Raw genomic sequence first — 72,089 nt, forward strand, 5'->3', positions numbered from 1 at the left:
AGGTGATTGCTGTGGTTTTCTGTAATCAAAGAAGTTTATTTGAAGAGTGTGTTTACTTGTCCACATATGCGACTGATGATGAATACATGTGTCAGGATTAATTGATTGATGTGAAAAAGACTGGGGGCCATATTTACAAGCCTCTTGCACTGCTGTTGTGCCACTTTTTGCAATGCAACAGCGGCGCAAACCTGGAAATCACATCTATGAGGCCACGCAAAGCAACTTTGAGTGGTTTTCAATGGCCTCTCAGATATGGAGTAATTGCTGTGTTACCTTACACTGCGCATGCCCATGCATTCCATGGGCATTGTGGTGGGTGTTCCTCTGCAGCACCCATGGATTTTGACGGGTCACCAGATTTACCTTGTAAAACCAGGGAATGTGCCAAAACCTTATGCCTCCCCAAGGAAGGCTCAACTAGAAGAAATCTCTTTATTTCTCCTTGTTTTTATCTCTTTCTATGTGTGCTGCATTCTGAAAAACACACAGAGGAAAATGCCTCCCAGGATTGTTGTTGTGCAGGAAGGTGCTTCTTCCTGCACAAAAAAGTTCTGCCTATAACACAAACACTTGTTAGCGCTAAGCTGCCAAAAAGGCAGCAGCACAGTGGAAAAGGGCAGAAATGCATAGTATGCCATTGAGACGGTGTATTTCTGCCCTTTCCCTTCGACACAGGGAAGCGCAGCAAGGAGACTTGCTGCACTGCCCTGAGCCAAAAGCCCACAAATATGAGCCTAGGCCTACAGTTTAGTGGATAATTAAAGTAAAGGATTGTTCTTTTATGAAAGCAATGCTTGTTGGCTTAATTGTAATAAATGCAATAAAATGGTTATGATTGTTGTTGCTTAAGCAAGCAGTTAAAATTCCAGATAATTTCACAGTTTCGGAAAGCATAAGCAGTGAACTTCCAAAGGTTATGGGCAATGTATATGCAAATAGGAAGTGAAATGCATAAGAGTAGGAAATATACCCAAGGAGATTGTTGGAGCACTGCCTGGGCCCCAAAAAGGAGTTTTTACTCTCCGGTTCCGGCACCTGCCCGTGGGTGAGACACCATCACTGTTCTCATCTATGGAGGTCGACTGACTCTTTGGGCTTGGCGAAGAGTGTAGTAGTCAAAATCATTTATTCACAAATCAACTAAACACCATAAACAATTTAACACTCAATCAGACTAGAAACCAAATCAAGTTTCAAAGCTTTATTACAATCCCAAAATCAATGTCACATAAATGATGTGCAAAATTAAGTTATAAACATACATGAAAACCATACACTTACTGAAAAGTCTGAAAAGATTTAACCTGCTAAGCATCCGTACCATGACACACTCCAAAAGGGCAATGTAGCTTAACAACAACACAATATGAGCATTATTGTTAGAATTCAAAGCAGATGCTGATGATATCAGTAAATCATCAAAATATTGTTTAACATTAAATTTCAGACCTTAGGTTTTACTAAAACGAATTTGGCCTTGCGTGTGGGTGCGGGCTAACACATGCTGGCAAATGCAAAATAACCAAATACAAAAATAATTTGGAAAACATCTAAGTAAAATAACTCACTATAAAAATACGCTGGTGTAAGTAACTAACTGAAAAAGATACATAAAACTACATTTAGCTATACCTCTCCACATGGGACGGCATACAGTAGTAGTTTGTCAAGCCAAAACAGTCACTGTCTTCTGGCGCCAGTTGACAGGAGCACCAGGACAGTGCAGAACACCGGCTGCACATATGACAGATCACCAGTTCATAATTAGTTGGCATTATTATTACTGAACCACATAACTGAATAGGACAGTTAAAACTATGATGAGAAAGCTCATCAGGGGACTTAGAAAAGAGGGGAGCAGATTTAAACAGCGTTCTGAACAGTTTTGAGACAAGCATAAGACTGGCTCTAAGTTTCCAAATTCTTCACTGATTAGAACTATGCACTATCCATTCATTGGTCCTTCAGGTTGGCACATTTCGGACATCTGATTCAGCATTCAATCAATGCAGATGGCACCACCAAATTCTGTTACTTTTCTGAATCTACTCAGCAAAAGAGCATTGTCATCGGATAGTTTATACGTTACTAACGAAATATTACATTCTCCAATTATTTGTTACTTGAGATCCTTTCTCACAGCACTCAATAAACTAAACCAATACTTTTCACAGGAAGGCTACAGATCTCCTGTTCCATTCAACCACTACAACAAATAATATAACATTGTTGCATCTAAAACATGTCTCTTGCCTACAATACAATTGGACATTCAACATTCACATTAGCAGCCTAAGAAAAAAGCTCAGGTTAGAGGTGGCAGAATAAACAAGTGATATTCCATTACTGCTCCAAAATTAATCTCAGAGCTAGTCAACTTAAAAGCCTTAGTACACATTAATACAATGAATACATTAATAAATCTATTGTGCATCTTGCAATTCATTTATGCAAAACAAATTATTTAATTGCAAACCTTTTCATAACATGTTAGAACTAATTTTAAACATGCATTTATTTTTCTGCACACGTGACTTATAACAATAAAATTCATTTAATTCAATAGAAGTACAATTAAATCATATTCATTTTAATACATCCATTTCTTAAACTACCTTTTAATATTAATTCACATTAACACTTCAATTATAATGAATGCAAAAATTCTCATCTTAAAACGTGGTGCCAGTACGAATGGTGGCCACATGGTGCACCATAATTCTAACATGCAAATTTTACATGTTATTTTCTTTGTTAGGCCTTCAGAAATAGGTTAATTAATCACCATATGCTAACTTCTGTGCTACTGATGTGTTAATAAAACGTGATCTCTCTCAACAGCCTCACAAAGGCAACATCTACAATAATAACTACAGTGCTCTAGTGACAGCAACGGTGAGAGTCATATAAACCTTTATAGCGAAGTCCAACAAGTGTGAGGAGTAGGCCTTAATATGAAGCTTGCCACTTTGAGGTGGGTAACGGATCAGTGTTGTTTACCGATAAATCATTAACGGGTGTCCAATGCCTCTGAGAAGCAACTGGAAAGTCTTTAATGGGCGCTCCCCTTTTGCTTTGTAAAACGCACTCATGAATGCAAATTAAAAAAATAATGTAAATTTGGTTGAATGACAAAACAAAATCAAAATATGAAACATTGTTTAACAAAATATTAAGCCCATGTTTGTCTACTGGAGAAATTATGACATTATTAATCTATTCCCTATTGGTATGCATAAACCCTAATGTGAGATTAGCAACTAGGTCAGCAATGCTGTACTGTGTAAAAGAGAGCAGTGCATACATGTGCTCTGGTGTGGGTTTTGCATACAGCCTACTGGTGAAAGGGTTCTTCATAATCCATAGGACACCACCACCATCTTTGTCCACACATGATCACAATTTTTGTATCACCCTTTGAGAAGTTTAAACATACTGAAATTGTTGCTGGTGTGTGACCACTTGTGCAAGGCTCGTAGCAGTGCAGGGTATATTTACTGTGGTCTTGTGCAGTGTTTGTGTCACAATCGTGATGCAATATCGATGCAAAATATTTTTGTACTTATTTACTTTCCTGCAAAACTTGGTTTGTTTTTGAAAATCAGTGCAAAGTAACGCAAAGTAGCACATAGCGCTGCATTGCATTACTTAGTGCCACGGCTGTGTACCATGGGTGGTCCCTGGGTGTTCCTGTGCAACCACTCAAGGTTTTTCACACAAAACCTTATTTTCTGAAAAAAGCAAACATGGTATTGCATAGAAAAATAGCATCCATTCCAACTAGGCGCTATCACAGAGAAATACTTTTATTTCTCCTTTTTTCCAACTTTGCATGCGTGCTGCACTGTACAGCACACATAGAAAGTGGGAACACCTTTAAAGTGTATCTAAACATAGTAATTTGTACTGGAAGACTATCATTTCAGTGCAAAACTTATGCTAGACTCATGCAGACATCCTTGCACAATGGTGCAAAGACGTGTGTGTGTGTGGTGCGCAGCAGATTTCTGCACCGATGCTAGGGAGAGGTGAGGAGAGTGCCATATTTAAAAAAATATGGTGCTCCCCTGCTCTCTTCTTCTCATACAGTGCAGCATTTTTCGCTGCTGCACTGTGCTGCATGACAATTTTGTAAAAGAATCTGGATCCTGTATGTGTCCTCGACTTTAGACTGTACTTCATGTGGGACTGTGTCTCTTCCATATGTCAACCTGTACACTTAGGTTACTGACAAGAAGATGGTAGTAATGACACACAAAACTCATAAGAACAGTGCACATGATGTATGCCTGACACCTGGTGAAACTAGTTTATTCATACCCATGATTTTCATTTAGCTAGGCTTATTTATGATGTGATCTCCTGTGATAGCTAGCATTGGCAATGTCATTATGTCTGGCGTTGGGTGCCAATTTTCGACTTTGCCAATATTTGCAAATGCTTTTTTTTTACAAACTGTACAGTTATTTTTTTGTGTGGAAGAACAAAACGTTGTCACTCACAGAGCAGTAAGCCAATGACTGTTGTGGGCTGACCCAATGCTTTATGCTGTGGAGGGGAAAACAAAAATATGGACGAGAGACTGACATACAAATGGTGGAAGAGAGCTGGCTGAAAGACATACAATCAAGCATACTGCATATATAATTCTTTTAAAATCAAAACTTCCTGACTAACACCCAATCTAACAGCCAAGTAGATTGACCAAGTAGAGTGACCCCTGACCTGACTTAAGGCCAGGAACCACTCTGCTCGGTGAGCAGCTCCACCAGAATGCCCTTGTGCTCCTAACCCCACCCTCACTGCTGCCGTGAGTTCGAGGCCCTCCACCACACGCAGGCACCCCCCTGCGCCTCACCCCTGGTGTCTAGTGGTAGACGTAAGTATCGTTGGTCTTGTCATCTTTTGTATTTTCTGTGCCTGTTGTGCCATTTTTTCTACTTTTGCCTTTTTGCTTTTGCCTTTTCTTTTGCCTTTTCTGCTGCTTGATTTGCTGGTTCTGCCCGGTTCCCGCCACTGTGTCAGCTGTGGCCCGTCCCCCTCGTGCCCCCATTCGCCACCCCCGCCTCCCAGCTGCTCCTCCCTCCCACCTCCCCTTCTTAATGGCAGCTGATATGCGCTGCCCAGAGTGACCCCTGACCTCACTTAAGGCCAGGAATCACTCTGCGCGACGAGCAGCTCCACCAGACTGCCCTCCTGCTCCTAACCCCACCCTCGCTGCTGCCGTGAGTTCGAGGCCCTCCACACACGCAGGCACCCGCCTGCGCCTCATCCCTGGTGTCTAGTGGTGGACGTAAGTATCGTTGGTCTTGTCATCTTTTGTATTTTATGTGCCTGTTGGGCCGTTTTTTCTACTTTTGCCTTTTTGCCTTTGCCTTTTCTTGTGCCTTTTCTGCCTTTTCTGCTGCTTGCTTTGCTGGTTCTGCCCAGTTCCCGCTGCTGTGTCCGCTGTGCCCGCCCCCTCATGCCCCCATTCGCCACCCCCGCCTCCCAGCTGCTCCTCCCTCCCACCTCCCCTTCTTAATGGCATCCGCTGTGGGCTGCCCAGAGTGACCCCTGACCTGACTTAAGGCCAGGAATCACTCTGCACGACGAGCAGCTCCACCAGACTGCCCCCCTGCTCCTAACCCCGCCCTCGCTGCTGCCGTGAGTACGAGGCCCTCCACCACACGCAGGCACCCGTCTGTGCCTCATCCCTGGTGTTTAGTGGTAGACGTAAGTATCGTTGGTCTTGTCCTCTTATGTATTTTCTGTGCCTGTTGTGCCGTTTTTTCTACTTTTGCCTTTTTGCTTTTGCCTTTTCTTGTGCCCTTTCTTGTGTCTTTTCTGGCCGGTTCTGCTGCTTGCTTTGCTGGTTCTGCCCGGTTCCCGCCGCTGCGTCCCCTGCGTCCCCTGCGTCCCCGCCCCTCTCACGCCCCCAATCGCCACCCCCTCCCGCCTCCCAGCTGCTCCTCCCTCCCACCTCCCCTTCTTAATGGCCCCCGCTGCGCGCTGCCCAGAGTGACCCCTGCCCTGACTTAAGGCCAGGAACCACTCTTGGTGACAAGCGGCTCCACCAGACTGCCCTCGTGCTCCTAATCCCACCCTAGCTGCTGCTGCGAATTCGAGGCCCTCCACCACCCTCAGGCACCCGCCTGCACCTCATCCCTGGTGTCTAGTGGTAGACGTAAGTATCCTTGGTCTTGTCATCTTGTATGTTTTCTGTCCCTGTTGTGCTGTTTTTTCTACTTTTGCCTTTCTGCTTTTGCCTTTTTGCTTTTGCCTTTTCTTGTGCCTTTTCTGCCCGTTTCCGCTGCTTTCTTTGCTGGTTCTGCCCGGTTCCTGCTGCTGCATCCCCTGCGGCCCCGCCCACCTTGCTACCCCATTCACCACCCGCTCCCACCTCCCAGCTGCTACTCCCTCCCACCCCCATTTCTTAATGGTGGCTGCTGCACGCTGCCCAGAGTGACCCCTGACCTGACATAAGGCCAGGAACCACTCTGCGCGACGAGCAGCTCCACCAGACTGCCTTCGTGCTCCTAACCCCGCCCTCGCTGAAGCCGTGATTTCGAGGCCCTCCAGGAGGCGCAGGCAGGTGCCTGCCTGTGGCTCATCCCTGGTGTCTAGAGGTAGACGTAAGTATTGTTGGTCTTGTCATATTTTGTATTTTCTGGTACTGTTGTGCCATTTTTTCTACTTTTGCCTTTTTGCTTTTGCCTTTTCTTGTGCCTTTTCTGCCTTTTCTGCTGCTTGCTTTGCTGGTTTTTCCCGGTTCCCGCCGCTGTGTCCCCTGCGGCCCGCCCCCCTCATGCCCCCATTCGCCACCCCCCCACCTCCCACCTGCTCCTCCCTCTCACCTCCCCTTCTTAATGGTGGCCACTGCGCACTGCCCAGAGTGACCCCTGACCTGACTTAAGGCCAGGAATCACTCTGCGCGAGGAGCAGCTCCACCAGACTGCCCTCGTGCTGCTAACCCCGCCCTCGCTGCTGCCGCGAGTTCGAGGCCCTCTACCACACGCAGGCACCCGCCTGCGCCTCATCCCTGGTGTCTAGTGGTAGACGTAAGTATTGTTAGTCTTGTCATCTTGTGTATTTACTGTGCGTGTTGTGCCGTTTTCTGTACTTTTGCCTTTTTGCTTTTGCCTTTTCTTGTGCCCTTTCTTGTGTCTTTTCTGTCCATTTCTGCTGTTTGCTTTGCTGGTTCTGCCCAGTTCCTGCTGCTGCATCCCCTGCGGCCCCACCACCCCGGCACCCACATTTGCCACCCCCTCCCACCTCCCAGCTGCTCCTCCCTCCCACCTCTCCTTCTTAATGGCCGCCGCTGCGTAATGCCCAGAGTGACCCCTAACCTGACTTAAGGCCAGGAACCACTCTGCGCGGCGAGCAGCTCCACCAGACTGCCCTCGTGCTCCTAACCCCGCCCTCGCTGCTGCCACGAGTTCGACGCCCTCCACCACCCTGGTGTCTAGTCGAAGACGTATTGTTGGTCTTGTCATCTTGTGTATTTTCTGTGCTTGTTGTGCTGTTTTTCTACTTTTGCCTTTTTGCTTTTGCCTTTTCTTGTGCCTTTTCCTGCCCGTTTCTGCTGCTTGCTTTGCTGGTTCTGCCCGGTTCCTGCCTCTGCGTCCCCCGCGGTCCCACCCCCCTCGCCCTCCCATTCGCCACCCTCTCCCGCCTCCCAGCTGCTCCTGCCTCCCACCTCCCCTTCTTAATGGCGCCAGCTGCGCGGCCGTGCAGCTGAAGCATGCAGTGGGCGTGCCGCTGGCGCGCCAGAGGCCAGCCCGTCTGCGCCCATCCGCACCTGGATCGCGCCCAGCGCCTGTCCCCGTGCCCTTCGCATCTCCCATGCCTCCAGACGCCACTACACCACTGCTGAACTCCATGCACTCCAACCCGGCTGGCCCACCGCCTGCGCCCAGGCTGACCCCAGGCACACCCACAGACCCTTTACCTGCCGCTCATGCCGCTTTTCCTGTAATCAGGCCACCAAGCACTACAACGCCAGACACCCCAACCATCTCAGCTGCATCCTCCTCAACACCCGCTCCGTCCACAAGCACGCTATCGAGCTCTGGGACCTACTCACGACAGCCTCCCCTGACATCGCCTTCCTCACTGAGACATGGATGAACCCCTCATCAGAACCAGACATCGCCATAGCCATCCCTGAAGGCTACAAGATCACCCGAAGAGACCGTATCAACAAACCAGGAGGAAGAATCGCCATAGTCCACAGAAGCTCCATCAGGATCTCCACCAACACCAACAACGCCCTTGATGCTGCAGAGCACCTACACTTTCAGATACACGTCAATGCCAACACCACCCTGATAGGAACCCTCGTCTACAGACCACCAGGCCCCCACCCCCAATTATGCGACGCCATCGCCGACACTATCAGCTCCCACGCCCTCGCCTCCTCGGACTACCTGCTCCTCAGCGACCTAAATTTCCACCTGGAGAATGCCAGCAACTGCAACTCCGCTGCCCTACTGGACAACCTCGCAAACGTTGGCCTCAAGCAACTGGTCACCTCTCCCACCCACTCAGCCGGGCACACGCTCAACGTCATCTTCTCCTCCATCAGCCACATCTCCTTCACTCACACCACCGAACTTCATTGGACTGACCACCACTGCGTTAATTTTTCCATCATGAAACCCACCACCAACAGCATCCCATCCCTCACCGCAAGTGGAACAAGATCTCCAAGGAACAGCTGATCTCCAACCTCGCCCAATCCCTACCACCCAAAACCAACGACCCCAACGCCGCCGCCCTCAACCTCAAACAATGGCTCGACGACTGCGCCAACACCCTCGCTCCACTCAAGAAAACCAACAACACCCACATCAACAAGAAAGCACCCGGTTCACCCCAGACCTTCAGGCCTCCAAACGAGAATGCTGGAATGCTGAGAAAACCTGCCGCCAAGAACAATCAGACAGCAACTTCACCGCCCTCAAATCAGCCATGCGCAAACACCACCAGCTCATCCAGACCACCAAAAGATCTACAAAGAGCAGATACACAACAACGCACACAACAGCAAGGAACTATTCAACATCATCAAGGAACTCACCAACCCCAAGTCCTGCTCCATCGACCCTCCCCACTCACAAGACCTCTGCGACTCCCTCTCAATCTACTTCCACCGCAAGATCACAGACATACATGGAAGCTTCGCAACGCCGTCCCCCACCACCACCACCACTGACATGGTCAACCCCATCACACCCTGCGGCACCAACATACTAAGCACCTGGACCCCCACCAATGATGAGGAAACCACCAAAACAATAAGCACCATCCACTCCGGCTCCCCCACAGACCCTTGCCCTCACCACGTCTTCAGTAAGGCCAACCAAAGCATCGCTCCCCAGCTCCGGACCATCATCAACAGCTCCTTCGAGACCGCCATTTTCCCAGAAAGCTGGAAACACGCTGAAGTCAACGCCTTGCTCAAAAAGCCCAAAGCCGACCCCGAAGACCTCAAAAACTACCGACCTATCTCACGACTCCCCTTCCCCGCGAAGGTCATAGAGAAGATAGTCAACAACCAACTTTCCCGCTTCCTAGAGGACAACAACCTACTCAACTTCTCCCAGTCTGGATTCTTCAAAAACCACAGCACCGAGACCACCCTCATCCACTGCACCGACGACATCAGGATGAGGCTCGACAAAGGTGAAACCGTTGCCCTCATCCTCCTCGACCTCTCCGCAGCCTTCGACACTGTATGTCACCAAATCCTTTGCACACGCCTCTTCAACGCCGAAATTCGCCACAGAGCCCTGGACTGGCTCACCTCCTTCCTCTCCGAAAGAACACAAAGAGTGCGCCTCCTCCCGTTACGGTCAAAGGCCACCAAGACCATATGCGGAGTCCCCCAGGGATCCTCACTCAGCCCCACCCTCTTTATTATCTACATGGCTCCGCTCACCAACATCGTCCGACCCCAGGGCCTCAACATAATTTCCTACGCTGACGACACTCAGCTCATCCACGCCCTGACGAGGAACCCCGCAACCACCAAGAACAACCTCCACACCAGACTTATTGCCATCGCCAACTGGTTGTCACCTCAAGCTGAACTCAGAAAAAACCAAGATCATCATCTTCGGGCCCAACAAGTCAGCATGGGATGACTCCTGGTGGCCTGCCACCCTAGGGCCGCTCCCAACACCCACCACCCATGCACGCAATCTCGGCTTCATACTAGACTCTTCACTCTCCATGACCCAGCAAGTCAACGCCATCTTGTCCTCATGCTTCAACACCCTTCGAATGCTCTGTAAGGCCTTCAGGTAGATTCCCGTGGATACCAGAACGGTCACCCACGCCCTTGTTAGCAGCAGAGTGGACTACGGCAACGCTCTCTAAGCAGGATCAATGGCCAAGCTCCAGAAAAAACTCCAGCACATCCAGAACGCCTCAGCGTGTCTCATCCTCAACCTCCCTCGCCACAAACACATCTCCCCTCACCTCAGAGCTCTCCACTGGCTACCCGTCAACAAAAGGATCATCTTCAAAATCCTAATCCATGCTCACAAAGCCCTCCGCGACACAGGACCGGCCTACCTCAATGATCAACTTAACCTCCACAACCCGACACGCCAGCTCTGCTCCGCCGACCTCGCCCTTGCAACAGTCGCATTCACCATACCACAACCAGCGGCAGATTATTCTCTCACCTCGTCGCCAAAACCTGGAACTCCTTCCCCACCAACCTACACAAGTCCCAAGACCTCCTGACCTTCTGGAAGCACCTTAAGACCTGGCTCTTCGAGCAGTAGCACCACCCCTCCCGCAGCGCCTTGAGACCCTTTCCGGTGAGTAGCAAGCTCAACAAAATTAATTGATTGATTGATTGATTGAAGTATCCTGCTTGTTAATTTTGAATTCATCCAACTTGTCAATTTGATTTCTAAGTAACATCAGCAAGTTGGGTGGCTATAAAATCCAGAAAATACAATGCAGTTAAATATTTAGCTTTCAATGGCCTTGCGGTTGCAGTGTAATGTTTTCCACTTCAGTTCTTTAGTACTTTGAATGCAATAACAGTGGTATTAAAAACTATTTCCTGAACCTACCGTTTTGACATTTCACCTCTGGCAGGTATATATTCATAAAAAATGACACTTAGATCAAAAGAAGAGTTTGTTTGGTTGACACTTGTAATGTCTGAGCTTTGCAAGGAAAAGGCTAGAATACTAATTCGGTTTTGGTCTCAGTTTAAATTAATGTTGGCAGACTGAACACAGAAATTGCCTTGCGCCCCAGCGATTGTTTTTGTGTTGTGATTACATGAGGCCTAGAGTTTAAACTGGAACCTCTGAAATGGGGTGGAAAAAGCTTGTTTGACTATCTTTCACATGCACATATTTCCCCTTGATGATTTTGGCTTCTAAACATTGAGTCACAAGGTAAATTGCTTATTTATCAAGTGTTAGTTTAGTAGTGAGCCCTCAAGATATGTGGTAGTTCCTATCCTAGTAACAGATAATTTGTAAGTGAAAGACTGTGACGAATTTTGACAGGATGTTCTTGCTTAAATTTGAAGGCTATATATTGCTTGTTGCGGTCGGTGCCTGTAACGTTTTGGTTTCTGGTAAATTGTGCAATGTAATCATTTAACTATTCGCAGAATCAATTGCTAAACCTTGCATGCACAAGCAGTGCTGCAAAGGCTGAGATGTAGGGTGGATTCTTGATGAACCAGTATTACAGCTACTCACTTCTATTAACTTTCATTACAGCATTGTCTTGTGCTACAACTTTGCAAAGCTCTTTGAAATGCACATGTGTGCATGAATGTATGTCTGTACATGTGTATGTGTGAATGTATTGTTTATACATTTCTTAAATCATAGGTTATCCAAGCAATTGTTGCCTCATTTTGTTAAAGCCAAAATCAGCTGATGAACTGAAGCAGGTGACGCATCAAGAGCTGTTCACAGTGGCAGGAATAACTGTTTTGTAGGATTTGGTTGATCTCTCCAGGCAAAAGATAGCTGTGGAGAATCGAGGAGATGGTAGAATTCCACTGACATGTTATTATTGGTCACAAAACTAAAGCATTTGGAAGATTGTTCCTAATTTTAAGAGATGTATTTTAGTACATTTCTGACAATTTTAAAAGAAATCAGTTTTGATGTTAATCCTCTTATATCATTATGGTGTAAAACCCTAGTTCTTTGCCTAAAGCGTGCCTGCTGCACCACTCTACACTTTGATAATCACAGTGTTAAAGTGTTTAACACTGGCTACCAGTATCGAAGAGGATCACTTTCAAAATCCTCATCCACGCACACAAGGCCCTCCACAACATGGGTCCAACCTACCTCAACGACAGACTCACCTTTCACACCCCAACCCGCAACCTTCGCTCTGCCAACCACGCCCTCCCCTACGTTCCTCATATCCGCCGCACGACCACCGGAGGAAGATCATTCTCCTACCTTGCCGCTAAGAGCTGGAACTCCCTACCACTCCACCTCCACCTGACCGATGACCCTCTATCTTTCAGGAAACACCTTAAGACCTGGCTTTTCGACCAGTAGCTCCCCCCCTCCCTCCAGCACCTTGAGACCTCCGGGTGAGTAGTGCGCTTTACAAATCCCTGATTGATTGATTGATTGATTTAGTGTTAAAAGTTATAAACTGGAGAACTCAACAACAACTGGACTAAACTGGAAATGTCACCAAAATATTTTGGGGGTTATTACAACTTTGGAGGAGGTGTTAATCCGTCCCAAATGTGACAGATATACCACCAGCCGTATTACGAGTTCCATAGGATATAATGGAATCGTAATACGGCTGGTGGTATATCCGTCACTTTACCGTCACTTTTGGGACGGATTAACACCTCCTCCAAAGTTGTAATAACCCCCTTTGTGTCTTTGTTCTCCCTCTTTGCTGTCTTTGGGCCTGATTTAGAGTTTAACAGAGAGGTTACACCATCACGAATGTGATGGATAACCTTTCCTCCATATTAGAAGTTCCATTAGTTATAATAGAATTGTAATAGGGCGAAGGGGATACCCAGCACATTTGTAACGGAGTAACCTCCCTGCCAAACTCTAAATCAGTCCCTTTGTGTCTCTTGTTTCCATATCTTGCTCTCTCTGTAAATTATTTGTTCCTATATTTAAGCTTCCACACTCCCTCTCATTTAATTTATTATCACTCTATTGTCAAGGTTTTCTCATATTTTGGCATTTTACAGGATATACAGGGAAAGGGCAGGTGACAAATGTACCTAGTAGCTTAATGGTTACTGCTGAACACTTCCACCAGCACAGAAGCAGATGAGGTCAGGAGTCGAGAGGACTTGGTGAAAGGGTTCAATAGTGTCAGGAGCTGCAGGGATTGCTCAGCCCAGGAGCAGCAGGGATATCTTTGGGGTAGCGCTGCTGGGATGTTTGCAACTGTAGGGAGAACCAGAAGCTGCAGGGTGAGTCAGGGCCTTCGGGTGATCTGGAGCTATAGGGACACCAGGAACAAAAGGCCAACAACTGCAGAGAGCCCATGACATGCAGAGAAACCAAGAACAGAAGGGATGCCAGGTATGACAGCAGCAGAGCAGGTAATCATATGGGGGCAGATACTGTAGGGGTACCAAGACCAAAAGGGTGCCTTGGGCATAGGAGCTGCAGAGACAATATGAGATAAAGAGATTCCAGAAGATGAGTTGCCCTAAGTTTAAATTGCTGTAATGATAGCTGAAAACATGATGGAGAGACAGGAACTATATGGTGCAGTACACTCAATCAGTGCATCAAGATGCTGTCATGCTTCCAGGAGCTTCCAGTAACCTCTGGTCCAGAAGCTAGAAAGAGAGGAAATATTGAGCAGTCTGAAGCTGCAGTGGCAGTCACAGGAGACAGGAAAAATTTATCCTAAATGTTGAGGGAGTTCAGGTGCTGCAGAGGACCATTTTCTAATGTGCAAGGGAGTACAGGACCCATAGGTTGCTGAAAGGCTGGTGCAGTATGGAAAGTGGTGACTGCTGGGCAGTTCTATGGTGATCAACAAGGAACTACAATGCACTTAGGATTTGTCTTCAGTGAGGGTATGAGCTGCAAGAAGTCCATACACAATGAGTTACAGGAATATTTGGAGGTTGAAACCACAGTGAGGCTTGGAACTGCAGGGATTGTCAGAACGTGCTAGCACATGCAGGAACTGCATGTAGAACCAGTAACTGCTCTGGAGTTGTAAGGAGGCAAAACCTTGAATGACAGCCAAGAGTAGCAGGTGGAGGATAAGAGGGCAAAAGGTCCAAACCCACCAGGAGAACACGAACTGGAGAGAGACCAGGAATGCTAAAGGTATGGCAGAAGCACAGGGGCCTAGGAGATGCAGGGACCCAGATGTTGCAGTCCACTCAGTTCAAGTTCTTCAGTAAGATCAAGCACTCCAGTTGGAGCCAAAAGCTCCAGGATCTGCATCAGAACAGAAGGGGAGTCAGTCGCCCAGGAGTGGCCACAAGAACATAGATCCTGAGCACCATCAGCGTAAGAGCAATGGGGAGCCAGAAGTTGCAAAGCAGCAATGAGCTAAAGAGAGCCATCTGCCATAGCACTGCAGGAATGCCAGTAGCTAAAGGGAACTCCAAGCCCATGTATTCCAGGGATTCTAGGAGTCCTACACCCCGGCACTGGAGTGGTGGAAAAGAGCAGCAACTACAGCCAACAGTTGTCGAGCTCCTGAAAGTCTTTCAGTAGGGTCTTTTTTAAACCAAAGTGCCCCCTAGTGCCTGTACGGGTGACTACACATATCTTCTGAGGTCTAATTTCACAAGTTTGACCGATTGAGCAACCCACATTACATTGATGCACTACCAGAAGCTGGGCCTGCTAAGATGATACAATATGCACCTGTGTTTTCAAGGCTATTGTTGTCTCATCTGTGGCAGCCAAGCTCCCAGTTCATACTCTCACAAGGATATAGAAGATGTAGAAAAGTTTATTACTGATAATTGTATGAACAGCAGAACTTGTTCTAATAAACAGAAACTCTAAGTTTGGGCTTGTCAAACGAGGAACTTTCTCACACCAAGCACCCTTGTATTTAACAATATTCACATGCAAATTCAGGTTATAGTTGAGTAAGTTAGCTTTTGGACCATTTACAGAAGCATAATAGTAGACATTGTTTCACTGGTCGTGTTAACAGAGTGCTCCACGATTACAAACAGGTCCTGGTAAGACCCACTTTGGCTACTGTTAAAATCACAATAATAAAAGCCCCTTCACCACATTGGATAGGTGTCTGTCTAAGATGCTTTTCAATAAGTGGAAAATAAATAAAAACACTACTACCAGCAGTGCAGTGAGGCACAATTTCTGTCCATATCACTCTAGAGAAGGCAAACTGAGGGCCTCATTTACGAGGCCCTTGCGCCACTAAAACGTCATTTTTTGGGAAGCTCCTGTGTGCTCTGCTCGATATTTACAAGGCGGCCTTAAGCCACTTTTGGTGACCTAACACCACCTTGTAAATATGGGGGACCCCATGCAGTTTTCTGTGGCAAAGGTGCGTCCAATGTGTGTAGCTGTGGGCATATAAACGCAACACCCATTGCTTTTTGACGCTGTCCCAGATTTGTGAGAAATCGTGAACTTGAGGCAGCACCAAAAACTAACTCATACCTGGGGTGGCATTAGAGTGGCGCAACAAGGAGAAATAATTGTATTTCTCCTTGATTTTCGCTCTATGTGATCAGCATTCTGCAGCACACATAGAAGGAGCAAATCTCCATTAATGATTGTTTATGTGCAGGAAAGTGTCCATTCCTGCACATAAATAATCACCCATGAAATGCAGGCACCCTTGCACCATGGTGCAAGGGTGCCTCCATTGGCGCTAGGCAGCTGAATTAGCGCCAGCGCCAGAGTAAATGTAGAGGGATGTTGTGTATTCTTCAAAATATGGCACATTCCAGTGTTTTAGAAATGACACAGCTGGGCGCCACAATATTGCTTGCGGCACCACGCTGTGCTATTTCCTAATAAATGAGGCTTTGAATTTTGGACAAGCTTTAATACAATCATTAGAGCAGCCAAAATAATATTATGAACACGTGCAAACTAGCATTAGAAAAGAGTACATCCTTATTTCATGTCAGAACAGTTGAGAGTGTTCAACAACATGAACCTAGAAAACAAACGGTGTCTGTCATCAAATAATTCATGGTTTCAGGTGCACGCACATTTATTATTTAAAATAATTATTCAGTTTCAGTTTTGGAAAGTATTTTGCACTGCTTTTCATTGCTTCTTAGCCCATTCCTAAGAGACACACGAGACACAAGAGCAGTGGCGTAACGAAACTTGAGGGGGGCACCCTGCAAAGCACATTGAAGGGGCCTGCCTCACCACCAACCACTTGCCAGTTTTGCTGGGGTGGGGTGGGGGCTTGGAGGTCATGGGCACCCCTGCATGGCATGGGCTGCTGGGCTCATGTTACCCCACTGCACAAGAGGGAAAGCTCTGATAGTTCAGCAGACTCCATTGGCCGGTCACACTGTGGCCAGTATGATTCATGAACTTTGATTCACCAAAACACCAGGGTTAGCGGAAGTGATCTCACACACATTGCTATTGATCTCAATAACATCACAAGGAGTGTCGTCATATGACCTTTGACGCGAAAAATAATGCCACAAGACCTTTTACCTGATGAACTCATCATAATTGACATCACTGAAGCCTAGTATTTCCCACGAAGGGAAAAGGTATAGCTAAATCACAGGTAGGCTCACAAAATAGAGCTTAGAAAAACAGTAGGGGTCCAGCCCACTAGTAAATTCATACGGACTACAGATTGCTTATTAACTATGTTTTTGGCTTTTCTTTACCCTATATTGTTAATAGGTTTTGACATAACCGCTTGTAGATAACTATCACACAAGGGTCGGTTCTGTTCCAAAACACATTTTTTCACTAATGGCATGTGGCAGCAATTTAAAAATAAATGTATTTTCTATATTTTTTTTAATTTTATTTTGCATTATAAAAGGTGTGCACTGCAATTGTGAATGCATTTATTTTAAACCTAAACTGTAATTTCCCAGTGAGCGCTTCAGAAAGTAAACAGTGTTGATCAGACCACTACTTCCTTCTGTGCTTGGTACTGTTTTGCCATCCCTGAGGTTAAGGGTTGTTAAAGCAGTGCTAGAGATCACAAGAGGCAGCCCAGGGGTCAGAACTGAGACACCTGGAGACTCCTAGATGACATCCATGGTATGATTACCTTGTTAAAGCCTTGCTCAGGGTGGAATTGAAAAGGGCCACCTTAGTATCTATTGCCCAGCCAGCATGGCCAGTTTTTGGTGTCCTTGTAACCAATTTGTTTGGGGAAGGGAACTTCCACTCAACACAGAACGAAACAAGCTAGCTTTAGACATATATAAAATGGATGCTTTTTACAATAGATTTCAAAAGTCCAACGTCTGCCACTCTTATCTCGAATAACCCTAATTTCTGGCCTGTTAAACTAATTTTAGAAACAATTGGTCCTCTGCAGGTAAACAGCTGAAAACCCATAGGGCCTCATTTACAACAAACTGGCAGATTGATTACAATGCGCTGGTTTGTTTGCGCAGTACTGTGTCCCTCAATGACACCATGGTAGCACTTTATTTTCGAGTACAGCACACACTGGTGCTTCTTAGCACAGCTGCATCAGAATTTCTGATGAAGTTGTGGTGCTTTGCTGGACTAGCACCAAAAATGTTCACGCTAGTCCAGCAAAGCGCGAGGAGACCCATTTAAAACAGCCCAGCATCACTTTAACGCCTGCCCTTGAGCAGGCATTAAAAAAAGACCCTAGACTGGCACAGTGGAATCTTGTAGATATAACTGTGCCATTCCTGCAAGCCTCCTAGCGGGTGAACGTCTCCCTTGCACACATTATGGGGGTTATTCCAACTTTGGAGGAAGTGGTAATCCATCCCAAAAGTGACGGTAAAGTGACGGATATACCACCAGCCGTATTACGAGTCCATTATATCCTATGGAACTCGTAATACGGCTGGTGGTAAATCCGTCACATTTGGGACGGATTACCACCTCCTCCAAAGTTGGAATAACCCCCTATATCTGGTGTAGGTATAATGTGGAGCAAGGGTTTACAAACTGGCACAATGGTACCACAAATTACACTACTGCAGCACACAGGGCTTGTACATGAGCCCAATAGTGTTTAACATTTACTATAAATAAAAGAGAGCATCCTTGCTTGAGATCAGGGTCCCATGCATTTTATAGCTTGTTTTCCTTGTCAAAACAATTGCATTTGCATCAATGGTCTGGGCGTTGAGTCTGACCAAAAACAGTTTGAGGTGTCCTATAACATGCCACATTTATTCACTTATATGGATGGGTATGTGATACAAGAACCCAGCTTCTTTATTAAAGTCACAATACCCATGCCTTTTACAAGCTTCAGAAAATAAACTATTACTAACTTTGTGTAATCCACAAAATTGTTTTTTACCTGTGTGCCTTCAGGGTGAAAGATTGATGCATAAAGTGACCTCATACTACAACAGGAATCAGGAGACAGGCAGAGGGGAGGGCCAGTCTGCTGATTCCTTGATACTTGATTTAATAAGAGGCACACTATTTCTTTTCTGTGATTCTTTCTAAAATAGTGAAAATAAATGTCTTCCTTTTGCAGATACATTGTACACAAATGCAAAGTCCCATGGCTTGAGGTTAGGTGCAGTGTTGTACCATGGGAGGGAACATGATACTCATCTCAATCAGTTTATGGAAATAAGCTAGCCCTGCAAGAGACAGCGTCAAAAACCTCGGACTTATGCAGAACCAATAAATAGCAGAGCAGCATCACTCGCTCTATCGCTTGATTCGTTCATAGGTCAATGTTTGAAATTAACCTGCGACCCACCAATTACCCAGAGGAGTTATTGTAAACCTACATCTTTTATGGAAAATTGGGTAACATTAGCAAATGGACTATGAACACTAGCTCAGAAGGTTTTATCTCAGCTTCCTGGCATCTGTGGGATAATTCTGGTGAAAAATACTATTCAAAATAGGGGCTTGGCGGCGACCAGGTTGAGTATAAAGGCCTGCTAACAAAACACAATCACCAACAGTTATTTTACGTTCATACATGGGTTTTTACAATGCCCTTGCGTCACATCGTTAACTGAATGAGACACATATCTTGTGTGCTCTTACTTTATAACGTTTTTGTGTTGTTATATTTTTACATATTATTAAATAATTAAATACGTTAACTATAAAAAGACTTCAAATGAATAAATATAACACACCACAAAATAATATAGCACTGTAGTGACCCACCCCGATACATTATAATAACACAATCTAAATAATCGAATATAAACTTTGTATTGATTTTTTACAATAATATATTTAGTTCACTAGGCGTAGCAGAAAAATAGCAAAGACAACACAGTGCTCCATATTAAAAAAGTGAACATAACTTTGCAGCAACTCCGCAACGGGATAAGCTGAAGTACTTTGAACAAAAGTGGGATCCTACATGGGGCGCACCAAAAAATCCCTGCGGCTTACCGGCCCTTCCAGGATCTTTGGAGGTTGGATGTAATTACAGAGGGTTTGAGGAGGGTAGTTTTCAGTGCTTAATTTGCAAACAATCAAAAGCGAGGGCCGTTTTCAAGAGGCCACTGCAGATTGCATTACCCATTTCCCCTGCCAACACTGCCAGTATCAACACTCGCTACTAAGTACCACACTTGTATGTAATGAATCAGGCTATACCAGTTCACGCAAAGCTTAAAATGGGGCTGGATGACTGGTGCTAATAATTTTCAATGTATATTGAATTATGAAACCCTCGTCGATCTGCTCACCTCAAAATAGACAAAGAGCGTCACTCCAGTGGTTGACTGTCATATGTGCCAGTACAGCAAATTTAAGGATTCAGATTTAATTGCTGGTGCTAAGCACCGTCAATCACTTCCGCAAATTAAGCACTGGGTAGTATCCATATCCAGTGATATACCAGAATACAAAATAAGAGAAATAATTGAAGAATATGAAAGAAGGAACCTATTAAGGAGAAATCATATGGCACTTGTGAAAAACTGAGTAATTCAAGGCAAGATACCCTGATGACTAATCTTAGAAAAAGATTGAAATTTTGTTAGATCAGAGCAGTGTACAAAGTTAGTCGAAACAGCGCCAAGTATAATTACTTTTCTACAATAATGCGAGAAAGAATTATAATTCCACTTCATTATGAACTGCCAAACCTGCATTTCGAATATTCTATTTAGTTTTAATTAACATAATGTAATCAAGACAAATTAATTTAAGAAATTTCAGAGGATGAGACACTGATTAAATCATAGATTGATCTCAGCTAAAGATGTAAGGGTATCTTTAAGGGAAAGTGGTGCAACAGTACCGATGCGCCACTTTTCTTGCGTCCCTCTTACCTCCCAATGACACCATTGTTGAGCCGAATTTACAATATGGCACACCATGGTGGTCGTTACCATAACAGCATCAACATTTTTGACACTGTCGAGGCACTTTGCTGCACGACCAAAAATGTTGGCACTTGTGCAGCAAAGCACAAGGAGGCCCATAGATTATCATGGGTGTATCACTTTAATGTCTGCCCTGAGCAGGCATTAAAAATGATGGAAAAAATTGTACAATAAAATCTTGTAAATGTTTTGGGCCTTCCTGTGTGAGAACACCCCACCTGCATACCCTATGCCTGGAACATGCATAATATTGCAAAGTGGTGCAATGCATGCGTTGCACAACTTTGTAAGTATGCGTGGGGGACTAGCCACCTTAACGTCACTGTAGCGTCATAAAAATGTTGCTAAGGCTGCATTATGGTGGCACAAGGGGCTTGTAATTCTGCCCATAGTTTCTGAAAAAGAGGCTGGGAGAGATCAGCTTGTAAATCTGCCCCGTAGTTTCTAAAGAAGAGGCTATTGTAAGCTTCCTAGGGCCTGATATTTCATAGCCTTATAGCCCATTGTACTGGGCTATACTGGCCAGTAAAAGGCCCGCTCCAGCGTGAAAGGCCCAAGCTGAAGGCGAGGGCCTTTAACAAGGGAGCAGGACATTAATTACCGGTATAGCCCAGCTACGAAGGGCTATATGGCTATTAGAACATTCTGCCACTAGAGGGCAGAATGTTATAATAAATAAAACAAAGTCCTTACAGAGCCAGTGGATTAAAATCCCCTCGGGCTTCGCAAGGCCTTAGTTCACAGCTGTTGCTGTAAACAAAGAACATTGGAATGTTGATGCTCCAGGCTTTTACCAGCCAGTAAAAGCCCTGAGCACTCCATTGTCTCTAATGGAGCTCCCAACATTCCAATGTTATAATAAAGGCTAGGTCACAGTGCAGGCAGTGTTTTTGCAGACTGAGTTGATTGTAACCTGGTCTTCTTTTTTTAATATGACTGATCTACTACTGTGATCAGTCACATCTAAGAATCTCTTAGCTCCTGAACATTAATTAGGCAGGAGAGATTCTGAAACCCTCTGTGAATGCATGCAACCTCAGAAACAGGGTCCTGGAAGGACCAGTAGATCTCATCTGGGGTAGCATATAGTGGTTCCCTCCACCACTGTCTACTCCACTGACAGTAACAATTGTCAAATGGCAAACTGTTCCATGGCACAACTTCCCATTTGTAAACCAGCTACGATTGGTACTCATGGGTGGGTAACAAATGAATGGCATGCAACCTCAGGAACAGGGTCCTGGAAGAACCAGTAGATCTCATCTGGGGAAGCATATAGTGGTTCCCTCCACCACCGTCTACTCCACTGACAGTAACAATTGTCAAATGGCAAACTGTTCCATGGGACAACTTCCCATTTGTAAACCAGCTACGATTGGTACTCATGGGGGGGAATAAATGAATGCCATGCAATGACAGCTGCTGTCACAAAGCGTTGGCTGCATCATAGCGCTTATCTTTTTTTGCTGGAGGGGCCTATGGACTAAACACAGAGAAAAAAAGGGAGGAAGGAAGAAGGGGAGAGGGAGCGCATGTGGGTGCATGGACAAGGGAGGATTTGGGGAAAAAAAGTGTTCTGATGTGGCCAGTGAAGCAATACGGAGGGAGGAGGAGCAGGATGCAACACAGAAGGAGGGAGGGAGTAATGGGAGGAAGATGGGGTGGGAGGCAACATGTAGGAAGGGAGGGCAAGTCAGATTTGACATGGACACTAGAGAGTGGGAGGGAGTGGCGGAGGGACAAGCTGATAACAATGGAGCATGGCAGGGAATGGCTGAGGACAAAGTGATGACAGCTAAGGGTTGCATGGAGGGTCTTGAGGCAAGCTGATGGACAGTGGAGGGTTGGCAGTAGAAAGAAGACGAAGACAGGCAAGTACATGAAGGACAGCTCACAAATACTCACTTTTGTCTTGTCTAGAAGGTTTCAGCAAAAAACATATTTTGACAAAGAAGAGTGGGGAAAGAAGCTTAAGTCATGTGAAGGCTATACATTAGAACAGAATGATGCTTGGTTTTTATGACTTTGCCTTTTTGACCTGAGGGATGTATTGACTGAGAATGGAGGAACCACCAGATGATTGTTGCCCACCCTAAATAGTAAATGTATATGCCAAGTAGCCCAACATGTTGTGACCTTTCTAAATATTGAGAGGGCTTTTGATACCCTTTTTAGGCCTTAATTGTTCCAAGTGTTGCGTGCATTGGGTTTAGAGGGACAATCTGGCAAGTGATCCAACAGCTGAACACACAACTGCTTGCTAGGGTGCGGGCAGGCAGAATCTTTCCTGACAGATGGTATATTTGTACGGGGGCCAGACAAGAGTGCCCTGGATCTCCTATTGTGTTTGTATTGGCACTTCAGTCATTGGGCATGATTGTTAAGGATTTGCGGGTGGGAGTGGAGCATTAAAGTCTTCAGGAGACACAGGATGTAGCTTGTATGTGGAAGATATGTTAGCATGCTTGAGATAGTTGGACAGGGACTCTGGTCTCTCAATTAACTGGGAGAAGCCCTGTCTCTTTCACAGCAGGGAATCCATTTAATTGTGTGCCAAAAATGCCTAGGAGATTCCTTGCGTTTAGAACTGGAAACTTTTAGATACCTGGGAGCAGCAAGTTTACCAAACAGATACCAAATTAAAAGGGGTGGGGGCAGATGAATGCATCAATAATATTAGATATTCCATTACGTTTTGAGCACTGTTACAACTGTCTCCTCTGGGAAGAGTAGCTATTATTAAAATGATTATTCTCCCAGACTGATGTATTATTTTGTGGTGTTGCCCCTGTGCCTGCCATACTCTTTTTTTCCAAGACCTGTGATCCATCCTGTCCACCCTGATATGGCCCATTTTGATTGAGAAAATAAGACAGTTGCTTGATGAGGGAGGGATAGATGTACCTCATTATTAAGTGTGCTACCTCTCTGCTCAACTGATTCTAAATGGCACAGTGCTTGACAACAGACACAGTGGGGCTGAATATGGCGAATCTTGTAGACAATGCAGGCTATGAGGACCTTATACGAGAAGGATATACTACAAAGAAACCAAAAGGCACTTACCACAGGTCGTTCTAGGTAATTAATAAATGTTGGAATAAATGTGTGCAGAAGGTGGGGAAAGCCCCACCACACTCTCCAGAGCTGCAGAATGCACACATGGAAAGAGGAAGATGCCTCCATGGGTTTCTGTGCAGGAAGGTGCCCCTCTCTGCACTAAAACAATCCTGCCAACAACACGAGTGCGGGCACCGCTGCACTATAGTGCAAGGGTGCCTGTGTTGGTGCTAGACTGTCAAAACTGCACCAGTGTAGGAGAAAGGACAGGAATGCACCCTATTGAGCAAACATGGCACATTCCTGCCCTTTTACTTTGGCGTGGGGCAGCACAGCAAAGTGATTTGCGGTGCTGCTCCATGCTAAATCCCTGTAAATGTGTCCCTTAATGACAATGGTCCTGTTAATTTTGAAGACTAGGGAGACTGACATCAGACACAATAGGCAGCATTACTGCAAATCAATATGGATGGGAGAAAGTGGGGAGGGATGGCAAAGGGCAGAAGAGATGACTGAATCATATGCTTAGGCCTGGGTACCATCTCTCAGACTACCATTGCAAATAGATGCTATAGGATGGTGGTTGAATGGGAATATGTTACTGAATCCTGTTATTCTTGCATGGTGAGCAAATCTTTTTTTTCTTTTTTGGATTGTAACTTAAAAATTAACAGCTCATTCTGTTTTTTCTCTACTTTATTTATGCATGAGATGCACAAAATTATACTCTTTCCGATAATATGTGAAGTGCTACTGCTAAACTGAAAAACAGAAAAATTAAATACAGAGCTATTTTAAGAAAAATAGCTCAATGCACCCATCCTAGAGACTGCCGTGCTGGACCAAGCAGGATTGCAAACTAAGGCCAGGTCTTGAAGGTGGCCTGGCCGGGACACATGAAAGGGGAGCCATCCCAAACTGGCTCCAAAGAACCCGACCAGTAACCAGTGCTTAATTTGTACATAAAAAGGTGCTGAAGCCCAAAGAACTCGTCAAACATGCGGCTGCTGCAATTAAATGTGTGAACACGGAATACTCAGGTAGCGAAATCATGAAGCCAACTTGGGCCTCTTCATTCCATATAAAACCACTCCCTGCCCCTTCAGCTCACTCTTGCAGCTTTTTACTTTCTCTCTTTGTGACGCTTTTTCATTTTTCCTTTCCTCCGTCTTTCCCATGTGCGTCTTTTGCTCGCAGCAAATGCTTAAGGCAGAAGAATAAGCCCCGGCCCTTGAAAATAAGTGCCAGTGCTCAGCACCGGAAACAACAAGCACAAATTAAGCACTGCCACTAACACTCCATCTTTGAAGTCAGTATGAAGGTCGGAGCCTAAGACCCATGGGTGTGTTAACGTGGAGAAACCCTAGCTATATTTTTAGTCACCTAGGACTGAATAGTGGATTTCACACACTAAGTCGATGAACCAAACCAAATCTGTTTTAAATAAATGTCTTTCGAAATATGTCAAAAACATTACCTATAACATATGATAATCACTTCAACCTCAACAACCACACCAGTTTATTAAGAAATCATTCATCTATTTCCCTATATCAACAACGCTAAGGTCACAAAAATAATTCTCAAACACAAATGATACATATATAGAAACAATAAAGGCTGATTCAAATGCAGACTATGGCGGTCATTCTGACCCTGGCGGTCAAAGACCGCCAGGGCGGAGGACCGCGGGAGCACCGCCGAGAGGCCGGCGGTGCTCCAATGGGGATTCCGACCGCGGCGGTAAAGCCGCGGTCGGACCGGCAACACTGGCGGTCTCCCGCCAGTGTACCGCCGCCCCATTGAATCCTCCAAGGCGGCGCAGCTTGCTGCGCCGCCGAGGGGATTCCGACCCCCCCTACCGCCATCCAGATCCCGGCGGTCCGACCGCCGGGAACCGGATGGCGGTAGGGGGGGTCGCGGGGCCCCTGGGGGCCCCTGCAGTGCCCATGCCACTGGCATGAGCATTGCAGGGGCCCCCGTAAGAGGGCCCCTAAATGTATTTCACTGTCTGCTGCGCAGACAGTGAAATACGCGACGGGTGCAACTGCACCCGTCGCACAGCTTCCACTCCGCCGGCTCGATTCCGAGCCGGCTTCATCGTGGAAGCCTCTTTCCCGCTGGGCTGGCGGGCGGCCTGAAGGCGACCGCCCGCCAGCCCAGCGGGAAAGTCAGAATTACCGCCGCGGTCTTTCGACCGCGGAACGGTAACCTGACGGCGGGACTTTGGCGGGCGGCCTCCGCCGCCCGCCAAGGTCAGAATGAGGGCCTATATCTATGTTTAATCAATGCAAAAAGACACATTATCTCAGTGGTTATAACACAAAACCATAGCAATAGAATCTGAGCAAGAGAAATTGTATAAGACAAGAAAATATTAAAGACGATTCATGAGCATGTGAGTACGCCTCACTAACCACTACTTAGCATTGACATGTTGGGTTTCATGTAAACGTTTTAGTAACACTAATTTAGAAAATATCTAGCTATGGCGCTATCAAAATTAAAAACAAGCAGCAGAAAATAAGCAATTGCAGCTGGTACCTAAAAAACAAAAGACAAATATCAATTCACATTTATACATTTACCAAATCTCTAAGAAAATCAGCAACAACGTCTACTGCGTCAGTGGAACAGCAACATCAGGCACCAACATTAGGACAGGAATATGGGTAGGGGTAATAGTTTAGAATTTGGACTATAGGATACACTAAACCATCAAAACATACATTCAGTATTGAACAGACATAAACTAATAAAGTACCAGAATGTCAATAGACTGTCTGGAAAACATGAAATGTCAAAGTGACAAATCATACAGCAATAGAAATCTCTAAGTCTCAGGATTCACCAAAATCCCAAAGAAGAAATGACCCACAAACAACAGTGACTGAACACTAAATTAAACTTGTTAAATGAAAATGTTTAGATAAAGTATGAGGGGAGAAAGTTATGACAACCTGAATATTAACAGATATCAAAATTGCTCAGTTAGTTTACTCCAATCTCTTCTATTTGCTGTTAATACATTGATGAAATCTAAACTAATAAATTAGTATCCTGTACTTCCTCTTCATCCGCCTCATCTGTGGATTCTTTGTTTCCACCCCTCCGAAATACGAAGTCACAGGAAAACGATTACAAAATATGTTACCACACCATTTCTTTACCCTTGAGGAAAGACATACAAGTTAAAAACATATCTTCAAACAATGAAGTCAGTCAAAACTACGGAATACACTAGAAACATTTTATGCAGCTTGCATTGAACAATGACCTTGCATCTGTTTATACTTCAGTCCAGCAGAGGCCACTAAATACACATGTATTTCTCCCATTTGTTTTAGTTAAGAAACATACTCTCTTGTAAAGACAGAATAATTTCATCACCTTAAGTTAGCATGGACAAAATATAGACCTCATATAATATGGTGGCCATTCAGTTAGTCACAATTGTTGTAAACACAATATTATTATCTAATTAATTCTCACATTAATCTATAAGTATAATTACTTAAAGACTCATAATTTTATCAAGAAAATCTCAGCCCTCACGGGTGTAATATTGTTGTGGCCTCTTCTGCCCGAGAAGTAAAGACTCCACAGAGTACTCAGGGACAATGATGAAGCCAAGGATTGTTATCCAACTCCCCAGTGGCAAGGGAAAGGAGGAATTACCGGATTGTCCTAGGTGTTAAAACATCCTGCTTGTGAACAAGGGAAAGAAGCATCAACTCTGCAGAAGCAGCTTATGAAGGTACTGCTGTAACTGGTTGTAGCGTAGAGGCCATTTGACAGAGATTTGCTAAGCAAGTGCACCAAAGGAATAGGAGTACTGCTGGACTGGGCAGTACGATCCTCAGCACTAATCCCCATTGTAGCTACCAAGGCACATGGAACTGAGTGCCCCAGTGGTAGACCCAACTGAAGTTGGGATAAGCAACTGTTGGAGGCTTGTGTGCCCCACAATTGGACTGTATGGCAGCGGGACTGCCCAAGTGTGCCCTTGGGTCAGAACCTTGTGAAAAATTAAGGTCATCACCTGAAAGCACTGTAAGTTGGCCTTGGATGTCCCAAGGGTTGGTGACCGCAAGATTCCTGCTTTACTTTATGCAGATGACAGCTTTAATTGACAATACTGCAAGGGGGCTACAGTGTCTTTTAGATCTTTTTATCTGTTTTATGGACAGTCTCGATCTCTCCACCAATTTTTCTAAATTCCACATCATGTTATTTGGTCCTAATTACACCAAAACCCTGAAATTTGTGGCTAAGTGCCTTCATATCAGTAAGGTTTCGCTATTTGGGTACCTTGATGGACTCTCATCTTAATTGGCAACTGCGCAGTATTTAATGTCCTTTGACAGGGCCACCTATAGTACTATTGATTTTTCCCGTGGGCATGGGACCGATTTGAAGTCTGTTTTGGACATTTTCAAAGCCAAATGCATCCCCATAGTTAGTTTTGGTTGCAAGATTTGGGGATATTGGACCTTTGTCCCCATCCAAACAGCAGAACTATGTTTCTCAGAGGTCTCTTAAAGATTCTACAAAGCACACCTGCTGATATCGCCCACAAAGAACTGGGTATTAGATACCTATCTGATTGTATCCTCTTTTGTAATTTCTTCTCCTGGTTCTCAATTTGGCTGAAGGATGAGCTGGAGCTCAGAAGGCTAATTGCTCACGACTGTATGGGCCTGGCCAACACATCAGATATTCCTTGGTTGTATTACTTCCTGTCTAATTTGAGAGATCTAGGGAGACCTATTGTTAAAGTAGATGTTATCTTGGTTAAACTGCCACCTTTAGTGCTAAGGTGGCAGGGGAGCCAAAGGCCCTTGCTTCAACCAAGCGTTTCATGTTCCACTTTATTCTGGTTAAATCTGTAAATGGCATAGAACCCTATTTAAATTTGAATATTCATTGTTATCATCGAAGGTTCCTGACCTTTTTTAGGCTGTATTTGATTCTTCAACTCAAGTTTTTAAACTGTAGCTGGTTCAAAGGTTCTGCCTTACCTGTATGCACTTGGGATAATGTTTCAATCTTTGACACCTTGACCATTGTTATTATTTGTCCAAGGATCAGAAAATTACGCATAAATATACATGGCCTCTTTTGTTACCATTGCCTTTTAGGCAAATGAGACCTGCGCTAATATTTTTCCAATTTTTGTCAACCCCTAAAGTGTGCTTCTTTTAATCTTGTTTTTTCTGGTGTTATGAGATCGAGCCAACTGTGATTTTATTATTCTGTGTTTAGCCTATTAACTGTATTTCTGGATGTTGTAGTCTGCACACTGTACAGATTTGTGCTTTAACTTTTATGATTGTGCATACAAAATTGAATAAAGTTTTCATGATTGATTGATTGATTGATTGAGTCAAAAACAGTGCCTGACATCTACTTCCCTGAAGCATTACCATCTGCAGGTCTGTGGCCATCTTGCACAATATGAAGCTCCAAGTACTTACTGGTATGTCAGCGTGAGCAATGCCATTAGTCAAGTAACCACAGGAGTATTTAGAGTGAGCAGCACCAATTTATTGATTGATTGAGTCAAAGATAGTGTCTGGCATCCACTGCCCTGAAGAATCACCATCTGCAAGTCTTTGGCCATCTTGCACAATATGAAGCTCCAAGTACTTACTGGCATGTCAGGGCGAACAAAACCATGAGTCACGTATCCACAGGAGTATCATAGTGAGCAGCACCATAAGTCAACTTGAGCACCCACCAGAGTGTCGGAGTGGGCCACACCATGAGTCAAGTACCTACTGGAGTGTCGGAGTGAGATGTGACCCACAACCACATGCCCAGAAGAGGGCCAGCAACAAAAGCCTCTGCTCCTGCTGAAGCTGGCAACCACGCAACTCTCTGGAAGATTGCTGTGTGCTACCTGGAAGCTCTCCTCAACTCATGATATCCCGAAGTCTCAGGAGGGTTGAACAGGGCCCACTGGTGCTTTTACAAACTGGGTGAGAGACTCAACAGCCTAAGTCCAAGATAGTGAGTGCGAAGACCAAGCAGGGGGAGTATGAGCTGCACTTATAGACCTTACCCCAAACTCTGAATCCGAGGGGGAGGGACACAGAGAAGGAGGGGACACATCAAGGGACAGGTGGAGGGGTCATTAGATTAGTCAGCAAAGACCCCTGAAAGCACACAGACACTCATGAACCAGATATTCATGCATTATAGGATGTGTAGTGGAATTCTATGTTTTCTGTGTAATAAAGTACTTGTCTTGTTTTATAAAAGACAAGCATTGGTTTGGATATTGATCTCATTGCCCTGCCTGGTGGGTGATATTGATTCCTGACTCTCACACTGATTTTCCTGAGAAGCATGTGACTGCCCACCTTATTTCCACTGAGAGTCAATTTTGGAAAGATTTGCACTTGGCCAAGTTTGCGGAACCCTACTGAGACAGGCCCTGGGAAAGAAGTTGCAAAAGCCTCAACCTTTGCCCAGACTCAGAAGCCCCTGCCTGCCCCTCAGGCTCCAGAATAGGGTCTGGCAGATGCTCGCACGGATTTTGGGTTAAATGTGGGGTTCCAAAGGGCTCTTGTTTATCCCAACTCCTCTTTAATATATACATCCATCTTTTACTGATTGATTATGATTCTCAGGTGGTGTGTGTATGTATATAATGAAGATAGGTTGAAAATACCCTAAAGGTTGAAGTTATTCTTGAGTGGATGAAAAAGGGCTGGCCCATATTAAGGGGCATATTCATAAATACATTATGAAGTGTGCAAAATAGTATTAACTTAAGTGCTCCAAAATGCAGTTCACAAAGCTCCACCTCTCCTGATTTTTCTGTACAGAGGCCTCTGCCTCAGCAGTGAGCATCTCTGCACACGTAGAAAAGGATTTAGTACCTGATGTGTGAAGAACAAAAGGGAGGGGTTGGAAAATGGGGAGTAAATACAGATTTAAATCTACTACAACAACACTACTCGCAAAACAGGTACAAATGTACGCCATCCCAGTAATGTAGTAAGTAATGTACCTAGCATGGCCAGCGACCCTTACTGCAACACAATTGCACTGAAAAGAATAGAGGCAGGCAACAACATAAACATGGGGATGTGTCTTAAATAAATTAAATTAATAAGATTTTAATATAAATTTAACATAAATTAGTGTAAATCTATTACTAAGTAGGTTTAATATAGAAAATAAATGCATAATAAAATGTTAATGACATATTTTGTAAATGGTAACTTATTAAAAAATGTGACCCCACCATTGCAATAATACAAACCTTGTATCTAAAATTGTTATACATTTAACACCAGTGAAACGGAAAGACACAGGGAATGAAACATTAAAATTTTATATAAATTAATTTAAAAAATAATTTAAATATACATTAAAATGCAAGTTAAAATGTAATAGTAGGCTAGGTGTTATTGCACATGTGTTCTTCCTTGCTGATGTATCTACCCTAGATTGATAGGAGCTAGAGAATACCTTGTAATATAATTTAATTAACAAATACATTATCATTATTTTTTAATGTAAAAAATATTTTTGTAATATTTCTCATTACTTTTTATAGGAAGATATTCTCCCTGGTGAATATCTCTACAAACAGGTAAAAAGCTACTGATAGTAACTTTTTGGTTGTAAAATTCAGTCACAGGAGTCTCTACACTCTCATTTCAGGTAGTGGAAACATAAAGGAAGGTGAATATGACTATTGGATGGGAAACTATAGTGCAAGATGAAAACATTGGTAGTGTTTTGTTTATTTTTGTCTATTAGTAAACAGACAAGTTCAGTCGTGGTATGTGGACGTCACTCACCTAAAACCCTTCCAAAAAAACTCTATTATTTCTAGAATTTTTTCTTTGCTCACAAATTGACTGTGACAAAGCTAAGCTGGGAAGTAAAAGTAAAAAAATAAAAAAAAACATGTCCTTCAAAACCCTGCATCGTAGGTTAGTCAAAACATGTACTGTTTGTCAGTGCCCGCCAGGATTAAGTTCAAGTAAATTACATGGACATATACAACATTATTTGAGATTTCCCATGCTTATTTTAAGCAGAGTTTTACACACGCTTATCTCAAAAATGTCTTCAGATCAAGGGAGACAAAGTTAACAGTACTATGTCAGAGCATTTAGAAGAAAGCCAGAGGAAAATTGTTTGTGATTATTGAAGCTTGCTATTGAAATGCCTGTCATTGAGAATGGCATACATCCTCCAAACTACTTCGATTTAGGAAAGAACTGAAGACTCATTTGTTGGAGTAACTCCTGTGACTCACTTTTTAGATTAGTGACTAGACACTCATTTGGGATTTTGGTGTTCTGTAAATATCTGTAAAAAGATGTTTTATTTTAATATCTTTGCTCCTTTTTGGTTTGTGGAACACACTCACACAACACACTCACACATCACACTAACACATCCACCAGAACATCTACTTTTTAGATCAGTGACTAGATACTTATTTGGGATTTTGGGGCTCTGTAAATACCTGTAAAAATATGTTTTTGGGACCACTTGGAGCTCCTGTCATGCTTCATGGTTGAATCGGCAACCGGGGTTTAGCAGGATGGTCAGCAGCTGAGCAGATCAGAGGAGCAGTAGAGGCATCCTAGCAGTGGGGCTCAAGGTAGAGGCACATTGCGGTGATGTAGCTTTGTGCACAATGTAGATCGACAGGTCGGGAGACCTAGGCTGGAAGTCGATGGTGAGAGACAAATAACGAGCGGTCCGGACGGTGAGGTGCAGTGAGGAGAGGGGGAAGAGAGAAGCTACTTGCAAGCGCATCTGGTACATAGGAGATGTCAGAGCTAGTAAGAAACTTGTCGACCCGAGAGCAGAAGGAACAGGGGAAAGAACTTATGGATATTTTGACCTTTGGGATAAAACTTTCCCCGTACCAGTATAACACCCTGCCATTGACTGATTTCAAGCCATCTTAATTCCCAGAAAGCAGTGAGCACTGAATGAAAGACTAAGCCAATGTCCCCTTCACATCCCCCTCTCGCAGACAAAAAGGCCAGGTGAAGACGCTCCAGGGAGTGCCATTTCACAAACTTAACAAGCATGCAACTGCTTCGAAGCAGTTGTATTAGAGATTTGGGACTCTTTCCCTCAAATCCAGCATAAGCTACCAGAAGAAAACTAAAGATATAAATCAGTTATACTCAGGGAGAAATGCAGTGTCTGCTACCTTTCCTTCATGTTAGAGATCATCATCGATATAGGGGTTCTCCAGGGGTTGAAACAACCAACATTGTAGTTCTAGACTGCCTTTTAGGTGGAGAGGGCTGAGAGGTGCGGTGGCAGTGGTCTGTGTAACACAGATGCGGCTTGCAGCTCTGTTGCAACTCTCGGCATCTCCCAGTAAGAGACTGCGATAAAGACTATGAAAAAAATCACCGGAGATGGATCATTTAAATCACGAGTTATGGGCAAGGTTCTAAAACCTAAAAGCCATAAAAATGAAGAACATCTGAATGGTTCAAATCAAGTCCAAGTAAAGAGATCCAGCCTGACAACTCTGCTGGGGAGCTGCAACAAGGGCTGATTCAGCAGGGAATGCCGATTGCAACCTCCTCAGTACGCTCTGAATCACTAAGAATACAAAAACAGAGACACCCGAGATTCTACATACAGATCCATCTGCTTTTAGCATGGAGCGGGCCTGTCCTCAATCCTCCAGCATCACAATTCCTGATCACTCAATAGGCGATACAAAAGGGGCAGAAATAGAGAGGGTTCTGTTCGAGTCTATCGATCAACCAAGAAACCAACCAATAGGTCGATAGACTAGAGTGAATATGGCACCAAGTGACACTTTGGCAAGTGATGATATAGGTCATTGCATGCTCCCCCAGCTTCGGAAATACAAATTAACTCAATGCTGGCTCCAATAGACCTGTCTGCCATCCCAGCAGAAAGGCCAGTAGCCTCAACTGCATCCAGACTACCCAACCTCTTCAGAGACGCCATCAGTTGAAGTTATTATCAATCAGATTCTTAAGGAGCGCGGGACCTGAAAGCATCGCAGGAAAAGGCCCACAGTAAACAGACAAATAAACAGCTGGGCCAGATAAACACTAATATACACCCTCTTACTCTATTTGTCCCCTCACATGTCTCATGTAGAGCAGAGGATCTTTGATGTGGAGGATTCAACCAATAACTGCAAAACTGAGACATCAAAAATACAGACAGAGCTCGAAGAGCTTCAGTTAAAACTGGACGAAGCAGAAAGCAGAACTTGACGCTTGACCCTAAGGTTCATTGGAATACCCAAAGATTACGAAGCAGGATCCACTGCCGCCAAGGTAGTTTCAGATCTCATCTACAAGCACATTCTTCCAGACAAGGCTGTAGCAAAGATGGATCTAACAATCATGCGGACGCACCGTGGACCAGCCAAGATGTCTCCAAATCTGAAATATCCACGTACTATCCTGGTGAACTTTGGTGACTTTAGAATTAAGGAACAAATCTTGACACATGCCATTGGAACTAAAAGCTATAACTTCACCGATAATTTTTCTTTTCAAGTTTTCTCTGATATGTTTACTACAGCTTTATGGCATCAGAGAGAGTTCACAGGCTTGATTGATGACTTCAAGAAACAAGGAGTGCCCATGGGTACAATTCAGCAGTCCAAGCTCAAAGAGCTACATAAGGGGCAGTTTCATATTTTTCATTCATTCAGTCAATCAGGCAAAACGATTTCTGCAGTCAATTAAAAGTGGTAGCCCCAGGAAAGATGTGTGAATTAAGTTCAGGGAGGGGGTGGGGTTGTTTGATCTTATGTTCGTAACTGTGACATGAGAGAATGAGGGGATCGGACAAGGGACAGCCTGACGTAATTTTCTTTATTAATTCATTAAATAGCATGAACGATTTGTGAATGCAGTTCCGGGGTTTTTTTTTTCTTCTTTCTTTCCATCCCTTTCCTTCCGCTTAATTCCCCCAAGATGCACGTTCAAGGAGTGCAATGTCAATGCACTCCATTCCAGGCATTGGGGGCAGGTTAGGCTTAGGGTGCACTAGGGGGTACTAGGGAGGATGGTGCACTGTTTGGAATGGAGCCCATGACGGGTTGGGCTTTTTTGGGATGTAGCGAGGGTTAGGGCATGGATGGGGCCTGGGTTTGGTCTGGGTGGGCAGGGTGAAAAAAGTAGGTCGGGAAGTAGGGAAAGCCTCTCTCTTCTTAATATTTATGTACTCGTGTACTTACGAGAAGGCATTTTAGTATGGTGGCCGGGTAAACAGCGAGAAGAGGATTTGACCAATAGTCAAGAGACAATGCAGAGATATGATAGTGGGTCAGCTGGAGAAGATATCCAAATTGCTGGTTAACAAAAGTTTTAAGATTGCCTCATGTAATACAAATGGGGTAAACAACCAGAGTAAATATAGAGCTATACTTCAGTGGCTGAGGTTTTCCAAGATAATGCACGAATTTCAGGGTGAAGTATGTCAGGTTTCTAAAGATCCTCATGCCAGATGGATAGTGGTCAGTGTTAAAACTGAGAGGCAGTATGTGCACTTGATTAGCTGCTATGGCTGTATAGAAGACGGGATAACCTCTCTACAGGAATTATACCGTCTCCTGATTCCACTCCCTGGTTTCTTGGTGCTCGGGGTTATTTTAACATTGTACAAGATGTAAACCTAGATGCACCATGTAAAAATAAGTCTCAGAACAAACCTAGAGCTTCATGCTTTCTGTTCTAATTCAACTGCGACCTGGCCTTCCAAGATCCATGGAGGCTAGACCATCCCCAGACTGAAGAATTCATCTGCATCTCTAAAACGCTTAAATTGACCTCTAGGATTGATATATTTTTAATCTCACGTCAGTGGGATGGGGGCGGGTCAAGTTTTTTGCCTAACCCCTTCTCAGATCATTCGGTCCCTGTGGTTCAATTAAGTAGGCCAGCATGACAGATTGAGTGACTGAGGTGGACATGAGACAAGTCTCTATTGACCGATGAGGGGTGGATTGCAACTTTACAGCTCTCTGATGCAGAGTTTCTAATTAGCAATGCAGGTCGGGCATCTATTTTTGCAGTTTGGGCGTTGTGCAAGGCATTTATCAGGGAGGGAAGCTATTTCCTTTAAAGCACAGCTAACCACATTAAGGAAAGAGAAAGCCATGATCCTCCAGCAAGAGCTCAATCAAGCAATGCAGACTCACCAGATTGCTTACAACCAAGCCTCCGCGGCCCGATTATGAGAAGCCAGATGAAATCTGAGGGACTATTATCTGTCTCAGGAACTAGTTAAACAGACTACTTGCTCCCAACAATATTATGAAGAAAATGAACATGTGGGGAGGTTTTTGGCTTGGCCTGCTAAAAAGAGGCAATATAGTCTAGCTATTAAGTTTATTTTCAATGAGACCCAGGGATCTATAGTCAACCAACCCAATGAAATAGATAGGGTGTTTTTAGTGCAATATGCTAAACTCTATACTCCAACATCAGCAGCCAGTTCTGAACATGTCAATAAATATCTTGAGACAGCTATTTTACCTAGTCTCAGCGACCAGCTTCCGGTGTCTCTAGTGTCATCTATTAGTTTAGAAGAAGTTAAGGAGGTTATCAAAAACTCTCCTAACAGGAAGGCATGTGTGAATGACGGACTTCCTGCCGAGCTATGTAAAGTTCTCATAGAACAGACTGTAGGGAAGCTAGTTACTGTTTAATGGTATTGTTAATGGAGGTGAGGTTCCTAAGTCTCTTACTGAAGAGGTGCTTGTTGGTTTTCTTAAGAAGGACAAGCCCACTGAAAAACCTGTCTACTATTGCCCAATCAGTCTTCTGAATAATGACTAAAAGTGGGTCATGAAGATCTTGGCTGCTTGAATTATCCCTTTAGTTCAGGGTCTTGTCCATAAGGATCAGTGTGGCTTCCTCCCGGGAAGAACGATTTCTAACAACACCAGCTTTCTGCTACAGGCTATAGATTATTTTTCTAAGAAGAAGACCTAGGCTGCAATAATTATGCTAGACGCGGAAAAGGCATTTGACCTCGTCCAATGGGAAGTATTGTTTCAATCTTGTGCATGTTCAATTTTCCCCAAAAGTTTGCTAGGCCACTCCAAAACTTATGTCATAAGGCTGCAACTAAAGTTTAAGTAAATGCACGTAGCTGGTATCGTAACAATTTGTTGTGGGACTCAACAGGGATGTCCCTTGTCCCCGGTGCTTTTTGCACTATTTATTGAGCCCGTGGCAGCATCCCTGTGACAAGATACGTTTATAGAGGCTCCCCTGCTAGATGCTCCCACATTATTTGCTGTGAATATGATTTTGTATCTAACAGAAGAGGCACAGAATATTGCAAGAGCATTTGCTCAGATTTAGGTTTTTACAGACCTGGAAGGATATGGAGTTAATCACACCAAGTCAGAGGCACTCTTGTTCAATGGCAATGAGACAGTCTTGCCAACAGAGATGCAGGCAACCTTTTGGACCCTTTATCTTATTAGGACCTACGGGGTTTATGTTTCCCATCATTTTGCAGACCTCTATCAACTAAACAATCTATCCACCCTCAAAAAAGCCCAAGCTTTCTTTTACAACTGGCAAAAATTTCCGTTAACTGTTATTGGTCGCAATGCACTAATTAAAATGACTATTCTTCAATTATTTCTCTTCATTTTTTGCAATGTGATGATCAAAGTCCCTCAGAAATTCTTTAGAGCTGTCGACCAGCTATTACTCCATTTTATATGGGCTAATAAAATACCCTGTACCAACCTTGAAACACTTCAGCTAACTATTGATGATAATGGTTTAGCACTAACACATTTCAAGAAATATTATGAGGCATCATATTTTGACTGGGCTATTGGAGCAACTACATCTTATAAATCTGACAGCAACTTTTATCTCAAACAGATGCTGTTCAAAGATAATATCCAGATTTCCCATCTTCTTAAAATCTCAGGACTTCCAAAGCCCACAAGGTACAAACTCCCCTATTTTGTGTGTTCTAGGTACATCAAGCTTCAAGAGGAGTATCATTTTCCCCATTTCACATTTGAATGTTGTTGCATGATTCCGAGGCACTGGGTCTCCAGGTGGCCACAAATAACATTAGAGATTGGGAGAAGCTGGGGTTTTCCAGGTTCAATGATTTTATATTGGTCTAGAAAGTCAAATAATGGGAGTTACTTAAGGTTATTAATCCAGCCATTCTGGATTCCCTAATCTTTTCCTACCTGCAGATTTCTCACTTCTTTCATTCAGTTCTTGCACCATCTCAGACACCAAAGGATACACTTGCTTCTACAATTACTCAAGCCTTTTATATAATTAGACAACTAGGCGTGGGAAATCGGTATTGAATATTAAACTTCTTGAAAAAATTAATCCTCAGGCCCTAAACAATATTGAGATAACCACTGGGTGTAGGATAAATGCACACCTTTGGAAGCAGTATAAAAAATTATCTCAAAACGCTACACGGGTTGTCAATTTCAAGAAAATGCCTTTTTTACAAAATGGGTGCTCTGCTATACACCCCTGCATGTCAATAAAATGTTCCCTCTGTCTCACTGGAATGTTTTAGATGTTACCTTAGCATGGGGGATTGTCTACGTATCTGTTTTAGTTGCCCAGTTTTAACCGGGTTTTGGGACAAGGTGTTCCAGTAGCTTAGTAATAAAGTCCAGGTGTCTCTAGCTCTGGACCACTAAGGGGCCCTTTTTAGAATTTACAGCAGTCTACATTTATCCACTCGATCTAAGCAGATCTTCTTCATAGCCTGCCTAATATCAAAATTGTTGATCCTACAACAATGAAGAACAGTATCACAACCGTCATATGAATGCAGGAACCATAAAATGAAAGTAGTTCAGTCCAAAGAATTACTTTATGCTCATAGAACTGGCTCAAGGAACTGGCACAATTCGGAAGTAACATCATATCTGTGGGGATACTTAAGTTCTGAAGGAATAATAGGGATTAACTGATAAGTATCATAAAAATATATTTAAAATATTTGATTGAATATAAAAAAACTGAACCATGTCTATATCTATATAAGACTACATTGTGTCCCTAATTGTTTTTGGTTTCCCCTTTATCTTTTGGTTAATCTTGTTTTGATTAATTTGTTTTGATGAATTTCTGTTATTATCGTAATTTGTTTCTGTTCTCTGTCTTCTCCACTTGCATATATATCAACTAAATAATGTATTTAAAAAACAGATGCTTTACTTTAATATATTTGCTCCTTTTTGGTTTGTGGAACACACACACATCTACCAGAACATCCACAACAACTAAGTGAGACTTTACCATTTGTTCATTTCTCTTTTTTCTCTTACGGTGGTATTCATTAATAATGTAAACCCATAGAGGATCACACTCAGATTACCTAAATCCTTGTTGGACCAGAGGCATGGTCCAGAGGTCCAAATACTACTCGGAGTTTGGATGTTATTCAAAATATAGGCTACGTATGCCTCATTGTAGAGATTTTCATTTCTTATCCACCATGTTTGTTATACTGGTCTCACTTGTATCACCTTGTAAGAAGACATTTTGGGAAATGTCATTCATGCCAAGAAGCTATTGCTAGGATTCCATTAGCTGTTTATAGGACAAAGGTGAAATGAACGAGGCTGTTCTTTAACATGATGAACAAAAGCGTAATTCATCTCAGTGCCATCTGCCACAAGAACCATCAGCTAAATGGTTTGTTGTCTGCATGCTGCTGTAGGGTGATGCTCTTGTCAAAAAATCTCTGGGCGGCTCAATATAGATGTGAAATAACAGGGCCACAAATAAAGTTTTGAAACTATCAAAGCTGTGTTTTCTAACTAGTCGGTCTGAGATCATGAATTTAGTTGGATTAGTCACCATCCTTTGTGTGGTGGTGGCGCACAGTGCGTAATAAAAAGAAATGTAGGGGCAGATTTAAGATCCCCTTGCGTCATATATCGCCACGTTAGCAAAAGTTTTTTGATGCTATGGTGGCAATATTTTGGCAAAATGCCATGCCAGATTTACAAAGTGGTGCAATGCATGCATTGCATCACTTTGGAACCCCTTGCGTCACATGATGCGTGCACCAGGCAAAATGTATGCAAGGGGGAGCATTCCATCATTATGAGGGTCCGCAAAAAAGGTGCAAAGAAATCATTTTTTCACCTGCTCAGAGCAGGCGTTAAAAAGGGCACACCATTGGGCCCCTATGTGGTGTTCAGGGTTAGCGTCAAACTTTTGGTGCTAACCCTGGACAGTACATCAATAGCATCAACAATTCTGCTGCTATTGCCCCTAAACTGCACCATGGTGTGCTGTATTTTAACCATGGTGCACACATGGTGGTAGAAGGGGGGTGCTAAGGGGCTCAAGGAAAGTGGCACTGCACTAGGTCAGTGTCACTTTTCTTAAATCGGTCCCTTAATGTTGTGCTTTCAGTGTGTCATTTGAAGATGTTTGTGGAGTATCTGATGTAAGACTCCGTTTTTTTAACTGTTAGAAATGGGGACTCTAGTTGGCAGAAGTATACACCCTTGTCCAAGCAGGGACCACAATCCTAGTCAGGGTAAGTCACACACAATCCAAATTATCCTGTGCCCACCCTCTGGTAGCTTGGCATTGAGCAGTCAAGCTTAACTGAGAAGACTGAGCAGTCAAGCTTAACTGAGAAGGCAATGTGAAAAGTATTTGTGGAAACACTGCAAAAATACACCACACAGGCTTAGAAAAATATAGGATATTAATCTGGTTAAAATAAGGTAAAAAATGGTTAAGATCCAATAAGTAAAATTTTAGATGTCACTTTTGCAAGCTTAAAAAGAGTCTTAAATCTCAAAAATTGACAGTTGGCTCTTGATTACACATAGTACATGGTTTGTGTAAAAAATTACTCGCACATTGACTGAAGAGGAGGAGATGTGTGGAAAAATAAGGTGTGCGTCGGATTTTCCAGTGCAGCACACACAATGCATTGTTTCTTTCCATGCTGCAAGGGGCTTTGTGTAGTTTTTCAGTGCGCAGTCTTGGTTCCTCACTGCTATGCAAGGATCTTTTTGATGCCCAGGGACAATGTAGGGAAACTCTGGGTGCAATGAAAGAAGTCACAGGCATTGTGTCCATCCAGTGTGACAATGCACAGAATTTTCTGTCTCATGGCAGGCGCTTTGTCGATTTTCCACTCAGGAAATTGGCTGCATCATTCTGGTTCGGCTGGGCGTCGATCCGGTAGCGCTGTGTGTTGAATTTTCTGACGCAAGGCAGGTGCTCCATTGAATTTTCACTCTGGAAGTCTGGCTGCATCATTCCGGTTCAGCTGTGCGGCAATTTTCTCATTGCCAGGCAAGCTATGAATCTTTTCCGGCAGGATGTGCATTGATTTTCGGCGCACAAGGAGTTTCCTGAAGTGATGAAGTCTTTTTGGCCCTGAGACTTCAGAAAACAGGAGGCAAGCTGAATCCAAGCCCTTGGCAAGCACTTCTCAGCAAAGTCAGAGGGCATCAGGGCAACAGCAGGGTAGCAATCCTTCTCAGCAAAGCACTCCAGATGAGTCACTTTGGGCAGCCAGGCAGTTCCTCTTGACAGATTGCAGGTTCAGGTCCAGAAGTGTCTGAGTTTGTGGGATCAGGAGCCCAGTTTATATACTCAAAATGCCTTTGAAGTGGGGGAGACTTCAAAGAGTGGTTTTGAAGTGCACACGTTCCCCTTTCGGTCCAGGTCTGTCTGCCAGGGTCCCAGTAGGAGGTTTGGCAGTCCATTGTATGAGGGCAGGCCACTAGCCTTTGATATGTAAGTGTCAGGCCCTCCACCCTTCCAGCCCAGGAAGACCCATTGAGTATGTGTAAGGAAATGCCTCCTTGGCATGGTTACCCCCTGACTTTTTGCCTTTGCTGATGCTATGTTTTGAATTGAAAGTGTGCTGAGGCCTGCTAACCAGGCCCCAGCACCAGTGTTCTTTCGCTAACCTGTACTTTTGTTTTACACAATTGGCACACCCTGGCATCCAGGTAAGTCCCTTGTAACTGGTACCCCTGGCACCAAGGGCCCTGATGCCAGGGAAGGTCTCTAAGGGCTGCAGCATATCTTATGCCACCCTGGGGACCCCTCACTCAGCACAGACACACTGCTTGCCAGCTTGTGTGTGCTGGTGAGGACAAAACGAGTAAGTCGACATGGCACTCCCCTCAGGGTGCCATGCCAACCTCTCACTGCCTATGCAGTATAGATAAGTCACCCCTCTAGCAGGCCTTACAGCCCTAAGGCAGGGTGCACTATACCATAGGTGAGGGCACCAGTGCATGAGCACTGTGCCCCTACAGTGTCTAAGCAAAACCTTAGACATTGTAAGTGCAGGGTAGCCATAAGAGTATATGGTCTAGGAGTCTGTCAAACACGAACTCCACAGCACCATAATGGCTACACTGAAAACTGGGAAGTTTGGTATCAAACTTCTAAGCACAATAAATGCACACTGATGCCAGTGTACATTTTATTGTAAAATACACCCCAGAGGGCACCTTAGAGGTGCCCCCTGAAACCTTAACCAACTACCCGTGTAGGCTGACTGGTTTTAGCAGCCTGCCACACTCGAGACATGTTGCTGGCCACATGGGGAGAGTGCCTTTGTCACTCCGTGGCCAGTAACAAAGCCTGCACTGGGTGGAGATGCTATCACCTCCCCCAGGCAGGAGCTGTAACACCTGGCAGTGAGCCTCAAAGGCTCACCCCCTTTGTTCCAGCACCACAGGGCACTCCAGCTAGTGGAGTTGCCCGCCAACTCCGGCCACGGCCCCACTTTTGGCGGCAAGGCCGGAGGAATTAATGAGAAAAACAAGGAGGAGTCACTGGCCAGTCAGGACAGCCCCTAAGGTGTCCTGAGCTGAAGTGACTCTAACTTTTAGAAATCCTCCATCTTGCAGATGGAGGATTCCCCCAATAGGGATAGGAATGTGACCCCCCTCCCCTTGGGAGGAGGCACAAAGAGGGTGTAGCCACCCTCAGGGCTAGTAGCCATTGGCTACTAACCCCCCAGACCTAAACACGCCCTTAAATTCAGTATTTAAGGGCTCCCCTGAACCTAAGAATTTAGATTCCTGCAACTTAAAGAAGAAGAGGACTGCTGAGCTGAAAAACCCTGCAGAGAAGAAGAAGACACCAACTGCTTTGGCCCCAGCCCTACCGGCCTGTCTCCCTCCTTCAAAAGAAAACTGCTCCAGCGACGCTTTCCCCGGGACCAGCGACCTCTGAATCCTCAAAGGACTGTCCTGCTTCCAAAAGACCAAGAAACTCCCGAGAACAGCGGCCCTGTTCAACAAAGACTGCAACTTTGTATCCAGAGGAGCAGATTTAAAGACCCCTGCAATCCCCGCAAGAAGCGTGAGACTTGCAACACTGCACCCGGCGACCCCGACTCGACGGGTGAAGAAACAACACCTCAGGGAGGACCCTCCGGCGACTCCGAGACTGTGCGTAACCAAAGTTGTCCCCCCTGAGCCCCCACAGCGACGCCTGCAGAGGGAATCCCGAGGCTCCCCCTGACCGCCACTGCCTGACTCTGAAATCCCGACGCCTGGAAAAGACCCTGCATTCGCAGCCCCCAGGACCTGAAGGATCGGAACTCCAGTGCAGGAGTGACCCCCAGGAGGCCCTCTCCCTTGCCCAGGTGGTGGCTACCCCGAGGAGCCCCCCCCTTGCCTGCCTGCACCGCTGAAGAGACCCCTTGGTCTCCCATTGAAATCTACTGGAAACCCGACGCTTGTTTGCACACTGCACCCGGCCGCCCCCGCGCTGCTGAGGGTGTACTTTTTGTGTGGACTTGTGTCCCCCCCGGTGCCCTACAAAACCCCCCTGGTCTGCCCCCCGAAGACGCAGGTACTTACCTGCTGGCAGACTGGAACCGGGGCACCCCCTTCTCCATTGGAGCCTATGTGTTTTGGGCACCACTTTGAACTCTGCACCTGACCGGCCCTGAGCTGCTGGTGTGGTAACTTTGGGGTTTCTCTGAACCCCCAACGGTAGGCTACTTTGGACCCCAAACTGAACCCCGTAGGTGGTTTACTTACCTGCAAAAACTAACATTACTTTACCTCCCCCAGGAACTGTTGAAAATTGCAGTGTGTCCACTTTTGAAATAGCTATATGTGTTTTATGTAAAAAGTATAGATGCTATTGTGATTATTCAAAGTTCCTAAAGTACTTACCTGCAATACCTTTCAAATGAGATATTACATGTAGAATTTGAACCTGTGGTTCTTAAAATAAACTAAGAAGAGATATTTTTCTATAACAAAACCTATTGGCCTGGAATTGTCTCTGAGTGTGTGTTCCTCATTTATTGCCTGTGTGTATGTACAACAAATGCCTAACACTACTCCTTTGATAAGCCTACTGCTCGACCACACTACCACAAAATAGAGCATTAGTATTATCTCTTTTTGCCACTATCTTACCTCCAAGGGGAACCCTTGGACTCTGTGCATACTATTCCTTACTTTGAAATAGTGCATACAGAGCCAACTTCCTACAGTATGCAGATGAGTGCAGGTGTGACTGAGTGCCCTGTGTTTGTGGTTGTCTGGGTGAATGCACAAGTAGGCTGCAAACCATTCCAACCCAGACATTGATTGGAGATAGGATGTAAGGCACATACAGATTTTACGTGCAGAGAAATGCTCAATTTCTAAAAGTCACATATCTAAAATAGTAATATAAAACCCAACTTCAACAATAAGCAGGATTTTCTATTACCATTCTGGCCAAACTAAATATGACCTGGTTACACCTTTCTGATCAGAATCTATCACTCAAACAGTATATGAGGCTATCCCTAATGTTATTCTATGAAAGGAGCAGGCCTCACAATAGTGGAAAATGAATTAGGAATTTTCCACTACCAGAACATATAAAGCACACATGTACATGTCCTGCCTTTTACCTACATAGCACCCTGCCCTGTGGGTTACCTTGGGCTGAACTTAGGGGTTACTTATATGTAGAAAAAGTGGAGTTTAAGGCTTGGTAAGTACTTTTAAATGCCAAGTCAAAGAGGCAGTGGAACTGCACACACAGGCCTTGCAATAGCAGGCCTGAGACATGGTTAAGGGGCTACTTTATGTGGGTGAAACAACTGGTGCTGCAGGCCCTCTAGTAGCATTCAATTTATAAGCCCTGGGCACATGTAGTGCACTTTACCAGGGACTTATAAGTAAATCAAATATGCCAATTGGGAATGAACCAATGTTACCATGTTTAAGGGAGAGAGCATATGCACTTTAGCACTGGTTAGCAGTGTTAACATGTGCAGATTCCTAAAGCCAGCAAAAACAGTGTCAAACAGTGGAGGGAGGCAGCAAAAAGTTGGGGGATGGCCACCCTCAGGCTGTCAGGTCTAACATTAAACTGTTTGAACTACGCGTGTACTCACACTGAAATACAATACAGGAGGTGAAGATACTATTGCATAGAACATCTTTATGCAGGAACCCACATTATTTGAGGAGAAGCTTATATCATAATTTGTAGACCAAACAAAAAATACATTATTCCCTGCTGCTGGCATGGTAAACCTGTAGATTTTTATAGTTTGGCATCAGTTCTTCCTTTTCTTTTCAGGCCACAGTAAGCCCTTTGCTGTTGGGACAGCATACACTCATAAGAGAAAATCATGCACCCAAGTGTTAATGAATGATACCTTAATATCATGATGGGGTCTATGACTACAACACAACCCTTGGGACACATCAGAACACAATCGTTGTAACAGATCATCATAAGCTACTTCTGTGATGACCACCCCAGCCCCCTGTCCATGCAGAAAGTCACAGGACTGTAGAAGGTGCTAAAGATGCCATAACAATGGCAGATTGTGTTACTTATAAATGGTAATAGAATAGTAAAGCATTTCTAACACACTACAATTACTGCTGCTACTATGCATTTTCAACGTTTTGTCTACTTTCTGGACACCACTGGCTACAATATTTCAATACTTCAATACAATTTAAAATAAAGCAAATTTTGAACTTCACAAGAAATATCTTTTGCAGGTCACTGAACCAGATCATAACCAATGCAATCCATTAATTTCCATCTCATTTCACATCGATGAGGGTTACCTTAATTCTGTGACATTTGAATGCATGTAAAGGCCAGAATATAACCTTTCACCTTGGAAATGGCACGGCGTTACAATACAATGAATGATGTGCTGTGATTTGAATTAAAGGAAATTGAAACAAATTATACGTGTTTAAGTTGATAATGGCACGTTTTTCTCATTTGGTGATGGCTCAGTTTCTAAAAAATAAGCAATTCTCATGAAAAATCAACAAGTACTAATAGGTGTGATATGTCTAGTGCCACTTGCCCAGTGGTCACTTTGGTGATCATTTAAGTCATGTTGCTTAAAGATTATATTTCAGAATATAAAACATTTTTATCACCACTAATGTCCTCAGTGGTGAATAGCAGAGTGCTGGTTGCACGCTCCCTTTATCAAGGTTTAAGTGAAGTGGGGGTTATGCTTGCAATATTGGTTGCCAACATTGTCTGTGAATGCTTAAGAAGAAAAACTGCAGCTGATGTACAAAAACAACACAAGAGCAAAGTGCTCTACACAACGCCACATTCCAATAGCTTATCAAAATACCACAGTAAAAATACAGCACAACAATAATACATCCTAACATTATAACAACATAAACCGCACAATAAAAAACACCTGCTACAATCCCATAAAACGTCTCAAAACAGCAACGTGTGATAGTAATATAACAATAGACAAAACGCAAGCAAAGCACAATGACAAAAAAAATGCAAAGTTGACACAAAATCACATCAACCAAACTATAAAGCACAGAAAAGTATTACCTAAAACATCCAATATAACTCAACAGCACAGCAAAACAATAACAAAATGCAGCACCCGCCATAAAACAGTACCATATAACACATTAACACAGCGTTACACAATAATGTGATGTGTTGTGCTGTGGCATGTTGTTTTACATTACAACACATTTGTTGTTTTGTATTTATTGTATTTATTGAATCACTGCACATTTTAATTAATGGCAGTTGATTACAATCACCACAATACCAAACTGATACAAAAACAAGAAAGAAACAACCTTCATTAATTCTGGTGAAACTCCTCGACGCCAACTCCGTGGCTAGGGTTAAAATAGGTGGTCACATTTCAGACCCGATACTGATCCAGAGAGGTAACCGAAGGGGCTGCCCACTGTCCCCACTTCCTTTTTTTCCTGGGGATGGAGCCATTGGCCCACATTCTCCGAGCGCAGCGCCAGCAATGGAGTGTACACCTCAGTGATGGCATATACTCCATCTCGCTTTACGCAGATAGCATGGTCCTCTACCTTAGCGAGGTCCATGCTGTCCCGACCACCATAGCGCAATTTCTTAACTAGTTCACTGAGGTATTGGGCCCGCAACTAAACTGGACTACATCTTGCTTATTCCAATTCACTGAAACCTGGGAATTTGTATTTATCACACACAAGCGGTCCTTATGGATGGTAACCTAGCCCAAGCAGGCACTGTCCGCCCTGCGGGCACAAATATCATTCTGGTAGGCCTCGCGGTTGTCAGTGGTGGGCTGAGTAGCCCTCACGAAGATGTTAATGCTCTCATGCCTGTTGTAATATTTGATCAATTTGTCTCAATAAGTCAACGAACCCTTTTTTTCGATCTCTGCAGCATTTAACTGTCGATTTTATACTGCACGCGACATGCAGAAGAGCGGTCCTCACTATACCTCCCAATAGAGTGTGGTGGATTAGGAGTGCCAACTTTTGAGTTCTTTTATCTAGCCTCAAAATTGCAATTAATGGCGCGCTGGTGTGCTGTTTGCCAAAGGAAAGATATCGTGACTGCCTTCCCTCAATGTGGCCTGAGGTGCCTACTCTACACCTTTCACCCCCCATTTCCAGGGCACCGTTGCCTCAATCTCTCTTGATTCAAGTCATGTGCTAGTGCCTCCATGGGAATCTGTTTCTTTTCCGATTGGTGACACCTTACGCCAATGCACTGCCACTGTTTGGAACGCTGTGGAGCGATTTGGCAACCTCCCTAAGGGAACTGGGTCCCCAGTACGAGGTGGGACTCTACAGCACAGGCGATTTGTATTGGGATGGAGTCCTCATATCTATAGAGGAGCTTATCGCAAACACCAGGGATGCATAGGCAGACATGCAGCAAGAACGACCTATGCACCTCACAATACAGTATCAACATGTAATTGGAAGGGGTCGACACCTGATGAGATGGATAGCCAGCTCCCTGCATACTCACGCAGCGATGCCCCTTGCCGCACTGTGGCAACAGTAGGATACCGATCTGGGTCGTCGTTTTACTGATAAAGAGTGTTAGGAAATATTGGCATGCCTTACCCTGGTATCCAGCAACACCTGCTTCAAATTAATACAATTTTATATATTACACAAAGCTTACCTATCCCCCCAAAAAACAATCAATACTTTCACCATATTGATGCTGCCTGCCTCAGTGTTTTGCCCCTGATGCAGATTTTCTAAAAATGTTTTTGGCATGTCCTTCGCTAACCCAATACTATCTGGAAGTCCCAACATACTTAACACGGTGAATGGGCCTTTCCACATTGTACACCTGCGAAGAGTGTCTGTTGGGTCCAACACCTCGAACCAAGAAAAACAAAGCAGTTGCACGTTTTACAGACCTGGCCCTTATCCTAGCTAAATGCCTGATTACCCGCAGATGGCCCCTACACTTTCTGCCTTGGTGCTCTCAATGCTGGCCTGGTCACAAGTGGAAAGTGAAGCCTCACAAAGAGAGGAAACAAGGGGCCAGATGTATGAAGCCTGTTCGTATTTCTTAAAGCATAATAACTACAATAGATCAAACATGCGGCCATGCAAATACTCTAAGCTGGTCTCAGTTGTTACATTGTTACACCTGTCACATGTGGTAGGTGTGGACATTTTACGCTTATTGCAGTTACAGATAGTTCTGTTTTAAGGATACCTGGCACTAATTTCTCCTATGTCTAGGTGCACTCATTCCTGCGTCCTAGAAAATGGTTGTCTAACGTTGACTCTGTTAATAATGCTCTGTTAATATTGCTGAATTGTACAGTGGTATGGCGTACCATTTGATATGTTCATAGTGAGCGGTATGCTTTGTAAGCTGTTCAACGCTTTTAAAATGTCAAAATGCCAATAAGAAGAAAAAAAAAAAAAAAGAAACAACCTTCATAAAATTACCATCCATGATTGACCCTAAAGTCCGTACACAAATGTGAAAAAAAAATCACTAACAGGGGCTTTCTCACCCAATAAATAACATTTGATTATTATGAAATAGTGCAGCTTTAGAATACTACACATTTTGTTTATAAAAAGAACAGTTTCTATTTACAGGGTGGCATTAATCTACAAAATGCCGCATGACACCATTAGCTTAATTTTAGACCACACAAACCGACATTTTTAAAATACTAATTTCATTAAACTTTTGCTTCAGCAATAGAATCTCAAGAGCAATTTATAAGTCCCATGGTTGCTCTTTCACTGATAACTATGGAACAAACTACAAACTTAGACACCATCTAACACAATTAATTTGTCTTCCCTCGAAGTATAAGCATATAACGTCGAGAACTGGATTGTTCACTTGAAAATCTCTATAAGATACACATTGCATACTCTGGAAGATCCTCCACAAAGATGGTAGAGGCCTTTCTTGGCATTATAGCAAAACCTGCTACTTTTACGACATGGATGGAAAGGTTGTTGTGCTAGGTAGTTCTGTTGCAGAGAGTGGTTGTTATGGTCAATTGTGTTGTTGCATTGTGTTGTTTTCTGCTTTACTGTGTTGCTCTACAGTGCTGCTGTGATGTGGTTCTGTGTCCTATCACGGTTGTATTATGTTCTGTTCTCTTATGGTTGGTTAGTCGTGTTGTATTCTTGCGTTGCATTATTTGATTGCAGTTTTGTTTCCTGTGTTACACATTTATGTTGCATTGTGTTGAAGTGTTCTATTACCCTTGTTATGTTGTTACGTTATGCAGATTCGTAGAGTACACTATCACCTGTGCGGGTATCTTGGCACTGAGCAGGTGAGTCCAAATGTATCCTGGCACTGAGCAGGTGTGAGTCTTCCTTTATGTATCCTCCTTCACACATATACACAAATGCTGATACATTTCCAAACAAAAGCAGCACATTATATTGGTGTTCCAGTGCAAAGCTAGCAATTACTAATATCATTTTGATAGCTGCTTGTTAGGGGTTGCTGCAAGCAACCAAGAGCTTTCAGATGGACGGAGCTAGCGGAAACCATTGGTTCGCATCTTGCCTCATTTCGTATAGGGTTGCAGCATCTCAGTAAAAATTGATATGGTCAAATCATTTTATTCTGGAGTAAGGACTCCCTCCATATTGTGATACATTGGACTTTTTGATGAGGTTGCAGCACCAAACTATTCCTTCATTCAAATCAGTGAAGGCAGCACTGAAGGGTTGGCAGATTTCGGAAGATCCTAGGTGTTCATGACCTCCCTTTACGGTGCCAGAGATTTTCAAATGTCTTTGAGCGCAAAGGAAATGTTCCTAAAAAGTGTGCAAACTGTCTACCTTAATAATGTTAGTGCAATTAGAATCGGCTAATGCTCATAGTCAAAAGTAAATTAACAACACTTGGTTCCTCCTACAAAGAACCTTTTTTAACATGTAGAGGAAAGAAGCCTATATTGAATAATCTGTACCCATATAATATTGTAAATGGCTCATGTGACACTCATCGCAAAATTAGCATTATATATTTCAATTGGATTAATTGCCAGAAAGGTGAAAAGAAGGTGTGAAATAATGCAGTGGTCAGTTCAGTGATAATGCTGCAAACACAATGAAGAAAACAATCCAATACAAAAGGCATCTTGATTTTAAGTATAGGAAATACATATTTGTTTGCATTAATTTAGGCAAGGGACATGGGGCCAGATGTAGCAAGCGTTTTGCATGGTGTAAACAGCGAATTTAGCTGTTTGCACCATGCAAAATGCACATCGCGATGCTCATTTCCATTTTGCGAGTCGGTAACCTGGTTACCGACTCGCAAAATGGGAATGCGACTCGCAAATAGAAAGGGGTGTTCCCCTTCCTATTTGCGATTCGCATCGCGATGTAGAATTGCTTTGTGACCGTGACTGACTTGAAGTCAGTGGTAACCAGGTGCAATTAAAAAACACCCCAAGGTGTTTTTTTAATTGCAGTAGAGCACACACAAATGCCCCATAGGCATATGTGTGCTCTGCATGTGCACCCCTATATTTTGGGTGCACCAAATGGGGCCGTGTTCCCACTGACATCCCTGATTTAGCATTTCCTAAATAGAGGTTTCTTAATCGCTATTTGGAAATGCAAAACCGGCCCATTGACTAAGGGCCAGATGTAGGTAACAATTTGCACGTCGCAAACAGCGATTTTCGCTATTTGCGATGTGCAAACTGCACTGTGCAATGCACAAAACATGTTTTGCGATTCGGTAACCTGGTTACCGAATCACAAAACGGGTTTGCGACTCGCAATTAGAAAGGGGAGTCCCCTTCCTAATTGCAAGTCGCAGTGCAATGCAAGATTGCTTTGTGACCGCAAACGAGGTCGCAAAGCAATCGCAGTTAGCACCCATTTCAAATGGGTGCTAAACCATTCGCAAAAGGGGAGGGGTCCCCTTGGGACCCCTTCCCCTTTGTGAATGGCATTAAAAACATTTTTCTAGAGCAGGCAGTGGTCCTATGGACCACTGCCTGCTCTGAAAAAGTGAAACGAAAACGTTTCATTTTTAAATTTTGCAATGCATCTCGTTTTCATTTAAGGAAAACGGGCTGCATTACAAAAAAAAACTGCTTTATTTAAAAGCAGTCACGGACATAGTGGTCTGCTGTCCCCAGCAGGCCACCATCCCTCTCAGTGCCACAAGTCTCAAGGGGGTTGCAAATTGCAACCCACCTCATTAATATTAATGAGGTGGGCCTTTGCGACCCCCTTGCGAGTCACAGATGGTGTCAGGGACACCATCCTACATTCCAATTTGCGAGTCGCAAATTGCGAGTCGCTCTGAATCGAAATTTGCGAGTCGCAAATTGGAATATACCTACATCTGGCCCATAATGCAATAGGATTTCTTAATACTGATTTCCTAATAGCGATTCCTTCTTTGTAGGAATCGCTATTAGGAAATCGATATCTTTGAACATAGCATTTTGCATTTCTTAAATAGCAATTTCTATGAAGTCGCTATTTAAGAAATGCAAAATTGCATTTTCATACATCTGGCCCTAAGTCCTGGTAAAACTGAAAAAGGGAATAACTGATATCATGTAAGGGTTGATCTCCGGGAGTAGTTTGTAACTTTGTGGGAGCTGTGGAAGATAAAAACACACTGTAGCAGACCTGCCAGAGACAAAGGGCTAGATGTGGGAAAATGCAATTTTGCATTTCTTAAATAACGACTTCATAGAAATCACTATTCAAGAAATGCAAAATGCTAGGTACAAAGATATTGATTTCCTAATAGCGATTCCTCTTAAGTAGGAATCCCTAGTAGGAAATCGTTATTAAGAAATCCCATTGCATTTGAGTCAATGGACCGGTTTGCATTTCCTAAATAGCGATTTCTTATTAAGAAATTGCTGTTTAGGAAATGCAGTACCAGAAATGGCAATGGGAAAATGCCCCCCTAGTGCACCCCACCTCTAGAGAACAAGAATGCCTAAGGGGTATGTGAGTCCTTTATTGCAATTAAAAAAAGCACCTTGGAGTGCTTTTTTCAAATTGCACCTGGTTATCACTGACTCAAAGTCGGTGCTTATTGCATCTCCAAAATGCCCAAATCGCATTTTGAAAATGCATGATACATCAGAATAGGAAATGGAAATAGGAAATCCCTATTTGCATTTCCTATTCTGGCAATCACAAATTGTGATTTCTACAGGATAGAAATCACAATTTGGAATTCTTTAAAGAGCCTTGGGCCAGATATATCAAAAAACCGTTTTGCGATTCGGTAATAGCGATTTTTAAGAAATCGCTATTTCTGAGTCGCAAAATGGTATGTATCATATTTGCGATTCGGTAATAGCGATTTCTTAAAAATCGCAAATGCTATTACCGAATCGCAAATTGCGATACTAGCCCCATTCGCACCTATGGGCCTGTAGGCCCATATTTTGCTAATTTTTAGCATTTCCCAAATTGCTAATTCCTAACTGGAATTCACAATTTTGGAAATGCAAAACCCCAGGGTGCTGGGGGCCTAAGGCCCCTCTGCTGCACCCCAAAAAGGTATTTTGGACATTTAAGGTGTACACATGCCAAAAGGGCATGTGTGCTTTACATGTAAATTTAAAAAATGCATTTTAAATGGATTTTTAAAATTTGCACAGGGTTACTACAAAGTTCAACTTGGTGGTAATAGCGATTCCTTAATGCCCAATTCCCATTAGGGAATTGCTTCATACATGTGCTTTAGAAATCGCAAATAAGGATTCCTTATTTGCGATTTCTTATTTAGAGAGTCACAATTTGTGACTCTCTAAACAGGGTCGCAATTTTGAGGAATCGCTATTTTAGCGATTTCTTAAAATTGCTTTCAGAATGCCTTTGATACATTCTGAAAGGGCTTTTTGCATTCGCAAACGGGCATTCGCACCGTTTGCGAGTGCAAAAAGATTTGAAACATCTGGCCCCTTGTACATTAGAAAGGCCAAGTTTGCATTTCTTAACGGCCCAAAATACCAATTCGGACTGTTAAGAAATGCAAACAGGCTTTGTACATCGGGCCCAAAGCCTCAAAAAAGTACACTTTGTACAGCAAACATTTGCTAACATGTCAAGGGGGAAGTTGGCTGCTTCAAATCAATCATTTGTGGAAACAGTTATTCTGTTACAAGGAAATATGTGTATTGTTTTGAGATTGGAATACCTTAAGGACCCCCATATTGTTCGTTTTTAATGGTGCTTTTCTCATCTGCCACCTGCTTAAAGACACCTCCATGAACTCTCAAACATATGTGACTACATCCAATTCTGCGATTACAACTGGTGTGTGAAGAAACTTTTTCTCCCACCTTCTCTTTGTTTTTGACAACTCTCTGTAGTTTCTCCCCATTTGCCTCTAATGTCAGCCACAGGTCTTGCATTAGAGTCCTTTGTTGTGCCCACCCAGATGCATCCTTCTTCATATAGCATGGTTATGCAAGATTGGTGCGCAGCTTGGATGAACCAGATGTGTCTGTATCGAAAGCTGTTTACAAAGCACCAGATTAGCCTGTATGGATTAATGCTGACCTTTTATCTTCCAAGTCATTTATATTTAACAATAGCCTGCCTCACTCCTGCCTAATGAAGTTGGGTTGAGCTGGTCACAATATCGTTAAGTCATGCTGATATAATTTTAGATACTTTTCAACTTCTAATGGTGGCTCCTTCAGCCTATTATATATCTCAGTGAGCCTGAAAACATGAGATTAGCAGGTGCTGCTTTTGGTGTTATTTCTTTAAAACCACTGGTGTTACCCTTCAGTCCACAAATCCCTCTTTGAACCTCTAAGCATGCTTATCATTATATTGCAAATTAAAGTCGCGATTTACTAAAGGGGTTTCCAGACTTAAGATGACAGCCTTAAGCATCGAAAGCGATATTTGATTCATGAAGGTTTTGTTATGGCTTACGATATCTCTAGGACTGTTTTCCAGGTAAAAGAGACTCTTAAGACTCCCCTTAATGCAGGAAAACACCTTTGTAAATAAGGCCCATTATTCCTGGCTTAAATCAACCTCAAACGTATTGTATATCTGGAAAGTGTCTTAGAAAACTATGCCCTGATACCTGCTGACTTTAGGCCTAACATGTGATCAGCATGTCCCCTGTTCTTTGCACAGGCAGGATCTCTATTTGACTTTGGAAGGTCAGCATTTGTAGATCAGCTTCCCATATTTTCTTAGGGCACATGTAAGAAGCCTGTTTGCATTTCTTAATGGTCCAAATCGCTACTTCGGGCTGTTAAGAAATACAAACTGAGCTTTTCTTATGTACAAAGCCCTTTAAGGAATCACAAATTGGGATTTCTACGCCATAGAAATCGCAATTTGTGATTCCCAGAATAGGAAATCACAAATAGGGATTTCCTATTTGCGATTCCTATTCTGATGTACTATGAAGTTCCTAAATGTGACTTGGGCATTTAGGAGACGCACTTACCATCAACTTGAAATCAATGGTAACCCTGTGCAATTAAAAAAAAAGCACAATAAGTGCTTTTTTTATTGCAGTAGAGCACAGACATGCCCCTTAGGCATATGTGTGCTCTACAGTTGCACTACTATTTTTGGGGTGCACCAACAGGGGGTCTTTTGCCCATTGCCATCCTTGGCTTGTCATTTCCTAAATAGAGATTTCCTAATAAAAAATAGCTATTTAGGAAATGCAAAACCAACCCATTGACTCAAGTGCAATGGGATTTCTTAATAGAGATCTTCGAGTAGCGATTCCGACTTTGAATGAATGTCTATTAGGAAATCTGTATCTTGGTACATTGCATTTACCATTTCCTAAATAGCTATTTCTATGAAGTCGCTATTTAAGAGATGCGAAATCACATTGAGGGCCAGATGTAGCAAAGAAACATTTTGCGACTTGCAAATAGCGAGTCATTGCGACTCGCTATTTGCAACTCGCAAAATGTTATGCAGTACGGTGTCTCAGACACCGTCTGCGAGTCGGTATGGGGTCGCAATGACCCACCTCATTAATATTAATGAGGTGGGTCGCAAATTGCGGCCCCATACCGACTATGGGCAGTCGCAAACATGGAGGCCTGCTGTAGTCAACAGACCTCCATGTTCGTGACTGCTTTTAAATAAAGCAGTTTTTTTTTTAAGTGTAGCCCGTTTTCCTTAAAGGAAAACGAGCTGCACTTAAAAAAAAAAACGAAACCTTTAGTTTCGGTATTTTTTCAGGGTAGGTAGTGGTCCCTTGGACCACTACCTGCCCTGAAAAAATAATTTGGGGTCCATTCACAAAGAGGAAGGGGTCCCATGGGACCCCTTCCAATTTGCGAGTGGGTTACCATCCACCTCAAGTGGATGGTAACTGCGACACCATTTGCGACCGCATATGCGGTCGCAAATGGTATTGCATACCACTAGGAATCGCAAATAGGAAGGGAACACCGCTTCTTATTTGCGATTCTGAAATGCATTTTGCGAGTCGGTCCCGACTCGCAGAATGCATTTCTGCATTGGAAACATGCATTTGCGAGTCGCAAACGGCAGATTTTGCCGTTTGCGAGTCGCAAAGTGTTTCCTGCATCTGGCCCTTACTCTCTTGTTCACTTTCTTAGTAGCTTTACATGTTCGTAGTATGTGTAACATGTATGGATTAATTTTCCCTCATTAATGGTTTTGAGTGGTTTTGATTGAACTTACTTGATAAGTGTGAGACTACATGGTACAGAGTGGATCCTTGATCACTTTAAATGAAGGAACAAACCATCACTTATACATTCATTCAAGTTTTCGTTCATTTATCCACTTGTTTAGTTATTGTTCTATCTAATGAGTTGTGCTTGCACCTGTCTGATAACAGTCTTTGCTTTTTAACAGAGCCAGTGCAGCATTTCTGTTGTGGGTGATGCACTGATACAGACATTTTGGCAATAAAAATCTTAGCAGTCTTGGCATTTTATTAAGTTTACATGTATAACGTTTAGATTCTAGTTTCAGATGTAAATACCTATGTGTGCGTGTGATTGGCTCCTGGAAACGTTTCACGCTCCTCTGTGATATTGGCACAAAAATAATGTTATTTATACTCGGCTGCCCTTGATAGCCCCGGGTATGATGTTATCTTCCACGTGAAAGGTCAAGCAGAATAACTGCACAGTTTTAGTTGAGAGAAAGTCGTCGGGGATTAAAGGGATCCCGTGAGCAGCAGTTCAGCGTAACAGGGCAATATATCCTGCTCAGTTTATTAAGAGGGCTGCTCCCAAGCAGCTGGAGAGCTGAAGGCCACGCGCATCCATCATTGTTATCTTGCTGAGAGTTACACGGGGTTGGCCAGGATACCTCTGTGAATTGCTGTCAGCTTTATCGGACTGCTCAGTGCAGGGGCTCCGGATCTCAGCGGTGCAGTAATGGGACCTCACCCTGGCAGAGCGAGATTGTGAACGCCTCTTTCTAGCTGTCTGGGAGGCTGGCGCAAAAGTCATTTTAAATGATATTTCCATTTGTGACATTTAAAAACCGCAGTCTTAAAGAGGCATGGCTGTGCAGGAGGAGGACATTTCAGTCGTTTTGACTGTACAATGGTATTTCGAGAAAAGAAAAACTTATCTGACAAGCGTATATTTCACGCATTGAACATTATTTGAGCTAACGGTGGATTTCTCATACGATTTTATTTTGTTTAAAATACCATCAGTTCAATCAGACTGTATCTGCAGGTCTCTTGTGTTTGACCTGCCAGGCTGCCTCCACCCTGACCTGGACCCGTGAATATTTCTGATCTCTGATAAAGAGTTTTCATTAGAATTTTAAAGGCATCCTTCTCTCCAGCTCCGCTATCAGGACCAGCTCACTCAACAATGTATTTTCCTTAAGAACCACAAAACATCTTACATCAAATGCCCCTTCAAAAGCAGGAAACTACAGGCCAATCACGAAAGGTTAATCCTTGGCGACAGTGATTGAAGGACTAGCATTTTGGGCACTTTTCTCAGACCATTCAAGAGAATGATCCCATTTCAGATGCCCTCATTCTTTTCTGCGCTCCGCATGGAAATTCATTCTCTCTGATGACCATTGTCAAAATGTGGCGGCAGTTCTCATGCAACTGGATCTCTCAGCTACTTTGGATATGGTACACCATGCACACCCATAACCTGGGGAAACGGCGAACCAGAGAAGACCTTGGAATGTATTACCTCCTTTACTGCGTGGTATGCTAAGATCTGCTCCTTGTTGCCATACGTATACCAACCAGTGCACATTCTGTCAGGTCTACCACTGGGTTCCACCACAGCACTCTTCAGTTGAACTCATACCTCAGTTCATTACCAAATCCAATAAATCGTCACCTTACTACAATTAAACTGAAGAAAATCAAACTATCTTGGGATCGTAGAAATCATCAGGTATCAAATCCATCATGCTTAGCCCTTGACTGGTAATGATGGACAAAGAAAACAACCAAAACGTGACAAGCAACACCACCAATAGTAAAATTCTTACCTTTGGTATTTGCTCTCCTATCAACCTTTTCCTTAGTGACATTTGGAATTCAGAGAACTATCTTTACCTGCCAACAATTTTAGAAACATTTACCTTACACTGGACTCCAATATGCATCTTATTCAGATGATAACTCAGCTGTGAAATCTTTCCTCCATATGTTATGACATCAGCAAAAGATATTCCCTTTCCTCTGATTCACATGATGGAAAAAGGCAGTAATGCTCTATTGCTAGATGGGCTTGACAACACCAACTGGCCCAGATTTGCAAACACTTTGGTGGGAGTCAGTACGAGCCCGGCAGTCAGCGATAATGGGGCGATAAGTACCGCAGACAGGCTGGCGGTATTTAATGCCATATTATGATATTGGCGGGTTGGCTCAAGCCAACCCACCAATGTACTTCTCCGACCACCACAGCAGTATCAGCCGCCGGGCTGGAGATGTCCATCTCCAGCCCGGTGGCCGCCATTGTGCCGCCTGCGGGATTATGACCTCGCCTACCGCCATGGGTTTTGTGGCGTTCATAACACCACAAAAACCATGGCGGTAGGCCATATCAGTGACAGGGAATTCCTTCCCTGTCACTGATAATGGTCTCCCCCCCTTCCTCTCCAGTTACTCCCCCGCCCCCACGTCTCCAAACCCCCCCACCCACCCTATATTCACGCCCCCTTCACACACACACACACGCATACACACACCCATTCCCACATGCTTACACACATGCATACATCCAATCAGAAACACATCCACACACACTTCCAAACATACACGCAGACACGCATTCACATTTCACAACATACAAGCACACACACGCCCGTACATGCACACACGCATTCAACACTCAACACACACCCACATTCACAAACACACATACTGTCACACACCCCCCCCACACACACAACAACCCCCCTCTCCTGTCGGAGGCCCAACTCAGTTGGATCCTCCAGCAGGAGACGGGACGGGGTGGTACTACCGCCAGCAGCACCCGGCAGCAGAACACCGCCAGGCCGTATTATTGGTCATAATACGGCTGGTGGCAGTCTACTGGCGTGGCGCTGCCGGTAGTATCAGCACCACCTTACCGCCATCCGCCGGCATGGCCACAGCCGTATTTCCACCATTCTTGTGGCGGGAATCCAGTTGTGGTCATAATGTGGTGGCAGGCTGGTAGCCGCGGCAACGGGCTTTTGGTGGCCATTTCCGCGGCGGTAGGCGGTTTTTACCACCAAAGTTGAAATGAGGGCCTATGTGTCAGGATTGAGTTACTTTAGTAATGCAAATTATTCGCAAAGTATTATGGTAGGATTTACAATCAAATGCAAATAGCAGTTTCCACTCAATTGTAACTCAAAGTCGCGCAATGCACTGCCTTGCATTACTTTGCGTCCAGTTGGGGGTCCAATGTTGGTGCAAGGGCATTACTGTGAAACCACCCATGTGTGCTAATGCATATTCATGGTTTAAAAAATTGTACATGAGGATTTCCAACAAAATCCTGTGCCTCCTCGAGGCAGGCGTAATGAGGAGAAATTTTTTAATTTCTCCTTGTTTTCCTACTTTGCATGTGTGCGGCATTACACAGCACACATACAAAGTGGGGAATGCCTTAAAGTATAGTTTTTTTTTACTGAAAGATACCTCATCCATTGCAAAAGCTATGCTTCCCACAATGCAGTCACTATTGCATAAAGATATTTAAGAGCCCCTAGCACCACAGGAGTGTCTCTTGTCATGATGCTCCAGTGGCACAATGCCCTGCGCCATATTTACAGGGTGGCGTTAAGCCACTTTTTGTGGCTTAACGCCACCTTGTAAATACAGCCCTTTCAAACACAGGACTTTGCGTGGAAGGGGCATGCAATGGGTGTTGCTGTGGGCATTTTGACGCTGCCTCAGCTTTACAAGACTTCGTAAACCTGAGGCAGCACCAAAATCTAACACCACCTCAGGGGTGGGGAAAGAGTGGCACAACAAGGAGAAATACGTAAATTTCTCCTCGTTTGTTGCTCTTTCTATGTGTGCTGCATTTTGCAGCACACATAGAAAGAGCAAATTTCCATTTAAGATTGTTTTTGTGCAGGAAGGTGTTCCTTTCAGCACAAAAAACAAGCTCACCTCAACGCAGCCATCCTTTCACTATGGGGCAAGGGTGGCTGCATTGGTGCATGGTAGCAAATTTAGCACCGGTTCAGGGGGAAACAAAAGGGTGCACCTTATTCTACTAAATACGGCGCAACACTGTGTTTTGAAAATGATGGTGCGCGATGCTACCAAATTTGAGGCAGCGCCGAGCACCGTCATTTTCTACTAAATCTGGCTCATTGCACCTACCAGCTAAGACATACCTTCAGATCAAAATCAAGACTTCACATTGATATGCTTAAGAACGACAAACACTATACAGGAGACTTCTGTTTTTCAGAAAAAGTCGCAAAAATCAAGAACTTTGTACTCCTGGATGTAGGCCACTAAATTAGGAGTCACTACATCGGGAGTCAGTACATTGTGATCAATACTTCAGGAGTCAATAGATGGGGAGTGCAACTACATCTTAAGAGTTATTACATCACATTAAACAAATTATATCCCCAGTCGTCAGTATTGTAACTCACACCCAAATGGGTTACTCATGAACAAACAGTGTTTAAACTAGACGTGGGCTGAATTTCAATTACATTGGAGTAATTTGGGTAATTGCACATTAATCTTTGACACAGAATTACTGATAATCATGCAATTATTCCTGCTTGAATAATGAACTGTAATTTGGGGGACAAAATTCTACAGCAACAGCACATTTAGCAAGCAGCTGCTCTGGCTTGTTATTCGTGTTCTGCTGCATTTAGCTCTTAGTGCAAAATTTATTCTCACATCCATTTTGGATGCAAGGATGCATTTTGCTCTATGAAAATAGTGTAAAATGTCAGTAGTAGTAAGTTACCAAACTTCCCAGTATTCAGTGTAGCCATTATGGAACTGTGGAGTTCGTGTTTGACAAACTCCCAAACCATATACTCTTTATGGACCCTGTACTTACAATGTCTACGAATTGACTTAGACACTGTAGGGGCATAGTGCTCCTGCAGCTATGCCCTCACCTGTGATATAGTGCACCCTGCCTTAGGGCTCTAACGCCTGCTAGAGGGGTGACTTACCTATGCCACAGGCAGTGGGTTGTGGATATGGCACCCTGAGGGGAGTGCCATGTCGACTTAGTCTTTTTCTCCCCACCAGCACACACAAGCTGTGAGGCAGTGGGTATGTGCTGAGTGAGGGGTCCCCAGGGTTTCATAATATGTGCTGCAGCCCTTAGAAACCTTCCCTGGCTGCAGGGCCCTTGGTACCAGGGGTACCTTTTACAAGGGACTAAACTGTGTGCCAGGTCTGCGCCAATTGTGGAGACAAAGGTACAGTTTTAGGGAAAGAACATTGGTGCTGATGCCTGGTTAGCAGGGTCCCAGCACACTTTCAATCAAAGCAGGCATCAACAACAGGCAAAAAGTTAGGGGGTAACCATGCCAACACTGACATTTTCCTACTCACATGCATTCCAAGATGACTGGAGCCAACTACATGCATGATGATTTCATCTTTCCTTTAACCCCTTCTCTGCCAGGCCTTTTCACCCTCAGGTGCCAAGCCTTTTTAGGCTGTTTGGGGCAGTTCGCGCTTAGGCCCTCATAACTTTTTGTCCACATAAGCTACCCACGTCAAATGTATGTCCTTTTTTCCCAACATCCTAGGAATTCTATAGGTACCCAGACTTTGCGGTTTCCCCTGAAGGAGACCAAGAAATTAGCCAAAATACAGCAAATATTTAGTTTTTTTCACTAAAAGGGGAAAAAAGGGCTGCAGAAGAAGGCTTGTTTTTTTTTCCTTGAAAATGTCATCAACAAAGAGTTTGCAGTGCTAAACTCACTATCTTCCAAGCGTTCAGGCACAGGCACTCTTGAATCTGAAAACCTCATTTTTTAACACAATTTTGGCATTTCACTGGGACATACCCCATTTTTTCAATGTTTTGTGCTTTCAGCCGCCCTCCAGTTAGTGACAGAAATGGGTGTGAAACCAATGCTGAATCCCAGAAAGCTAAACATTTCTGACAAGTAGACACATTTCTGAATTCAGCAAGGGGTAAATTGTGTAGATCCTATAAGAGTTTCTTACAGAAAATAACAGCTCAAATAAAAAAATATTGAAATTGAGGTAAAAAAAAAACAGCCATTTCTCTCTATGTTTTACTCTGTAACTTTTTCCTGCGATGTCAGATTTTTTAAAGCAATATACTGTTATGTCTGCTGGACTCTTCTGGTTGTAGGGATATATAGGGCTTGTAAGTTCATCAAGAACCCTAGGTACCAAGAGCCAATAAATGAGCTGCACCTTGCAATGGGTTTTCATTCTATACAGGGTATACAGCAATTAATTTGCTGAAATATAAAGAGTGAAAAATAGGTATCAAGAAAACCTTTGTATTTCCCAAATGAGCACAAGATAAGGTGTTGAGAAGCAGTGGTTATTTGCACATCTCTGAATTGTGGGGTGCCCATACTAGCATGTGAATTACAGGGCATTTCTCAAATAGATGTCTTTTTTACACACTGTCTTACATTTGGAAGGAAAAAAAGTAGAGAAAGTCAAGGGGCCATAACATTTGTTTTGCTATTCTGTGTTCCCCCAGTTCTCCCGATACAAATGGGACCTCAGTTGCGTAGGTAGGCCTAATGCTCACGACAGGAAACGCAACATGGACACATCACATTTTTACATTGAAATCTGAGGTGTTTGTTGCAAAGTCCCTAGCTGTAGATTTTGGCTTCTAGCTCAGCCGGCAGCTAGGGAAACCTCCCAACCCTATGCATTTTGTAAAACTAGACGTCTAGGGGAATCCAGGATTGGGTGACTTGTGGGGCTCTCACCATGTTCTGTTACCCAGAATCCTGTGCAAACCTAAAAAACTGGCCAAAAAAACACCCTTTCCTCAAATTTTGGTGACAGAAAGTTCTGGAATTTGAAACAAGCCACAAATTTCCTCCCACCCAGCGTCCACTAAGTCTCCATATAAAAATGGTACCTCACTTGTGTGGGTAGGCCTAGTGCTCGCAACAGAAAATGCCCCAAAACACAACATGGACACATCACATTTTCCCAAAGAAAACAGAGCTGTTTTTGCGAAGTGCCAAGCTGTGGATTTTGGCCTCTAGCTCAGCCGGCACCTAGGGAAACCTACCAAATTTGTGCATTCTTTAAAACCTAGACACCTATCGGAATCCAGAATGGAGTGACTTGTGGGGCTCTCACCTTGTTCTGTTACCCAGAACCCTTGGCAAACCTCCAAATTCGGCCCAAAAAACACTTTTTCCTCACATTTCGTTGACAGAAAGTTCTGGAAAGTGAGAGAAGCCACAAATTTCCTTTCACCCAGCATTCCCCAAATCTCCCCATAAAAATGGTACCTCACCTATGTGGGTAGGCCTAGTGCCCGTGAAAGGAAATGCCCCAAAACACTATCAGGACACATAAAAATGATCAAATTCAAAACTACCTGTTTTTTGCGGGGGCACCTGCGTTTTTGGTCCTGGGCTCAGCAGCCATACCGGGAAACCTACCAAACCCAGACATTTCTGAAAACTAGACACCCGAGGGAGTCCACGGAGGTGTGACTTGCGTGGATCCCCGAGTGTATTCTTACCCAGAATCCTCAGCAAATCTCAAATTCAGCTAAAAAATCACATTTTCCCGCATTTCTGTGTGGGATCACTGCACCTGGACAAATTTCCTACCACTCAACGTTTCCCTCAGTCTCCCGGTAAAAATGATACCTCACTTGTATAGGTAGGCCAAGTGCCTGTGACATGGAAGAGTCAAACGCATGTTGAAACAAGGGGAACCAAAGTGGGTCCAAAAGGGCAGTTGGAAAAAAAACACATTTTTAGGCTGACTCATTGGGTAGAATTTTTATCACTATGGATGAGACAATGCTGGATGGTAGGAATTTTGGGGATTCCTGCAGATTCCGAAGGTTCCATCACAAAAATTGGGAAAAAATGTGTGATTTCCAGCAAAGTTGGATGTTTGCAGGGCATTGTGGGTAAGAAAGTGGTTAGGAGTGCTTGTGAAGCACACCACCCTGGACTCACCCAGATGTTTAGTTTTCAGATGTGTCTAGGTCTTGTGGATTTTTCTACATGGCAGCGTCCCAAAGTAAAAAAAAAGTGCAGCCCTCACCATTCCAAGTGGGATGATTTTGAGAGCTAGCCAAGCTCTCATGGCCCAAATGCAAGACCAAAACCCAAAATAATAAAATGTCCTCTTGCTTGCCATGGGATAAGATGTTTTAGTGTGCGGAGGGCGAGCTGAAAGACTGTTACCCGCTTCAGGTGGGGTGGGGGCATAACCAGGCCCATACTGGTTGGTAGCCACCACACCCACTATTTTTTTTATTTTTTATTCCCTGGCATCTAGTAGACTTTCTGTCCCCTCGGGGTGTGGATCAGAGGTAATTGCCCTATCTGCCCACTAGTGGGAAGAACAACATTGGCCCCATTTATTTAAGGTGTGGGTATAGCAATACCCCCACCCTATTATTTTTGAAAAAAAATCTTCCCTGGTTTCTGGTGGGCTTTCTGCCTCCCTTGGGGGCAGATGAGCCTTCCAAAAATAGGCCGATCTGCCTCCAAGGAGGGCAGATATGGGCAACAGTAATGTGCCCCCATGGGAGCGACCCTTGCCCAAAGGGCTGCCCCTCCAAACAAAACACACACACACCAATCCCTGGTGCCTAAGTGGTTTCTGCCCCCGGGGGCAGATCAGCTTAATAGAAATAGGCCGATCTGCCGCCAAGGGGAGCAGAAATGGCCTAAAAAATACTTCGCCCCCCCCCCCAGGGAAGTGACTCTTGCATGAAATTGGCGCAAAAAAAAATCCCTGGTGCCTAGTGGTTTCTGCCCCCCTTGGGGGCAGATAGGCCTAATAAAAATAGGCCAATCTGCCCCCAAGGGAGGGCAGAAAAGGCCTAAAATAAATTTGCCCCCAGGGTAACGACCCTTGCATAAGGGGTCACTCCCCTTGTGTGAAATTGACACAAAAAAATAAAAATCTCTGGTTTCTAGTGCTTTCTGCCCCCCTTCTGACCCTTGAATGAAATTGGCGCAAAAAAAAAAATCCCTCGTGCCTAGTGGTTTCTGCCCCCCCTTGAGAGCAGACTGGCCTAATAAAAATAGGCCGATCTGCCCCCAAGGGGGCAGAAATGGCCTAAATAGAATTTGCCCCCCAAGGGAAAAACCCTGCCTAAGGGGTCGCTCCCCATATATAAAAAAAATAAGGTAAACAAAAAAATATATATCCCAGATGTCTAGGGGTTTCTGCCCCCCCCACCACTTCCGAGAGCAGATCGGCCTCTGATCGGAGACGGTGGGCCTCTGATTAGGTCAGCGCACGATCGCTCGCTGATGTCATCAGATGCCATGGGGGGTGAGGAGGGTGGGGGTTTAAGGGGAGGTGATTCCCCTTTCATCCCTGCACTGGGGGCACTGAGGCGAGGCTCATGGGGGGAGCGCTAGCCAGTCCAAGAACGTAACCGTTACGTCTGTGACGCCTCAGCCAAGGATGTAACCGTTACGTCCTTGGATGCAAAGGGGTTATCTATTTTTTAAATTGCAAATTTCTAAACCTCTTAAAAGCTTCCAAAATCATATTTGTTTGCATGCTATAGCTTCATTCCAGTCATTTTTTTATTGTACTTGTTAAAAATGGGGTTTCTGATTGACAAATGTTAGAAATGGGGTCTTTGGTTGACAGTCAGGTTACCCCCTGTCCAAGCAAGGACCCTCACTCTAGTCAGGGTAAACGGGAATCACCCTCAGCTAACCCCTGCTTATCCCCTTGGTAGCTTGGCACAAGCAGTAGGCTTAACTTCAGAGTGCTAGATGTAAACTATTTGTACCATCACACACAGTAACTTTATGAAAAAACTACAAAATGACACAACACAGGTTTAGAAAAATTGAGAATATTTATCTAAAAAAAATAAGACCAAAACAACAAAAATCCACAATATACAAGTCAAGTTATCACTAAAAATACAAAAAGAGTCTTCAGGTAATTTTAAACACACACTAACGCTGCTAGCGTAAAAATGTACATTGGGCACGTCAAAAATAACCCCGCTTGGGTGAGTGTGCACCAAAAAGGGCTAGCGGTGCGTCACTTTCACTCACGAGCAAGACCTTGCGTTGTTTCTCCTTTCATTGGGTTGGCGTGCGTCGTTTCTTCTCTCTGCAGGACAGTGATGCCTTGATCCGGTCAGCAATCTCGGGTCCGGGCAGGCCTTACGTCATTTTTACACGCCGGGTGGTGTTTTTGTTGGAAATCTAGCTGCACAATGATCTGAAAACCACTTAGCGTGGGTTGCTATCTCACCTGCCTCCGTCAGCGATTCTGTGCGTCGTTTCTCCAACCCAGAGCGTTGATCTTCGGGTCGCGTTTCAGACGAGCGTCTATTTTCAGCTGTGAAGCTGGCGGCACGTCAAACTTTTCCCCACACGGCGTTCTGTGCGTGGATTTCTCACTCTTGGGCTGCCAGCTTCTCCTTTCAGGGTCCCAGGAACTGGATGGGCACCACCTGGCAGAGTAGGAGTCTCTCCAGAGACTCCAGGTGCTGGCAGAGAGAAGTCTTTGCTGTCACTGAGACTTCAAACAAAAGGAGGCAAGCTCTAAATCAAGCCCTTGGAGAGTTCTTCACAAGAAGGAAGGCAACACAAAGTCCAGTCTTTGTCCTCCAGCACAGGCAGAAGCAGCAACTGCAGGAAAGCTCCACAAAGCACAGTCATGGACAGGGCAGCTCTTCTTCCTAATCTCTTCAGCTCTTCTCCAGGCAGAAGTTCCTCTTGGTTTCCAGAAATGTTCTAAAGTCTGTGGTTTTGGGTTCCCTTCTTATACCCATTTTCTCCTTTGAAGTAGGCCTACTTCAAAGCAAAGTCTCCCTTGATTGTGAAATCCTGCCTTACCCAGGCCAGGCCCCAGACACTCACTAGGGTTTGGAGACTGCATTGTGTGAGGGCAGGCACAGCCCTTTCAGGTGTGAGTGACCACTCCTCCCCTCCCTCCTAGCACAGATGGCTCATCAGGAAATGCAGACCACACCCCAGCTCCCTTTGTGTCACTGTCTAGTGTGAGGTACAACAAGCCCAACTGTCAAACTGACCTAGACAGGGAATCCACAAACAAGCAGAGTCACAGAAATGGTATAAGCAAGAAAATTCTCACTTTCTAAAAGTGGCATTTTCAAATACACAATCTTAAAATCAACTTTACTAACAGATGTATTTTTAAATTGTGAGCTCAGAGAAACCAAACCCTACATTTCCATCTGCTACCAAAGGGAATCTACACTTTTATCAGATTTAAAGCTAGCCCCCATGTTAACCTATGAGAGGGACAGGCCTTGCAACAGTGAAAAACTAATTTAGCAATATTTCACTGTCAGGACATATAAAACACATTACTATGGTGGTCATTACAACCCTGGCGGACGGTGTGAAAGCGGCGGTAAGACTGCAAACAGGCCAGCGGAAAAAAAAGGGAATTATGACCGTGGCAGAAACCGCCAACAAAGACAGCCACTTTTACACTCCAACTGCCACGGCGGTACAGACAAACAGCGCAGCGGTCACCGCTAACAGACAGGCGGGAAACAAAGTACCGCCCACAGTATCACAACCTACCGATCCGCCACCTTTTCCAGGGCGGATTCACCGTGGATGAAAACACTGCGGAAACAGCCCTTTCAATGGGAAAACGCTCACCTCTACTCACTCCACGAGCAACAACGACACCATGGAGCCGGAATTCCAAACACTCCCTGCGATAGTCTTCCTGCTCCTGTACGATCATCAGCAACGCCAGCGCCGAAGACAACGGTGAGTACTGCACCTACGACATAGGGGAGGCAAAAGTCAGGGACACACACACGCAACACTCCCAACCCCACCCGATCCAAACCCACTACAACACACACACCAATGCATATCCAAACATTACAGTAACAACCCCCAAACCCCCCGGAAGAATGCAAAGACAAAAGGAAATGAGTACAACCATTGTAATATATCAAAATACAGTAACCAAATATATACAGATATATATACACAATCAACAAAATACACATCACGATTAGTAGTGCAGGTAATGCACCATTCAATGTCAGTGGACCACTGGGCCCAAAATGCATGGGCGAGGCCCACACACGAAACCTGAGCAAAACGGAGAGAACACTGCTGGGGCATCAGATAGAAATACAACAGGCACCTCAGAGAAGGGGGGGGCACTTCAGCCAGATGACAGCACCACGCCAGATCAACGAGGGGGCTCCTTGCCCATTGATGTATCCTGGGGAATGCAAAGCCACAGTCTCTCAAGTCTCTACAGTGGGTGGCTTGCCCACTGTTCAATCCTGGGGAGTGCAAAGCCACAGTCTCTCAAGTCTCTACAGTGGGTGGCTTGCCCACTGTACCATCCTGGGGAGTGCAAAGCCACAGTCTCTCAAGTCTCTACAGTGGGTGGGTTGCCCACTGTACAATCCTGGGGAGTGCAAAGCCACAGTCTCTCAAGTCTCTACAGTGGGTGGGTTGCCCACTGTTCAATCCTGGGGAGTGCAAAGCCACAGTATCTCAAGTGGATAACAGTCTCCACTGGTTCTGGAGGGGGACTGGTGCCCAGAGTGCTACATCCTGTGCAGGACAGACGGAGTGGATGCATGTCTCCACTGGTTCTGAGGGGGACTGGTGCCCAGAGTGCTTCATCCTGCCAAGGACAGACGGAGTGGATGCATGTCTCCACTGGTTCTGGAGGGGGACTGGTGCCCAGAGTGCTTCATCCTGTGCAGGACAGATGGAGTGGATGCATGTCTCCACTGGTTCTGGAGGGGGACTGGTGCCCAGAGTGCTTCATCCTGCCAAGGACAGACGGAGTGGATGCATGTCTCCACTGGTTCTGGAGGGGGACTGGTGCCCAGAGTGCTTCATCCTGTTAAGGACAGACGAAGTGGATGCTGTTCTCCACTGGTTCTGGAGGGGGACTGGTGCCCAGAGTGCTTCATTCCTGTTAAGGACAGACGGAGTGGATGCTGTTCTCCACTGGTTCTGGAGGGGGACTGGTGCCCAGAGTGCTTCATTCCTGTTAAGGACAGTCGGAGTGGATGCTGTTCTCCACTGGTTCTGGAGGGGGACTGGTGCCCAGAGTGCTTCATTCCTGTTAAGGACAGACGGAGTGGATGCTGTTCTCCACTGGTTCTGGAGGGGGACTAGTGCCCAGAGTGCATCACTCTCCCCGTGACGGTCCCAGTTCCATCACTGCCGCTGCCGCACATGGGCTAGCGGTGCTTGAGTTGGCGGTGCTTGCCCTGTTCAGCGGTGCTTGCCATGGTGGTCTTTGCCCTGTTCAGCGGTGCTTGACTTTGCTGTCTCTGACCTGTTCAGCGGTGCATGCCATGGCGGTCTTTGCCCTGTTCAGCGGCCTTTGCCCTGTTCAGCGGTGCTTGACATTGCTGTCTCTGACCTGTGCAGCGGTGCATGCCATGGCGGTCTTTGCCCTGTTCAGCGGTCTTTGCCCTGTTCAGCGGTGCTTGACTTTGCTGTCTCTGACCTGTGCAGCAGTGCATGCCATGGCGGTCTTTGCCCTGTTCAGCGGTCTTTGCCCTGTTCAGCGGTGCTTGACTTTGCTGTCTCTGATCTGTGCAGCGGTGTTTGCCATGGCGGTCCCTCATTGCCCAGCGGGGCTGTGGCTGCCGGGGCCCTCCTGGGCACTGACTCTGGCGGTGGCCTCCTGGACAGTGACGATGGGACTGCCCTCCTGGGCACTGACTATGGCGGTGGCCTCCTGGCCAGTGACGATAGGGCTGGCAGTGGCCTCCTGGGCAGCGGGGAGGATGGCAGGCTTCTCCGCCGTGCTGCTCTTCCCAGACTTTGGTGCTTTCTTCTGCCCCTTCCCGACCTTGGGAGGAGTCACAGCTGAGTGGAAAGTCCCCCCGGGACCCTTGTGAGCGGCTTTGCCGGCTGGAGTCTTCCCCCTATCCCGTCGGGCACTGTCCAACTTCTGGTGCTTCACAGGGGGGGGACTGGCTGTGCTGTGGCTCCGTGTCACACTGGCTGCCCTGGTGCCCGGTGCACTCCACATACCTCTAACAGGCACCACTGGTACCGGAGATTTTTTGGCTCAGGTGCTAGTACGGGACCTATGAATTGGAGGGGGGGAGGGAAAGAGGTCAAGGTTGCTCAGGAAAAGTTTCTGACGAACACTGGGACGGGTAGCTGGAGAGGGTCTGGGAGTGGAGGAAGAGGAGGTGGTTGTAGGAGGTGTAACTTTTGTTGATTTGGATGCAGGTGCATGCTCTGGAGGCTGTCGTGAGGTGGATGGATGTTGGGTGGGTGTGTGCCCGCGTTTATGTACTTTGGGTGGGGGCATCACAGACACACTGGGAGAGGACACAGGGGACATGTAAATGGTAGTGGGGGTGGTGAGTGCAGGTGAGCGGGGTGTGCTGTTGGGTGTGCTGGTGCGGGACCTACTGGCTATAGTGGTAGTGCATGCAGGTGAGAGTGAAGACGACACTGGGAGGGAGGAGGGAGACCACGAGGAGGGGGACACAGTGGAGGCAGTGGATGTTGCTGTGTCTGTATGTGTGTGATGCTTGCGTGAGTGCCTGTGTGATGTGTGGTGCTTATGTTTGCCTGAGCTTCCCTTGTGTGTTGACGTGTGTGCAGGCTTGTCTGATGGTGTGCTTGGGATAGGCTGGGGTACAGGGGATTGGGTCTGGGTGGAGGAATTTGGAGGGGGGAGGCTAGAGACAGGGACAATGCCTGACATCAGTGCTGAGGCCAGAGATTGCAGGGTTCGATGAAGGGCAGCCTGACCAGAATGAATGCCCTCCAGGAATGCATTACTGTGTTGCAACTCCCTTTCTACACCCTGGATGGCATTCACAATGGTAGACTGCCAAACAGTGAGTGACCTGAGGAGGTCAATGGCCTCCTCACTGAGGGCAGCAGAGGTGACAGGGGCAGGGGCTGAGGTGCCAGGGGTAAAGGTGATACCCACCCTCCTGGGTGAGCGGGCACGGGGCGAAGGCTGAGGGGCTGCTGGGAGGGCAGTGCTGGTAGGGGGGATGGCGGCTGTACCTGTAGAAGTGGGGGGCAAAGATTTTGCCGCCACCACAAGGGAGCTCCCATCGGAGGACGAGTCCGTGTCGCTGGTTGCTGATCCTGTCCCCGCCGTGAAGCTCCCCTCGCCCTCCGTCCCACTGGTGTATTCGGAGTCCGTGGTGTGGCCCTCCATGGCCATGTGGGATACAGCTCCCTCATGCTCCGGTGCCACTGTACCTCCGCCTGATGATGCTGATGCACACAAGAACAGGGAGAGCACAAAAAGGGGGGGGGGACGACAGAAGAAAGACAGGTTGAGTGCATGGCTTACCGCTACTGTTGGTGGGCAATACAGACACAGCAGTCCCCTGCACTATGCCGCACTGTTGGGCTCTACTGATGCAGTTCCTGGAATATGGCCTACATGGCTATGGTGGACATCAGCACACATAGATGGCACAGGGGCATGTATACCTGTACTTGGCATTCTACAGAGTGCCACATGGCCTGCATTACGGAGGGGCCTAGCCTACGGAACTCGCCCTGGCCTAGGGAAACCCACAGCCCTCCTCCCCCACCCAGACACCTTTACTGCATGCAAAGTCCGCTGAATGATGTTGTACTCACCCCCTTGTGTCTGCTGTGTTGCCCTCAAGCGCCCATCCAACTCAGGGTAGGCCACCGCCAGGATCCGGAACATCAGGGGGGTCATGGTGCGACGGGCACCCCTCCCACGTTGGGAGGCCATCCCCAGCTGAGCCTCCGCCATCTTCTTGCTCCAGCGGTGAATGTCCTCCCATCTTTTACGGCAGTGGGTGCTCCGTCTCTGGTGGACCCCCAGGGTCCGGACGTCCTTGGCGATGGCACGCCAGGGGGCATATTTATACTCCGTTTGCGCCGGAATTGCGTCGTTTTTTTTGACGCAATTTCGACGCAAAACTAACTCCATATTTATACTTTGGCGTTAGACGCGTCTAGCGCCAAAGTCCATAGAGTTTGCGTCATTTTTTAGCGTGGACACCTACTTTGCGTTAATGAGATGCAAGGTAGGCGTTCACGTCAAAAAAATCGACTCCGAGGCATGTGCGTCGGATTTATACTCCCGGGCAA

The sequence above is a fragment of the Pleurodeles waltl genome, chromosome 7 (assembly GCF_031143425.1).
Source record: "Pleurodeles waltl isolate 20211129_DDA chromosome 7, aPleWal1.hap1.20221129, whole genome shotgun sequence".
NCBI classification, from domain to species: Eukaryota; Metazoa; Chordata; class Amphibia; order Caudata; family Salamandridae; genus Pleurodeles; species Pleurodeles waltl.